General features: G+C 31.6%; 9 protein-coding genes across 10 annotated transcripts in view; 4 read left to right on the top strand and 5 right to left on the bottom strand.

Moving 5' to 3' along the window:
* Positions 1 to 1,518, top strand: part of LOC114188775 (uncharacterized) — a 1,572-nt gene extending 54 nt beyond the window's left edge. Inside the window, exons 1-4 of the mRNA XM_028077414.2 lie at positions 1 to 388; positions 485 to 631; positions 713 to 799; positions 1,143 to 1,518. The exon at positions 1 to 388 is cut by the window's left edge and continues 54 nt beyond it. Of these exons, the coding sequence (XP_027933215.2) occupies positions 1 to 388; positions 485 to 631; positions 713 to 799; positions 1,143 to 1,349 (829 nt within the window). The 3' untranslated portion in view covers positions 1,350 to 1,518. The remainder of the gene's footprint in view (positions 389 to 484; positions 632 to 712; positions 800 to 1,142) is intronic.
* A 925-nt stretch (positions 1,519 to 2,443) lies between these two features.
* Positions 2,444 to 5,302, top strand: LOC114187429 (transmembrane protein (DUF616)). Its single transcript, XM_028075688.2, has 4 exons — positions 2,444 to 2,782; positions 2,882 to 3,085; positions 3,319 to 3,879; positions 4,833 to 5,302. Exons 1-4 carry the CDS (start codon positions 2,446 to 2,448, stop codon positions 5,201 to 5,203), a joined length of 1,473 nt encoding a protein of 490 aa, XP_027931489.2. The 5' UTR covers positions 2,444 to 2,445; the 3' UTR covers positions 5,204 to 5,302.
* A 1,110-nt stretch (positions 5,303 to 6,412) lies between these two features.
* LOC114189219 (uncharacterized) lies at positions 6,413 to 7,204 on the top strand. Its single transcript, XM_028077934.2, is given in 1 exon segment — positions 6,413 to 7,204. A coding segment is annotated over 1 exon segment (489 nt). The 5' UTR covers positions 6,413 to 6,575; the 3' UTR covers positions 7,065 to 7,204.
* Positions 7,205 to 8,056: 852 nt separating this feature from the next.
* On the bottom strand, positions 8,057 to 12,371 carry NMAT1 (Intron maturase, type II family protein). 2 transcript variants are annotated; one of them, XM_028076995.2, is made up of 3 exons: positions 10,680 to 12,371; positions 9,932 to 10,598; positions 8,057 to 8,843 (listed from the first exon to the last, which is right to left on the bottom strand). In XM_028076995.2, exons 1-2 carry the CDS (start codon positions 12,260 to 12,262, stop codon positions 10,181 to 10,183), a joined length of 2,001 nt encoding a protein of 666 aa, XP_027932796.2. In that variant the 5' UTR covers positions 12,263 to 12,371; the 3' UTR covers positions 8,057 to 8,843; positions 9,932 to 10,180. The 2 variants fall into 2 exon arrangements, with proteins under 2 accessions (XP_027932796.2, XP_027932795.2); XM_028076994.2 differs by having other exon boundaries at positions 9,932 to 12,371.
* A 5,175-nt stretch (positions 12,372 to 17,546) lies between these two features.
* LOC114189112 (uncharacterized) lies at positions 17,547 to 18,440 on the bottom strand. The gene has a single exon (XM_028077819.2). It carries the CDS (start codon positions 18,261 to 18,263, stop codon positions 17,805 to 17,807), a length of 459 nt encoding a protein of 152 aa, XP_027933620.2. The 5' UTR covers positions 18,264 to 18,440; the 3' UTR covers positions 17,547 to 17,804.
* Positions 18,441 to 23,195: 4,755 nt separating this feature from the next.
* Positions 23,196 to 27,398, top strand: MNS3 (alpha-mannosidase 3). The gene is made up of 6 exons (XM_028076194.2): positions 23,196 to 23,482; positions 23,708 to 24,672; positions 24,839 to 25,100; positions 26,131 to 26,328; positions 26,500 to 26,648; positions 26,766 to 27,398. The coding sequence occupies exons 1-6, from the start codon at positions 23,405 to 23,407 to the stop codon at positions 27,013 to 27,015; spliced, it is 1,902 nt and encodes a 633-aa protein (XP_027931995.2). The 5' UTR covers positions 23,196 to 23,404; the 3' UTR covers positions 27,016 to 27,398.
* Positions 27,334 to 31,706, bottom strand: LOC114187819 (potassium channel KAT3-like). Its single transcript, XM_085674677.1, has 12 exons — positions 31,383 to 31,706; positions 30,960 to 31,283; positions 30,676 to 30,891; positions 30,448 to 30,603; positions 30,307 to 30,364; positions 29,891 to 30,208; positions 29,290 to 29,529; positions 29,034 to 29,132; positions 28,896 to 28,928; positions 28,620 to 28,805; positions 27,781 to 28,495; positions 27,334 to 27,578 (listed from the first exon to the last, which is right to left on the bottom strand). Exons 2-12 carry the CDS (start codon positions 31,139 to 31,141, stop codon positions 27,448 to 27,450), a joined length of 2,334 nt encoding a protein of 777 aa, XP_085530803.1. The 5' UTR covers positions 31,142 to 31,283; positions 31,383 to 31,706; the 3' UTR covers positions 27,334 to 27,447.
* Positions 31,707 to 54,760: 23,054 nt separating this feature from the next.
* On the bottom strand, positions 54,761 to 59,313 carry LARP6A (RNA-binding protein). Its single transcript, XM_028077385.2, has 11 exons — positions 58,957 to 59,313; positions 58,638 to 58,719; positions 57,548 to 57,642; positions 57,380 to 57,451; positions 57,226 to 57,305; positions 57,060 to 57,144; positions 56,153 to 56,200; positions 56,002 to 56,067; positions 55,787 to 55,924; positions 55,290 to 55,383; positions 54,761 to 55,202 (listed from the first exon to the last, which is right to left on the bottom strand). The coding sequence occupies exons 1-11, from the start codon at positions 59,254 to 59,256 to the stop codon at positions 55,075 to 55,077; spliced, it is 1,188 nt and encodes a 395-aa protein (XP_027933186.2). The 5' UTR covers positions 59,257 to 59,313; the 3' UTR covers positions 54,761 to 55,074.
* A 2,147-nt stretch (positions 59,314 to 61,460) lies between these two features.
* LOC114187779 (choice-of-anchor C domain protein, putative (Protein of unknown function, DUF642)) lies at positions 61,461 to 66,327 on the bottom strand. The gene is made up of 3 exons (XM_028076146.2): positions 66,106 to 66,327; positions 62,327 to 62,824; positions 61,461 to 62,230 (listed from the first exon to the last, which is right to left on the bottom strand). The coding sequence occupies exons 1-3, from the start codon at positions 66,194 to 66,196 to the stop codon at positions 61,638 to 61,640; spliced, it is 1,182 nt and encodes a 393-aa protein (XP_027931947.1). The 5' UTR covers positions 66,197 to 66,327; the 3' UTR covers positions 61,461 to 61,637.
* Between the last annotated feature and the right edge of the window lie 4,958 nt (positions 66,328 to 71,285).

The raw sequence follows: 71,285 nt of genomic DNA, 5'->3' as shown, positions 1-71,285 counted from the left end.
GTTAAGTATGAACCAGGTGGTAGAAAAGTTGTGTAACTTGTCTCTTGCTCAAAGTTGGTGTGAAGACATGCAAAATATTATCTCATATGTGAGTTCTAAGTACGAGGCAAATGCCACGAAAGCAATATCTTATGTAATCCTCGGCTGTTTTTCTCTTTTGATTTCTGTGTTAGTAAGAAGGACCAGGTCGAAGCCCAAGCCCAAGCCCAGAATCAGGCCCAATAGACTTGAAGCTACGAGGTCCTTCATCGTTAGAGAACTCCATAGTGGGTATCCAGCACTGGATAGATTGATGACAGAACAGTATGAACATCCATCAGCATTAGACAGCGCCCATGCTCTTATTAGGGAACTTCAAAAAGATTTACCTGATTTACTCATTCTTCAGGTTTCATACATTTATTACTATTTTCTACATGTTTTCATGTTCCAGATTAACGTTAGAAAGTGTCACTATTTAATGATATTTTTCTAACCATTGAAGCAAAAAGTAAGAGAGTTGGAGATGTGGGAAGTGGAGGATTTTGCAGAGAGAATACTTAGACCAGCGTTGAAAGAGGCTAATGAAAAGGAGAAGCCACACGAAGCTTACGAGTTTGAAATGTTAATAGTGGAAGTGCTTATCTACAAGGTATCTTTAATTAATTTTTTATTTCACATTTTTCCTTAAACAAATTATTTGACATTAATTCCTTGAACGTGTCAATGGTAGGGAGGAATTTCAGATTTAGAAAGTGCCTTGCAATGTGAATGTTTGGCAGATGAATCGCTCAAAGATGCAAGACGCCCACTGTACAAGGTACCTATTTTAATGGAGGAGAAAAATTTTCCAACTAATAAGATGATTAAAATCGATTAATCACCAACTTAATTAACCTAACTTCTTACCTAACAAACCATAAACCATAAATCTTATTAGATCAAACATATATTCTTTATAACATGTTGGGTCATGTTGGGTCATGTTGGCCATACACTTTTAAGGTCTAATTTTGTTATTTCTCAAAAACTCAGGTCTAAGATAACTTACTTAAAAACCCACTTTGCAGTGCGATTTAAATTTGTCCTGAAGTGCATGAATTAATTATATTAAAAATGGATGATGATGATGATGGTTAGGTTGTTTTGGAAATATTTTACAGGCAATTATATACAAAATGCTGGGGAATATGGAGAAAGCTAAAGAATATTGGGATGAATTTATTGTAGTTCGAGAACCAGCTTTTGGTCATGAAATTATTGAAATCGATTTTGATACGTTTAAACATCATGTGCTTCGACTTCAAAAGGCTACGGAGAAGGTTACACAAAAAAGGAGCAGCATCAACTTCTCAACTTTCTCCATTTAATTACATATAAATATGTTTATTACATTTGTTTTCAAAACTCCAAATTTTCTATTTATTTGAGCATAGAAACGTAAGTTGAATACGTGAAGGAGATGTATTTTAGCTTTCCTTTTTAACAGAAACTCCAGCTTGTAATTTCGAGGTAAAATAATTAAAAGGTATTTCATTACATATCACATATACATTAATGGGATGATTAATAAGTGATTAAGATCATCTAGAAGTTTTTTAATACGTTTATATAACGGATACCAGAACTATTAATATCATGCATTTATTGGCTTGTCATGAGGCGTTATTTAGGAATTAAATTAGATTAAAATATTTCCTTGAAAAAAAAATCATCTTGCATCGTAAAAACGTAAAAACTAAAATTAAAAAATTAAAAAATCTTTTTTACTTTCATGAAACATTTAGGTATCAACTGATGAAAATAAAAAATATTGTTTTTGCATTTGCATCAGCAGGGAGGAATAGAAAAAAAATTGTCGTGGTTTTAAGTTTGTATGGTTGGATAGTTTATTAGTACCTCATCCTCATTAATGTTGCATTTCGTGATGAGGAAAAGGAACCGGGATAAGTGAAAAAAAAATGTAGAAATAAGTGAAAATAAAGATGGTTTAATTAAGAGAAAATGTAATTATTATATAATTTTATTCACAACATTATATAAGCATAATATTCTCAATAATGTATTCGTAGTATTATCAATAATAATATTCGCAATATTCACAATAATAATATTGAAAATTATACACTATTGAGAGAGTAATGCGAATTATATATTCTCAATAGTGTGAATTATATATTATGAGAATATTTTCATTATAAATACATGATTTGATTATCAATAATTTTGTAGTATTCGAAAAAATTAAATGAGAATTTATGTACAATATCATTTTTTTGAAATATAAATTTCACTTAAAATATAATTTAGTATAATTAAAGAAATATTTTAATAGACAAAAATGCAATAGTGGATTTATGTATTCTGAAACATTTCGACCGAACCTTGTATGATCAGAAGTAGGCCCCACCTAGTCAGGAAAATATTAACATTGTTGAAGATGACAAATAACTGCCACGAGTCACGATGATGATCATGCAGCAGCAGCAACAACATCATCAATTTTCGCAAAACAAAAGTGGAAGAGAAATCGCCAAAGATCACATTTTCATAATGGGGAGGCTAATAACCACCACTAAGCCTCTCATCTTCTACTCCAAGCTCCTCTGTTTCTCTCTGCTCTATCTCTTCACCACTCTTTTCCTTGCTCTCTATTCTCTCTCTAACTCCAAATGCTTCTTTCGATCCTCCCCTTTGGATCCTCTTCAGAATTCCCTCTTCTCTTACCCCTCTTCCTACGGAGAACACAAGTACGCTGTTCCAACCACCCGTTCCACATGCTCTTCCCCTGTTTTTTTCTCAGGTACCAATTACCCACCCCTCATCTTATCACCACTTTTCTTCACCATTACGCCATCAAGATGATCACTTTTTGCTAATGGGTCGCGAATTCTGGATTTAGATTACTGGGATGTTGTGCAGGAGATCAAGACTCTCCGCGAGACCAATCGCCCTTATTCAGGGGCTTTGCGCTATGTGCGGGGCAATGCTGATACTTTCGGAGGAAATCTCAGCACCCTTGCCAGATTTTCCTATTTTGATCATCAAAATCGTAACGCCCGAGTTCTTTGCGGATTTCTCAAGAAGTTTCCAATCAGTGAATCTGGTCAGTTGCACGTGATTCACTTGTCAGATCTTAATTCACCCTAGAAATATTCAATCATCAATTTTTGATTGGTTTACAACATGCCACTGAGATTCATACATTGGAAAAGTAAAAGATTATTTTGTTGGCAGAGATTTTTTACATTAATAATGTAAATACAGTTTAGAAAAGTTACAAGTGCATATATTTCATAGTTATTTGCTTATGTCATGTGCCTTCTTCTCTTGATGCAGACCGAATTGCGATGGAACAGTGTGACAGTGTGGTCGTGGTTTCAGCAATCTTCAATGATCATGATAAAATCCGACAACCAAAGGGCCTCGGGTCCATCACATTGCAGGAAGTGTGTTTTTTTATGTTTGTAGACGATGTTACCCTCAAAGGTTTTGAACATCACGGACTGATTTCAATGAATTCAACAGAATACAATATAGGAGTGTGGAGGATTGTGAAGGTTGCCAAAGAGAATTTGTATCAGAACCCAGCGATGAACGGGGTTATACCAAAGTATTTACTCCATAGACTATTCCCGAATTCCCAATTCAGCATTTGGATAGATGCAAAGATGCAACTAATGGTTGATCCGTTGTTGTTGATTCATTCACTTGTTATATCTGATGATGTGGACATGGCTATATCAAAGCACCCTTTTTATGTTCATACCATGGAAGAAGCAATGGCAACTGCAAGGTGGAAGAAATGGTGGGATGTCAATGCACTGAAGGTGCAAATGGAGACATACTGTGAAAATGGACTGCAACCATGGACTCCCAAAAAACAACCTTATGATTCAGGTAACTGGACATGTTTCACTGTTAATTTCTTTCGCTGAATTTTACGCTTTCATAATACAAAATTGAAAACGTTGTTTACTTACAAACTACTACAATTTTTACATCTTTATGTGTTGAAGATGTTAAACAGTGGACCTTGAAACTTGGTTAGAAAGATTAAGCTTGCAAAAGATAGTTGCCAGAGCAAGTTAATTCAAATTCATTATATCAGGAACCTTAGAAAAGGTTCTATACCACATACTTTTTGACTGTCAAATACACTTTAATTTAATGAGTTCCAATCTTGAAGAGTGTGAGGACGTTTATTATTTTAACGAACGTGAGAACTTTTGCACCGCCGTTGACCATAAATAGAGAATAGCCCATAAACCCTGAAATATCTTTACTGATGAAGAAGTTTTCTTCCCCATGTGGGGTAGTTCACTTATTTGGCCTACTTGTCCTTAACCAATTCCTTTTTATGAAATGGAACTATGAAATTAATGTTGAGGCGCTGGCACTTATTAAAAGGTCTATATATTATGCTACTTTATTAGGTTCTTTTTCATTACAAGGAAGCAGGCCCTAACATTGTAATTTTTTGATCTAACAAGATTTCAGACTCAAGAGACTCAAGTAAGAAGAAAAGTAGCATTAAATTTCAATAATGAAAGTAGATGACTACTCACCAAAATCCTGGTCCTCAAGCTTGAAATGTGTCTCAGGAGTATTGGATCTTGCCATTTAACTGGTTTAAGTAGTCACTTTTTTTGGTTACACACAACGTATTTGTTAACAGTTGTAGCTCATTTTTTTTAAACACATTCACATGGAGATGCTGGTTTTGTACCTAATTTTGTCCTTTGGCTAAACCATTTTTGTTTCCACTTGGCTCGTCTATTATGACTTTGCATATGGTATGTTTATGATCCATAACAAGGCCATACCTAATAACAAAGGATTGTTTATGGCAGATGTACCAGATAGTGCTTTAATATTGAGGAGACATGGAATTGGTAGCAACCTCTTCTCATGTCTTGTATTCAACGAGTTGGAGGCATTTAACCCAAGAGATCAATTAGCTTTTGCATTTGTGAGAGATAAGATGAAGCCTGAGGTGAAGATAAACATGTTTGAGGTGGAAGTTTTGGAACAGGTGGCAGTGGAGTACAGACACAATCTGAGGAACAGTGATGGGACCACTTTTAAGAGAGTGTCGAGTTCAGGAAGAACCAAAAGAGCACACCCTGATTTGTTGTATGTGAATGGAAGTTGTTGCAGCAAGTGCCAGAAGTATCTTTCGATTATGTGGGGGGATACATCAAATGATGAAGGACCCCATTAACACCAATTCTTTTTGTTTATATCATTCTAATTTTTAGTTTATATAATATGTAAAGAACAGTTCTTTTGATTATGCTAGCAGGAATGTTTCCTCTCTTCTCCTCTTTTGTAACATTCATGTGTTGTTGCTCCATTTTTTTAATCATTGAACTTTGCACGTCATTGTTGAAAGTTGTGGGAAGAATAATGTAATCATAGTGAGAATGATTTGTTGATTTAATATTGGCAAGAAGATGCGGTAATCCCAAGGTTGCTTCAAAGAAAAAGTTGCCTAATCTCGAATAAAACGTACCACTCACTACTCCTTCTACCATATTTTTTATACTATTTTTTCATTTTGTTTTCTTTAAATGATTATTTTCCAAACCCAAAAGGAAAAACCATATTTGTATCATTTTGTATACTGACAAAGAAGAAAGAGTTGGATAAAGTGATAAAGCTGCGGTACAATGAATCATGGTGTAAAAATAATGAAAAACCAATTTTCAAATTAAGATTCTGGTTTAGGTCTACTTTCAACCCTTCTAATAATTTAACGTGCGGATAATTTTGTAAGTAATTTTTATATGGAAAATGGTTTAGCAATAATGCCAGTTATTAAAATTAAATGTTCTTACAGCTCATGCATCTGCAAAGCTATTATTTAAAACGAAGACGGAAGAGATATATTAACAAGGAAACAGAAATGGTAAATAATATTATAGAAAACTCATGGGATACATATATTTTATACATAACCATGATTATAATTTAAAATTCAACATCATTATTAGTTTTAAGTCAACCAACTTTTCATTATGTTACGCTAGGTGTTAACCTTCAATTGAATCCGCGCATTTCTTTTCTAATTTAACTTTTATTATAATTATGACAAAAATAAATTGTTCTATTTTCGAGGTACATGCAAAAAAATAAAAGGAGAAGCAGAACCAAAAATCAATATGGCCACAGCCGAAATCCAAGTCCAAAGTGCATACACCAAAACAAGTGAATAGAAAAAAATAAATAAAAATACAGAGAAACAATGGAGTTAGCCCCTCATTCCACAACTACTGTATTCTAAAGTTAATATCGTTCAATTTTGAAATTGTTTTACAAGATTAAATCTGAAGGTATTTTAAGAAAAAAAATACTGTAATTTTTAATTGATCATTAGTAAAAAAAATATATTTCACATTGATAATGTATATGAAAAAAAAAAATAGTAGAAGCCTCTCTCATAACCTAACTAACTAACGACCCTGACCACAAAGTGTCGTTGACCCCACCCATTCTATTATAATTGTAGCCACCCACCCAATATTTTGATCTGAATCAAATTAACTCTGAATATTTTACCAGGTTGTCCCCTCCCTCGTCGTTCCACCACCGCAATGACAACCACACAAATAGCGCACCACCGTGACACGGCGGAGATCTACAAGGGCGAAGCCGTGTGCAGGCAAAAGTCACGGCTCCTCCTGGATGAAATTCTGCTCCCGAGGGGGTTGCTTCCCTTGGAGAACATTGTGGAGATGGGCTACAACCGCACCTCCGGCTTCGTCTGGCTCAAACAAAAGCACAAGAAGGAGCATCGCTTCACCTCCATAGGACGCACCGTTTCCTACGACACCGAGGTTACCGCCTTCGTCGAGGAACACCGCATGCGGAGGGTCACCGGCGTCAAGACCAAAGAGCTCTTCCTCTGGGTCACCATTTCCGAAATCTTCGTCGAGGACCCTGCTTGCGCTAAGATTTCCTTCGCCAACGCCACCGGAATTTCAAGGTCCTTTCCTCTCTCTGCTTTCTCGCTCCAAGACGAACAACAACAACAACAACATTAACATTACATCACCACCAACACCGCCGTGCACAAACGGTAGGAATAGTAGCAATTGCCAAAATCATCGACAAAACAAATTAATATTATTCTGGGATGATTATTTCTTAATTTTCTTTATTACGTAGGTTAGTTTGATGGAGAATTAAGATTGAAGGAATGAATTACCATGTTTACGTTGCATGCATGCTTATACATTTATAGGTTTGGATTTTGGTTTTATACTGTCGATTTTTTTAACGATTGATCTGGTTGAAATATAAAATACTTGGAGAAGTTAACATGGCCTCCATCAATTTCATATTCTCCCTTCAGAGTCTCGTTTACTTACCAAAAATTGTCTTAAAAACAAGTCACGAACTTGCTTAAAGAAGTATAGGTGGGATAAATAACGTCCGGAAGAAAAAGATACAAGCACACACTTCATGTTACATGCACCTATATTAAATACTTTTTTTAATATACACTTATTATATATTGTTTTTTATTTTATGATTAATTACTTTTTTTCTATCTCTATGTTCTTATCACACCATATTTCTTATAAATCTATAATTTTTTGTTCCATCTTATAGATGTATCTAAGTGTTAAATCAAATATTCATAAATCATTTTACTAAAAAAAAAAAAGAAAAGATGTTGATGGAATATATAGCAAAAAAGATCACATTATTTTTTCAAAGGCCGTGTTTAGAAAACATAAGCATTTAGTTCAAGCAAATTACGATTAACATTTGGTCATATTTCTTATCATAATCTAATATAATGAATATTTAATTCAATTTTATAAAGTTATTTGTTTTGATCGAAGAATTATCCAAATAATTTTTTTTTCGTAGTTTATACTATTATTCCTATCTTTACCTGTATACTTATTTTCTTCATTGTTTATCTACTTTAATTTTAATATACATTTTATCTATAATAAAAATTTAGTTTCAATATTTATAACCGCGGCAGAAAAATTAGAAGTGGGTTTTCTTTTTATTCCTAAAACCGACCTAATGCAGTAACTTAAAAATTCACGGGGAGAACTTGACAGAGAAAAATATTGTTGTCATTGATTCATCTCAACTAAAGATGAATATGACATAAACCTTAAATATTGATTTGGTTGATAGTCCAGGCTGGTTTCTAATATTGTCTTGCATAAATCATGATGGTTTTCCTAAAATGGAGGAACCGTGAACCATTCACCCTTTCTTGATAAAGCTACACCAACCGGGAATTGTGTGAACTGTACACCCCAACAAAATAATAAGTTTCCACCCTCTCTATTTTTAAAGACCAACTCAACCATCAACGCGATACAATCATCATGGGTTTTCTCCACCCCTTCTTCGCCTTCTTTCTACTCTTTCTGTCCTTCTATTTTCTGACCACATCAACACTTGCTAGGCCTCAGAATCACTGCCCAAACACGGTTGTTGACATACGAAATGACCTGCCCAACAACACCAAGGTGCAATTGGAACTTGGCTGCGACAAAAGTCCTTTCTTTTATCTCAAACTAGGCCATCACCGCAACAGCACTATCACAGAGGATCAACATTCCAAATGCACTGCTGAGTGGTTACCGTGGTTCACCACTTGGGACGTGTACCATGCCAAGAGAGACAAAGGCCACCAAACAGTTTATTGGTCAGTAAGAAAGGACGGTTTCTACCACAGTTGGGATGGATCTAACTGGAAGCTCCTGGAAAAGTGGTACACTGAATGATAAACATCATACCTTGAAAACTTTACTTCCCTCAAGTTGTATGTATATCAATCATCAAGGTTTTCTTCATGTCATGAATAGTCTCCACTCTCCAGTAGGTATCTAGTTTTCAATATAGATGAATGAAGTCAGCAAAAAAATTTCTCTATTCCCTTAAATTGAAACAGAACAATAGATACATCCAAGCAATAACAATCCAACTAATCGTAAAAACACTTTGTTATGCAGTCTCCAAATCAGATCCATGGACTAGTGCAGGTTACCACTATTCATTTGCATAAATATACAAATAAAGGTAAACCTCAAATTGAAGCTTCTTTTAGCCAGTAAACTAAATATTGATGTTCACTCATCCTATGCCAAGCGTGTAATTAGGTATTTCAACTACGTACTAAAATGAATTTTGAAGAAATTCATCGAATTAACCTCATTGGGTAAACAATTTAAGCAGCTGCAAGAATTCCTGTGTATGTTTAATTATGAAGTTAACAACATACACAAAATGATTGATATTAAATCAAAATTCCCAACATTGATGGCTTTGATCCCTGAGATTCAAATGACTCCTATAGGTAAACATAACCCTGAAGTCAAGTTACTCCTAAGACTAAACTAAACTGTGCTAAAGATTGGAATGCTAGACAAGCACAATGAGATGACTTTGGGTCCACAACTGATATACAAATCCAAACTAAGGAAAAACTGAAAAATCAATATGAGCAAAAGGCCGAGACTAGTTATGATGAAGTAACAGAAAACTAAAAAAGAAAGCATATATTTTGATGTAGAGAACGAATCCCAACATATATAATTTTTTAGTATTATAAATATCAAACATTTGTCCACTACCGAACACAGATATCCAGGAAATATAGCCCGCAGTACCTAAAATGTATTAGTACGTAGAATTTCCTCTTTGTATTCCATAAAAACCATCTAACTCTTAATATCCCAAGCTAAAAAGTTCCTCTAGAATATTTCATTAATATCACCAGAAATCCACACGCAAACATTCAGCACATACTTAATCGGATAGAAGTTTGCTAGCAGTGCTTACATGGAGACATAAAGGAATATCTATTAATATAATGAACAATATCTTCCTTAATTCATAATTTCATGTTAAATCCACGGCCTCGAGGAATATTAACTTCACCATTTATCAACAATGTTATAAAAATTGTTTGTACCTTTTCCTATGTTACAAATTGTCAGTACTCAGTAGTTAATTACAATGCTGCTATCCGAGTTCCGCACCCATCCAATGGGAGTATTCTGCCTTTCATGTACAGCACTGACTACCATTTCTCGTGAGGGATTTTCACTCTGAAGTACTCAACAAACAAAAGGCTCGGCAATGCACACAACCAATTTTCTACCATATCACACCAATTTGGAAGCAGAACCTTGATATTGAGAAGATTCCACTTATTTTAGGTTTACTCAGTTATCTCCTTAAAATCAGATTTTAATTTGTTATCCTCGTTATATCGAAAATAACAAACTCCGCGAGTTTTGTAGTCCCATACCATTTGTGATATTTCATCTTGAGGCAGATTTAAACCTTTTTGCTTAACAGATCTGAGCAACTCACAGAAAAACTTGGGATTTTCAAGTTTTATATACTCATGCAACAGACTCTCATGATCCGGGGTCCAATTCCTTGGGAATGGAGTATAGTCACAAGAAGGAATCAAAGACATGTGCGAAAACTGAACACCTTCAATTGCATCAACCAGCCCCATCCTCAAAAGATCTGAATATTCAGGTGCAGAATTGTTGCTGCTTTCCCTCAGAGGACGGCTGAGATTTCGTGAAGCTATTCCATACACCTTGGCTCGGGACTTCAGCCTATACCTAGCAGCATACAATTTGGCCAATGAGCTCCGAACAACATAGGCACAAAAGCCAACAACCTTTTTGCGATTATCAGCATACCTGTACCAATCAGCCATGGTCTCAAGGAACTTGTTCATTTGAGAATTTGTGTGAGCTTGACCCGAGTACAACATAGGATTACACGGAAGTGGCTCGGGGTCCTTATCACCCTTAACAAGTTCAAGCCTCCTAAACCGGCGAATGCATTGCTGCAAGCAAGCAGTAACAGAAAGCAAAGTCCCCACACCCTTTTCACTCACAATGTTCCCTCCGGAACCCGTGTAACGCAAGGTAGGGTGTATCACCCTCCGGCATATTATATGATCCAAGAATTGTATCCCCCTAGTAACATGTTCAATCTCCAACTTGGAATTATCCAACCTCACCCCAAACACACTCTCACAGAATGCAACAATCTTCTTCCTCAATTCCACAGCATCCTCCCTAGGCCCTCGAATCCCAATCAAAAAATGTCCCCCATATCTAACGTAATCCATCTTCCTAGTCTTTTCCTTCCCACTCGACGGAACAAACTCGGGCCATGCCGGGTTATGACACCCATCATCAATCGAATACTTCCATATGGAATCAAACTCACTAGGCCTAAAAAACTCAACAATCCTTTTCTCCATCCAACAATCCAACTCATTAAGACAAACATTAGCAAGCAAAGGACTTAAAATCCCACAATGCCCATAATTAGGTACCTTAGCAGCCTCCTCAGGAGCAAAACTAAAAAACGTTCTCAACCAATAAGGATCAGGTTTCGGCTCATTCTCTTTCAGAATCCTCTTCTTCGTAGCCCTCCTCTTCTTAAGTCTCATCAACTCCTCAACGTTCTCTTCCTTGCGCGATACACTACGCACTTTTACCCCTTCAAGCGCAGATTTTATCAACCCCAGAATTTTCTTATCCCTAGTACCCTTTTCAAGGGAACACATTACAACATCTGGATCCACGTGGTTCAAAATCTCAGACAAATCCCCTTTGAGGAACCACAAGTACCCTGCGAAGTTACTCCGAATGGTGCGAATAACCGTGTGGGCATTTCGACCAGGTCGAAAAGCGTGCGATTTGGGGGAGAACCGGCGTTCAAAAACCGGTTCGAGAATCATGAGTAGCACCTCCTGAACAACGCGGTCCTGGAAGCAGGACGCGTCGGATTTGATAGCGGCTTGGAGTCTGCGTTTAGAGAGGGGCTTTGAAAGGGCGGCGTCGTTGGGGGCACGAAGGAGAGGGTTCGTTTTGTTGTTCCATTCGAAACGGTTGCGGATTACGGCGTTGCGGAGGGAGAGCAGGGAGTGGAGAACGGGGGTGCCGACGGCGTTACGCGGAGGGAAAGTGCCGGTGGCGTGGGCACATGAGCGTTGGTATGCTAAGAGCCAGAGATCGAAGTTGGAGAGAAAGCCGGTGAGGTTGGGGAACGAGGTGTTTTGCGGAGAGGAGAAGGTTTTTACCCATAGAGAAGTGCATATTTCGATTGGGTCTTGTTTCAATAGAGAGTGAGGGTCTAGGTTCTGGTTTCCTTGGTGAAGGGGTTGAGGGGAATGAAAGGAAAGTGGACGCGATGAGTGGTGGAAGGGGAAGAAGGAGAGTGTGGTGCGGTGGAACCCCAAGTGTTCGACGATTTTCCTCAATGACATTTTGTCACATTCTTGCAGTTGGGCGACGTAGCTCCCTCTGGCGTTCCCCAACTAATCAAGTCCAACGCTGCTGGCCACCTTCGAAATGATCATTAGAAACAAAACAATTATTTTATTCAGTGAAACTTACATTTACATTTCTGCAAAGGTATATTAAAACTAAAATTTACTGATGTTAGTATATTAGTTTAACATGTTAATGCATCAATAATATTATAATGCAGATACATACACACACACATATATATATATATATATATATATATATATATATATATATATATAAATTTCTATATAAAAAATTTATTAATTGAAATTATCATGTGTATACGAAAGTAATTTTACTATTACTGTGTGATTAACATTACTAGATGGTTTCTACAGGAGCTTACATATTTGTAGCTCTAAATAAGAACTCAACATCTCTTAAAAAATTTATTACGTCATCGATTTATTTTGAGTTTATATGCATTATTTTTCGTCTAATTGTAGTATTATGAAGGTTAATTATTATATTTAAGAAATTGTTTTTTTTAAAGCTAAAAACATTATAAGTTAATGGTTAAAATAAGCAAGTAATATGAATTGATAACAAGTTATAATACACGGATACAATATGTGTATTAGATATGACACGTATTTGATACGTTGACACATTTATTTTAAAAAAAATAAAATACTATATATGATATCTATCAAAATATTAAAAAACATACAATAACTTTTAAAAACATAATAAATATATGATTATTATTGTATGAATCAAAATTAAAATCATGAGTACTAAATGTGTCAACATAAAAAAATATAAATCATTATTATCATAAAAATATTACTCCTTTGTAAATTACGTAATTTAATAATAAATATATTGATAAAGTATTAAACACAAATACTTAACTTAAATTAAAATATCCATCCATCACAAATAATGAGTAAACAAATTCATGCAAAAATCAATATAATTAAAAATAAAAATAGAGAAGCTTTTTCTCTCATTTTTTATTCTTTACCAACCATTCTCCTTTTTTTTTCTTTTAAATTTTACCTTCAATTTTCATCTATTTCACAATTTGATCACACCATGTAATTATCGAGAAGATTAAGATCATTTTAAATATATTAGATTTCAAAATAAAATTATTTATTTATTTATTTTATATAATTTTTTATTTTTGTGGTGTTTTAATTGTCGATCTCGGTGAAAACAATTTAAAAAAAATATCCTCTCAACTTAATTTATTATTTGTTAAATTACTCTTTTATTTTGATATTTTCAAAAGAACAATTTTTAATATTGGTACTTTATGTTTTAATTTATCATTATTTTTAGCATTCAAATATTTTCATGGATTAAGTTAACTTTTGCATTTTAATTTAATATGTCACATTTGATAAAAAAAAAAGTATAAAATTAAACCTTTTTTTCATCTAAAGCAAATTTGAAACCTATAGCTTCATACTGTTGGGGAAGCAGCTTTAAATCATATAAAGGTGATGTTTAATGAAAGGGTTGGTTTGCTCACATCAATCACTAATCAACTTAACTTTGGTTTATGCTGTCTCTAACTTTATGCAAATCATAATAAGTGGAATTAAAAATTGCCCCCAACACAAAACTCCCTTCCAATTCTAACAAAACATAATCGATCTTTAGCCCCAAATGCTAAAAACTAGCCTTTAAAGTGTTTTTGAGTTTGGAAATACAATTACAAATAAATATTTTAATTTTATTTTAGATTTATAATAAATTATGCAAAATGATGTAAATTTATTTTTAACGTTAAATATATTTTTGGTATTTTAACTCTTAAGTGAAAATTAAAATTAGTTTTTTTAATCTATTTAGTTTCACAATTTTAGAAATATATGGATTTGGTTATTTGACCAACTTTTGTTAAGTCTATTTGATATTTTAAATGTATTTCACTATAACATTTGAGTTGTTTTACATAATTTAACACGTACTCATTTTAATTTTAGTTAAAATATGCGTTGTAAATATCAAATAAACTTAACGATATTTAATTAAAATTATTAAATTCACACACTTTTAGAAAAGAGAGATTAAATATTTTCAAAATTTTGAATAAAAACTAATTCTAATTTTCACAAAAAATAAAAAATTTGAAACATATTTAATCATTATTTTTAATCTTATTTTATCATCTTATTTAATTTAGTTATATATTTAGAACTTGAGCTCGAGAAATAAGTTGAATTGCTCTAGTTGATTCCTAAACTTAATACTATTTATGTTGTTATTTTTAAAAACGGTAAATTGTTAATATTTACCTTTTTATTTTGATTTTTTTTATTGACTGTAATTTAATAAGGCCAATGAGTTCAAAACGATGATTAGAATCATATGAAACAAAAAAACCTTCGGTGGCTCCAGAAATAAGAGTAGGACCCAGTCTATGAAACACGGTTAATGTTATATAAAAGAAAAAAGTAAACATAATACAACGTTAACAAAGAAACATTGTCTTTTTGTCATAACTTTAAATTAACATCTAGTAAGGTCTCACCACAACCACAATATCAATCGCTAAACGACAATTTATCAACACTAAAGATATTACCAACAGTTTAAAAAGTTACCGCGAAATTACTCAATTCACGGGTACACATTTTCACAATTTATAGTACTATTTAAATGAATTAAATTTTAATTTGATTTAAAAATAAAAAATTATTCAAACATTAAATAAATTACAATAACTCAAATATGTTAATATTGATTATTTCTTAACCGATTTTGGTCCATTTTTTTTTTCAAACTTTATTAAATGTCAAGTGATATTAATAAAGTTTTTTTTTTTTCATTTAACGCAGATCGATGTTATTTTCACTAATTATTTTGATTAATATAACTTATTTTCATAATAACATTGATTAAAGTTTTTTTTTTCAACTTTTCAAATCGATATATATTGAAAATTCTCTTAAGTAAATATCGACAAAAGAATGTTAATCAATATTAATCCAAAGTTCATCGATCAACATTAGAAAATATTTTTAATAAAACATTAACAAAAAAAAATACTGGTATAATTAATAAAAAAAATATCACTACATAGATTGACAATAAAAAAATAATTATAATAGATGTTAATAAAATAAAGCTAATTCATATATGTCAAGAAATAATGCTTTTCAGATTGATGAAGAAACTCTTAAAAACTAAACACAATTGACTTTAGGTTGAAACATGTACCAACATTTATTAATAAACAATGTCAATATTATTACATTTAAATGTCGGTCAAGTTAAGAATGTTTCTTGATTTAAGGATATTCTAAACCAAAATCGAGTTAAAAAAATAGAAGAAACATCAATTTCAAAATATGAAAAACTTCTACTTTTCAAGATAAAATTTAAAATTTAAAATTCTCAAATTTGATGACATATATAATTGATTTCTTCCAAAATATCCTCCTTAAATAGTGTATTTTATTATAAAACATTGAAAAAAAATGAAAATAATATGCTCTTTTAACATTTTTATTTAAACACACTGTTACAGTTCCTGTTTGTGATTTTCTTTAATAACAAAAAATGCTTTACACATACTCAAATAGTGTATGGGAACTAATTCATTAGAAACTCTATTTTATAATATTTTGTTTAAGATTATGTACACTTATTATCAGGAAGATATATTATTTTAGAAACAATTTTACTAGCAATCTATCTTTTTCATAAATACATCGTTTTGTGTAAAAAAGTCATAAATTTGAAGATATGCTGAAGGAAAAATATTAATAATTTTTCGGAAGGTGAAGATATCTTATTAAGAAACTTTTTATACATAGTTAAAACTGTAGTTATTTTTGGAGCGGAGACAAATTATTTATAATTGATGACATCGTAAAATTTATATTAGCAATACATTTTTTCATAGTTGATTTCTTTCTAGATGTGTGTTACAAATTTGTAGTTTACTTTATAATAATACGTTTTCTTCATTTGCTTATTTAATAATTATTTTCATTTTATATTAACTAGTGATAAGATCAATTTATAAAATATAACTAAGTACAAATCTAAATTTAAAAGTTATTTTTTGAGGGATTGAGTTAACTTGAATTTCAATTTTTTAATATATAATATCAAAGTCATATATTAGACTTTATCTTAACAAATTTGTTATTTGTTAAATCTATTGTTTTATCTAGTATGGAATAACTCATATCATACAGTTCACCTTCAAAATATAAATGCTTATGTGTGAAGGAATGTGATGAAAGTTCTACAGTAACTAGTGATAAAGTCAATTTACTTTATATAAAGTGATTGCAAGTCTCACTTTACAGACTACTTTTTTAAGATTGAATTAAATTTAAAGTTCAACTTTTTAACGATGACATAATTATTTATTTATAGTTAATTATGATACATAGCGTTATTGAATATTTTAAAAAGGTTAATCAGAGGTGAGTTTTTCACTCTGAAAGTATTTAAGTGAGTGAAAAGTATAAAGGGCATATAATATCTGAAATGAAGTGTTTAGATGATAGGAGATAAAGAAAGAAAGTATGATATATAACATTGTAAACCATATACAAAATGACTTTATATATATAGTAGGCAAAATTTAAAGGAGACAACTTTTTGAGTGTATGATGTTGCGGAAATGTTTTCTTACTAGGAAAGGTAAATGATTTTTGGTATATTTATTGTGACATGGATCCGACTTGTGTGGCACATCGTCTAGAGAGCCGTCCCTACAATGCATAATTCATTGCATGCAACAACAAAGTAAACGCCACGAAACTTCAATAACATATACGACTTTCGCTTTACCCCAACGATGCAAATTCACATGTCCTTTCTCTCACATTTTTCTATTCTTTTCACCATTCAAACCTTCTACCAAATCAAATCCATTCAACTTTACAAAGAAACAAACATATATACTTCACCATATATATGCATCATAACAGACATCGCTGTCTCTGACTCATATCAGAAATCAGTGCATTCATTAATTAATAACAGTATCATAACATTATTTAATCACAATTTCTTGGACCTCTCTTTTATCATACAAATTCAGTTCAAACTAAATGAAAGAAAAAAACTAAAAAAGGGAACTTGTAACCAAATAAAAAGTAAACTACCACCAAAGCTGAGCAATATCACAACCAAGAAAAGGAAAATATACATACTCTTCCATGATTATTATTATTGTTATGGTTGAATTTTTTACACAGTATAGAAATGGAACTAAAAGTTTAAAAGTAGCCAAGAAAGGGGAAAAAAAGAGAAAACTGCAGGAAGCAAAAATAAAGTCTCACTGGTTTATTACAGTATACATTTTGTTAATTCTTATTTAGTCTTCTATTACAACATTAAGATAAGGCAAGAAAAAGGAACAGTGAGTAGAGTAAAGAAGAATTAAGGATCAAAAGCAATGATCAATATACTGTAGTAGCCGTTTCCTGATCTTGGTAATCTGAATGCTCCACGTGTATATATGAGATAAATGTGAGGGTTTTTTTAATGTGCAAATTACTTATTGGAGCTTTGATCTCATCAAGGTTGTGCGGTGGTACTGAGATGGCAGTGGAAGGAGGAAAACGCCGTATTGGGTTGATCATTGTGGCAAGGCGAGGAACCAGAAGGAGGGACGTAACCTTTTGGGAGCATGACAGAGAAAGAGCGGGAGTCACGTGAGTGGTGCATGTTCTTGGCCACCATCTTGTTTCTGTGCCTCATCATGTTCCTGTTTCTCCGTGTTCTTCTCTTCTTGGAGCGTTCTTGTTTGGTGAAAGGGGTGGTGGAGGGAGTGTTCTTGAGGTAGAAGATTTGGTAGTGTTGTGGAGGGGTGATGGTTGTTGGAGAAGGGTTTCGGTGGTGGTGGGTCTCTGGTAGGGTGGAGTAGCGTGAGGAAGAAGAAGGAAAAGAAGAAGAAGAAGAAGAAGAAAGTGTGAAGGAGAGGAGAAAGAGTGTTATTGTGCACATGCACTTTAGGGTTGGAGTGAGGTTGGCCATGAGAATGAAGAGTTGAGAAGAATGAGGGTATTTGGTGCATTATTTGTGAGGAGAGGAAAAGGAGAGGGAATTATGGAAGTGAGAGTGGCGAGATTGAAGATGAACGAGAATTCCAATGGGTGGTTGAGACTTTTGAGACGATAAAGGGAGAAAAAGAAGGAGAGAGGAGAAGATCGATTTATGAACAAAAGTTAATAGTATTGGAAGATGGGATCGATTTGTGGCTTCTATATAACATAATGATGTCCTATCACTACTTTTTTTATAACATGTAATATAGGATTCATGTTTTTTTTCTTCTTAAATTAATGCAAGTTATTCAAACCTTATGAACTTATGATTCATCTCGTAATTGTATAACATACAAAAATTCTCCCTTCTAATTTAGTTGTTGATGATACAAGATATAGTAATGATTAATCTTTTTTATGAGTACCCATGAATTTGACTTCAGTTGCTGCGCATATACCGAAGTAATTTTACTACAAAAGGTTTGGATGAGTCAATCAGTATACTTTTATAGTTTTGGGTTAAATATGTTTTTGGTCCCTCAAGTTTAAATTTGGAATTAGTCCCTCATCAAAACTTTTGACCAATTTAGTCCTTCATCTTTCAAAATGCGTGAATTTAGTCCTTTTAACCAAATTCATGATAGTATTTAAGTTAACATTGAAGCAAAAATGTGTCAAACAGTATAAATAATTTAAATACTATCATACAATGCGCTCGAAACGTCAGATAAACTTAACAAAATTTGGTTAAAAGGACTAAATTCACGCATTTTGGAAGATGAATGACTAAATTGGTAAACAGTTTTGATGAGGGACTAAACCCAAATTTTGCTCAAACCAAAAACATATTTAACCCTATAGTTTTTTAAGGGATCACAAACAAACTCTTCTCCAGTAAATATTGTCTTAATTCATTCTATTTTAATGAAAATTTTAGCATTAATTAAATAAGGATAAAATTAAAATTTGTTAATGGAGTATGAATATATATATATATATATATATATATATATATATATATATATATATATATATATAATTTTTTTCTCACGACAAATTTATTTTAATTATTGGACTTTGTTTTATATTTACAAAATTTACTTACATCTCATAGGTATTTTTTTCTCTTATTACAATCATATGTCCAAATGGTATATTGTCAATTTTTTTAATTAAATTTTTTTTATGTCTCATATTTTATTATTATATTTTTTAATTTTTTTAATAAAAATTTAATTAAAAATATATAAATTTATGAAGCTAAAAATAAATACATCAAGAGATAGGTAAACCATAAAAAAAAATAAAAGAAAAAAGAACAACAGTGTAAAAAGAAGTATCGATAAAATAATTTAATATAATACGTATCAATGACACAAAGTACCAATAAATTCCGTATAAATAGCTGTTAAAACTAGTTTTTATCAAAATTTGATATTTAAAACAATATTTTTGAATATTTGTACTTTATGTTTTCATTTATCTTTATTATTAGTATTCAAATATTTTGATGGACTAAGTTAACTTTTGTATTTTAATTTTGTAAGACCTATTTTATTCCTGCCCTAAAAGTTAGTGGGTTGCCCTACAGTATTGGGCCTAAAGGCCGGCCCATAGGATAAAAACCTGTTTCAGTTGCCCTAACACTCACACTTTCTGCATTCTCAGTTTCGCAGCCGCCTCCTTCCCTGTTTCCGCACTAGAGCTCTGTTAGGGTTCCAACGTTCTTCAGATTTACGCTTAGCTTGGCCATTGTTCTGCTCACGTAAGTACCCTTAACCCTTACCGCCTCTGTTTTGTATAGCTTTCACAGTAACAGTGGAAACCCTTTTATAACTCGTTTTACCCACTGTTCCAGTTGCGGATCGGGTTCTAGAGCTGCTGTGCTCCTTAGTTCTGTGCCGAAAGACCAGTACAGACCCATTTCCAGGTACGGGAAGTTAGAATCCTTAGTTTCCAGTCGTTTTGGTCAGTGTTTGCATTGGTTACTGCTTGTATGGTTTAATCTTTCGATTTGACGCGTGAGAACACTCTGTATGCTTGATTTGGGTTGAAAAACATGGCTGTGCAGTGAAGAACAGTGGCGAGACCTGTTAATCTCGCCCAGGCGAGTCAGTCTCGCCTAAGCGAGATGAAACAGGAGGCTCGCCTAGAGCTCCTGCGCGAAAAGTCGCCCAGGCGGCTCGCTCAACTTTTGAGCGAGCAGGCAACTCGCCCAAGCGAGAGGGATCTCACTTAAGCAAGATCCCGTGTTGCTCTTGCTTCTGCTCTTGTGCTCTCGCCTAGGCGAGGGGGAGGCTCGCCTGAGCGAGCATGTCTCGCCTGAGCGAGATGCTGGGCGAGACAGTGCTGTGATTTGGATGTTTGATGTTTCCCGAGTGATCCATTTTGGTTGAGTATGATTGTGTGATGATGGACATGTATATAATGGGGCATGAAGTATATTTTTGGCATGATTCATGAATTGTGGATGAATGGGTTGGTATGAGACTTAGCATGTGAAATGAATGCGTGGTTTGAAATTAAAGGAACATGGTATTGACATGAGATGAGACCCTAGACTCATGGGACGGTGATGATCAGAGGTATGGATTCAAGATGTGATGCGTATGAGGAATAAATCTCATGGATGAGTATGGAATTGTAAACATGCTTTTGATGTTCTCCTAATGTTGTTTTATGAATGTTGGTCCGTGTCAGCGTGTAATTCCTTGGGGTCTCTAGGTGAGACCTCTGGGGTCGCGCTTCAGTGGTCGGGACGTAGTTCCATGGCCCCTGTTAGTGGGTGCCCATGGTGGTGCCCCATCTGTATAACTAGGTAAGGATTCAAGGTAAGGACTGCATCCTGACACTCTAAGGGGCCAGTTAGTCTCACTTAGAGCAGACTGACTCCTGTGGTGAGAGTAGCAGGAGGCCTGAAATTCATTGAGGGCTAACCTTGTGGTGAGAGAGATTTGATTCATCGTAACACTTGTAACACATAACTCGGAGATGAGCAGCTCAGAGTCGAGCAGGGGTATTCACCACAAGTGCGAGCGTCCGCTGAATCCGACCAAGTTATACGTAGCCGGATGAGTCGAGTCGAGTCGTAGTGTATTGAATGAAGATTCATAACATGTTTGGTTGCTATGTGGGTATGAGATGAGGAAAATATATTTGACTACATGATGAATATGTTGTTGGCTCTAGCTTACCCGTTTTGTTGCATGGTTGTGATGTATGTGGCTGATGGGAGCAGATGGGCGAGGATCTCATGGGCAACAAGGGAATGGCGACTCCGCTACTTAGCCATTTGGGCTGGATCTCATACTTCTTTCTTTCGTGTTTTCTTTAGGGCTATGGCCCCTGTATTCGTGGTTTTTAGATTGTAACTTTTAGTTAAGCAGCTATCCTACTTTTTGGCATCGTGGTGTGCCTAGTTTTGTAGGGGTGATGTTGGGAACCCCAAGACTGCGTTGTTATGTTATCTTGTGTGTGACGTTTCCTTTAATTGCGTTTATAAATTAAATGGGACGTTACAAATTTAATGTCTCACATTTGATAAAAAAAAAGTATAAAATTAAACCTTTTTTGATCTAAAGCAAATTTGAAACCTATAGCTTCTTACCGTTGGGGAAGCAGCTTTAAACCATATAAAGGTAATTGTTTAATGAAAGGGTTGGTTTGCTCACATCAGTCACTAATCAACTTAACTTTGATTTATGCTGTCTCTAACTTTATGTAAATCATAATAAGTGGAATTAGTAATAGGCCCCAAAACAAAACTTCCTTCCAATTATAACCAAGCATAATCAATCTCTAGTCCCAAATGCTAAAAATTAGCATTTCAGAGCGTTTTGAGTTTGGAGGTACTATTACGATTAAATATTTAAATTTTATTTTAGGAATAATACATAAAAAAATGAAGGATTATTTTTAATTATCACCTTTAATTTTTATAAGTATTTAGTTATGTTATTTTTCATCATTATATTCAATTATGCAGTATATTTCAAACTGGAGCTTGAGAAATAAGTTTAATCAGTATCGGTATACTATTTGTTTTATTATTTAAAGAATTGTTAACTTTGATAATAATAATTTTGTATTTTATAAAAAATATTACTTTTTTTTTTCATAACAAAATATATATATATATATATATATATATATATATATATATATTTATATTTTTTTTGTTTTTATTTTAACATGGGGTAATCAATCTAATTTTTATTGTGCAGATCAAATACAGGAAAAGTCTAAATTGATCAGATCGAGCCCATTACTATTTATCATACATTCAAAATTTATTTGTATCGAATAAAACTATATATAACAAAGCAGGTGAAAAAAAAATCCAACAAATAATCAAATTCTAAAAATCCAACAAATAATTGTAGATAATAATTACATATTTTGCATAATACTGTCCAGTCTTTAGAAAGAACTTACTTATATTAGTAGTTACCTTCATAAATACAATTAGGCTTAAAAGATATCACGATATGGTATGAGAATTGACTACTGAAATTGTAAGAATAGCTCCTACCATTTTCATTTTATCAACACAAAATAATTAAAGGCACTAGAAAGATAAAACCTCGGTGTAAATGTTGCATCAACTTACCAAGTGACACAGATAGTTGATTCTGTTCGTAAAAGTCAGGTGCAGCCGTCACAACTAATCACACCTTCGAGTTTGTGTGATTGGTGCATATAAACCCATCAGACCTGAATTCAGAGTATGCTTTGTGGGTAAGATAATTAAGAATAGTAGAAACTCTCTTAAAATATATAATAGTTTTTATAATTTATATTTATAAAAAGAGAAAGAATCAATTAAATATATTTATGTTTTTAAAATATTGAATACATTTTCCCCATCTAATAAGTTGGCTCGTAAAACCTCTAAGAAGATTTGTAGAAATAACAGGATAGAATTAAAACGTGTGTTGAATGCGTCAAACACCATTGATCTGAAAGTTCTTCTCACAACATCCCTTTTCTCGCAGCGGAGAAGCCTCTCTCTCTCTCTCTGGAGATGATGCAACATAGGCATAGAATCCCGCTGTTTCCACGCAATCGAATTCTTAGCTAGATTTTCGTGTGTATTTTGTTCAATTGGAATTGGTGATCGGATCCAACACCATGTCCAAGTCTCTGCCCTACTCCATCAAAGATGTTGACTACGATAACGCCAAGTTTCGCCACCGTTCTTTCTCAAAGGTACGCTTCTCTCTTCAATTCAGATCCAATCGTCGTCGTTTCCCCCAATACCTATCTTCCTTAGCTGCATCCATTCCTCTAATCCTGATCACGCTAGTGCGATTCTCTATAATCCTCACATTAGTTTCTTTTTGTACTCCTTGCCATTGTGAGTTTGTAATGGGCATTTCTGTTAGTTTAAGAAGGAACAAATGTTTAGTTATTTGCTATGTGTTGATTTTTCAGGTTGTTACTCAGAACTTGCTCACGGGCAACCTAAAGCGTGATTGTGTTAGCTGTAGTACAGGAAAGTTTCTGTTCTTGATATTGATCTTTGGTGTGGCTTATCTTCTGTTGGGACACTCGAGTTCAGGTGGTGTAGTTTCTAATGATAAAACAATTGTGAATAGAGTCAGTTACGCTAATAGTAGCATCGTTGATGGTGCTGGCAGAATAAAGAGATTCTGGAGACGGCCTCCGAGGCTTCCTCCTCGATTGTCGCCGGATGAAAAGGTAAGTAGTAATGGCGCTGGCCAGGTATTGGAAAATCCGGATGTTGTTAGGTCAATGTGGATTGCCAGGCAACAGAAGGTTAAGGAAGCTTTTCTTCATGCGTGGTCTGGGTACAAAAAATTTGCCATGGGTAGGGATGAGCTTATGCCACTCAGCCGGCAAGGAGTTGATGGATTAGGAGGGTTAGGTGCGACGGTTGTGGATGCTCTCGATACTGCTATGATTATGGGTCTTGATGACGTTGTTGCCGAAGCTGGGTCCTGGGTTGAGAAACACCTTTCTGAGAGAATTAGGACCAAGGGTCAAGTGAATTTATTTGAAACCACGATTCGGGTTTTGGGTGGACTTTTGAGCGCGTACCATTTAAGAGGTGGGGAAAATGGAATGAACATTACACAAGCAGGACCTAAACCAGAAGTTTATCTTGCAACTGCTAAGGATTTGGCTGACCGTTTGCTATCTGCTTTTACGACCAGTCCCACTGCTATTCCGTTTAGTGATGTTATTCTTCATGACAAGTCAGCACAACCAGCTCCTGGTGGATTGAGTAGCACGTCAGAAGTTTCCACTGTACAGCTTGAGTTTAATTATCTCAGTTCTGTATCTGGTGATCAGAAATATGGTTTGGAAGCAATGAAAGTCATGGAGCACATGAAGACTCTTCCAAAATTTGAAGGACTGGTTCCTATCTATATTAGGTATGAAACTGAATATAACTTAATCATTGTATTTGGAATTAATATTCAATTGGAGTTATTCTTGATAAGTCTTTTGATTGGTTTTGTTCATACACTTATTTTATTTTCTTTTATTTTCTCATCTTGTTTCTACTGACATTTAGTTATCTCTAATAACTAAATGCAGCCCTCACACTGGCGAATTCGATGGAGAAAATATTAGACTGGGATCTCGTGGTGACAGTTACTATGAGTACTTAATTAAAGTATGGCTTCAGAGTGGAGGTAGTAGCAATAGTAATACATCATATCTACATGAGATGTACAAGGAAGCAATGAATGGTGTTAGACATCGTCTTGTTAAGAAATCAATTCCAAATGGACTAGTTTTTGTTGGAGAATTACCGTATGGGTTAAACAATGTTTTCAGCTCAAAAATGGATCACTTGGTATGCGGTACTTTCTAATTTTTAAACTTGGCATTGCAGGCAATTTATTTAGCCATATAGTAGTTGCTTGAAAATATCATTCAGTAGAAATTGTGCAAGAGATTTGATCAAGTTACTGTGCCATATGTAATATGCTGCACTCGCTATACAGTACCCTTAATTATGAATTGCTGGATTGGTTTATCATTAGAAATTGTCAAACTGTATTTGATGTACGTAAAATATGAAATTCAATTTTTAATTGCCTTTGAAAATATGATATTCCCAGTTTCCCACCCTACGGTTATGTATGATTTTATAGAAAATTGAACTGCAGATGTTCTTATAGGGGTGCAGTGTTATCATTGTCCACTGTAATGCTAAGTCATATTCTGCCATGTCTGTATGTGTGGTTTAAATTCATTCCATAAACATTTTAAAATGCCTATATAATTTGTTTTACATATTAGGAACTAGGTTTTCCTCTTATGTTTAATTCTACTGTATACATAATTGGAATCCATTATGATTTTTTACAATTTAAGCATATGATTACGGTGCTTTTTTGAGATGAGAACGTCAAAATTGTACTCAAGAATGACATTTCAAAGAACACTGAGCCTATATTTCATGGTTGAGATTATAAAAGAATGATGGAAAAATGGCTACCATAATATTCTGAAGCCTGAACCATATGATTACCGTGACTGGTCCGAAAATTTACATTTACAATAGCAGTATTGATTCGAAGTAGTTAGATGGATTCCAATGACAGCTTTAATGCTCTTGGAAAGATTTTGTCCCTAACATATATAGAGAAGCTTGAGTTTAATAGATTTCTTTGAGCTGTGGATTTGACAGAGTATCAAATAGCTCTTCGTTTTAGTAGAAAAATATCTCTGCAGTCATATGCTTAATTTTTCTGCTCTTATTTTTTGTCATGAAAATTCTGTTAAGCGCATTGATCATAATTAAGACTTAAGAGTTCCCTTGTTAATACTGACTTGTACATACTAACATTGATGTAAAATTGCAACCTCTGCCCTTTCAGGTGTGTTTCCTACCTGGTACTCTTGCACTTGGTGCCACTAAAGGCCTCACAAAGAAACAGGCAATGAAAAGCAATATGCTTAACTTTGAAGACCTAAAAAATCTGGAGCTAGCAGAAGAGTTGACTAAAACATGCTTCGAAATGTATGCAGTAACTTCAACGGGTCTTGCTCCTGAAATTGCATACTTTCATACCGAGGTTAGTAGACTTTATATAGCATTTTTTTATTTCATCAGTTGAAAGAAGATCACAAAAAAACGCAACATTTATGTTCTATGGTGCTGCTTATGGGAATAATTTGTTTTTCTACTGAATTTTTCATGGCAAGAATAGAAACATGACATCTTGCCTCTTGCTTTTCGTCTCCAGGATTTTTCTGAAGAAGGTCACGACGGAGGAAATAAGAGCTCAGAATTTGTTAATGATATCATCATAAGACCGGCTGACCGTCATAATCTTTTGAGACCTGAGACTGTGGAGTCGTTGTTTGTTTTGTACCGTATCACAGAAGATCCAAAGTATGCTTTTAACCATATCTAAGAAACAGTGAAAATGAGCTTAATTTTTCTTTTCCTGTTATATTTATTTTATTTATTATTTTTGAAATAACTAGATATGACTATCTTGTCCTACAGATATCGTGAATGGGGTTGGCAAATCTTTGAAGCTTTTGAAAAACACACAAAGGTTGATACTGGTGGATATTGTTCCCTGGACGATGTAACCAGTGTTCCTCCAAACAGAAGAGATAAAATGGAGACTTTCTTTCTAGGAGAAACACTTAAGTATTTATACTTACTTTTTGCGGACAGCTCTCTTATTCCTCTGGATAAATTTGTTTTCAACACAGAAGCGCATCCTATACCAATCAATTTGAAGAAATGAGTTTTATTCATCAAAGGCATTCAACAGTCAATTAATAGAGATACGACCCCGTTCTCACAAAGTGAGATGCTTCTTTGAAATCAGTCTAGCATCTCTTACACTGACCAAGAGCAGTTCTGGTTGTAAAGGAAATGATTAGCTGGGTTCTCAGTGATATTAAAAACTGTGAAATATTGTTTGAATCAGGCAATTCATCAGAAAACGCATTTACAGACCGTCAAATTGATTATGACTCATTTTCTTGGCTTTATAGCCGGCCCTATCTGAACGAGATTGTAAAATTTTGTTTTAAGTCGTGAACATTGAACAGCGAGCAGCTTTTGTAACTTAATTGTATGATTTTCCATATCTTTCTGAATGCTTAGCATTTTATGATTCGATTACACGGTTGTCATTATGTTCCTAAAGATGTTATCTATCTTCATAGCATCATCAACTCAAAGTTTCGTTATCGCCGCACAGAAGAAAGAGATGATCTCCATCTCGGATTACATTTATGTCATCTATCTCTGCATTCTCTGTATTTACTACTTTTGTAGGGTTGAAGCCGCCAAATTTTTCACCTGCAATTTTTCAAGTTTATAGTTAGGAGCAGTAAAAAGTTACTCTTTTTTTTTTTGTTTTTTTAATATAACATCTATATTTTTGCACCATCTTCCCATCCACCCCTTCCCCCCATTAAAGTAGTTGATCCAGTGTGAAACTATAATTGCTCTTCTAAAATCATAATTCATATCAACGTTTTATTTTGAGGTCATAGCTTACCGGCAATTTTGAGCAGCTCTTCTAACGAATCGGGCAGGATTATTAATTTTCCGTGGCTTCCGTGTGAGCTACTCCTGCATCCATGTAGCAACTGGATTGTTACTCTCTTCTTGGGAAGCCTTGCCGTTTCGATATCACTTGGACACTTAGAATTTCTTGAATTGGAGTTTGTGCTTATGTTTTCTTTTGGGTACTTAATAGATCTAATACCACCATGTCTTCTGTTTCTCGTTGAGCTATCCCTGTCAAGGAAGATTTCTGGCTCCTCTATCTCTATTCTAAATTCATCCAACTTCTCGTTTTCATGACTCCTTTTTGGGTCACAAATGCTCTTGTTTTTCGGCTGTTTCGCCAGAGCATTTTGTGTCCACCCTATGGAATTTGCGTTAGGATTTGATCCTCTTTCCAGCAGAATTTCAACAATATCTAGATTCCCTTTGTGTGCAGGGCCACGAGCTTCTCTTGTATCATGCTCGGGGATCACGCTATGTTTAGTGACTAAATGATCATCATTAGTCACATTACGCAAACTGGTCTCAGACTTTCTAATATCTATGCTCTCTCCTTCGGGCATTAATGAATGTTCATGTGAATTATTTGAACACTCGTGAGAAGAGCTTCGTATCGTATGATCTCCTTGAAGCAGTTCATTTGGAAACCGCCCAGAATCTGTGCACGGGAATTCAAAGCCAAAATCTTCACGCCCCTTCAACCTCTGTCAATGCATAAAAAAGTGGTTCAATAACCTATTATTGTCGGCGGAATATGCTATAAATAAAGTTTATATTAAATATTCCGCATGATTTGAATTTAGAAGTCTTCAATATCCTCATTATTACCATTAAAAGGTTATCCATTATAATTTGTGCTTCTCCTGGATTTGCTTGTAAAACATTCATTAAGGATGTTTTGTTGAGTCTTAAAATCTGAGAAAGTTCTGTTGTGCGAACTGTAAAAGGCTGGGGTATCTGATACAAAACTCCAATCTCTCCAAACGCATCAACTGCAACTGCCTTCCCATGAACCTGAATTGTTTAACGTAGAGAGAGAAAGTTATATTCAGTTATTTTATATTTTGAAGCTGAATAAAATTTCACGATTTTGAACATTTTTACATTATCATGCCCTTCGATGTACCGAACCAGATCCTGCAACAGGTAACAGTTTGAAAAAAAAAGAATAAAATTTGTCAGTAAATATTCTCCAATATTAATTAATCCTTATTGAATTATTCATGATTTAAGCTAACTCACCACTGCCCCTGAAACCAGCACATAAAGTTCCGTAGAGGACTCGTTTTGTAGTATCACATCTTCCTTGGGTGGGAAATATTCAGCTTCCATATCTGAAATCTATTATTACAGGTTCACTTGAGTCAATTATGGATATTTTAGCATTAGTTCTTGGTCTTCTTACTCTTATCTTAGCCAAAGAAGAACAACCCAGAAGGGAAAATGGACGAAAGTAAAGACAAAATGTGACGATGATAAAAACAAAGAAAGCATGTACCAGTTGGAAAAGGAAATCATGTGAGACTCCTTGGAAAAGGTAGACCTTTTGCACGACAGGAAAAAACAGATGGTGTGCAATGCTTGAACGAATTGCCTTTGGAAGATCATTCAATGTTTCTTGCTGCTTCAGTCCTTCGGTTTTAAACCTCAAACATATATGTGACAACATCTGATCTTGTATGCGGTGTGGCAAATGATTTCTTGATGCAAATTCAGAAGCTGCTTTCACTGTGTCTCTCTGCGCCACCAAAACCAATCCTCTCTTCATTAGACGGAAGAAATAAAATTCCTCTTATCTGAACCAGTTATTTTATTGGAAAGGAGATAGTTAGTTATTTTATTGAAAATGAAACTGCAGTGTAGCCAACATACCGTGAAACTAACAGCAAAGCAAAATTATGCTAGATTTAGATTTGCTGTTTTAAATGTAACACCAAAATGTGGGGCCCACAGAATATCTAAAACTAGCTTTTTGAACATTGTCCTAGATAGTGACTTCGAAGGGCATTATTAAATGAGAAACAGAGTTTAGTTTAATCTAACGCATGATAAATTGAGCTACCAGAAGAGAAAAAACAGGAGTTTGAGAGAGTACATACAAAATTTCTGGTACGGCTGGTCCAGTGGACTACAAGGTTCGTCATGTTTCCAATGATGTATGATGTTAAACCCAAGTTGAACAGCATGTAAGCGATATCAAACAGCATCTCTCTTGTGTTCTCAGCATGTAAATCCCCATAGCCAGTGGTAGTAAGAGTGACAATGGACCAGTATATTGCAGTGACATATCTGTCCCAAAGACTTTCTTCTTTGAAATTTGGGTACACTGCACCAATCCAGGTTCTTTTGGAATCTGGGTACCTATCTGCAATGAGATAGTTAAAGCATCCCGCACAGTGCACAGCAAACAAGGTCACCTGAAATTTTTTTGAAAGTGGCAATTCAATTCTAGAAAGTACTTTGAAATTGTTACAGCAACAAGAACAAAGAAAACATATAAACTCTAGTAGCTTACAGCAATGAGCTTTGTGCACCTAATCCAGAAATAATTGAAGCGAATGTCCTTTTCGAGCCTGAAAGCAAAGCAAAGGCGCCATTAAGAAATGTCATATTCTTGCAATTAGAAGCCTCTGGTGAAAACCATCCATAACCATACCTTGCAAACAGAGAACTGACTCGTCTCAAACGCCATAACCGAAACATGTTAAAAACTTTGAAGCCGAGCTCACTGCTACTATTCGTGAAGAGGAAGCTGAAGGATTGAAAGGGTATTGTTGAGCAGAGATCAAAGGCAAACCAGGAAGATAGGTACCTGCAAGTTTGGTTGAGCCATGTAAATTAAGCAGAGTTGTCGCAGCGTCAGGAAAAAGTTATGTGCATTCACCTGATTGCAATCCTCTTGGGATCATCAACAAGAAGATAAGAATGGTGGTCAAGGTATGCAACAAAGAATGTCAACACTATGTCAATTGCAAAGAAGCCATTGACAATGTTGTCTATGATGAATAGAGCATCTTCCTTGTAAGGCAGAAAGGCAAACTCAAATGGGCAAATCCAAGCTGAGTATATGACTAGAACAACCAGTACCAACTCCCAAGCCCTGTAATAAAAGAACATGAGAAGATGCAGACATAAACAATATTCACAAGAGTTATGTTATGTCATCACCTATAGCGGGGATTGAAAGGGGAGATTACGTATTTTCTAAGTCTAATTTCCTGGTTAATTCTGGCTCCAAGAGATGGCAGGAGATCATCATTGGCCAAAAAGCTTCCGTGGGGAATATTACCCATTTGGTATTCATCTAGCCAGAACCTCTGGAAGAAGGTTTTTGCACAGGAAAGCGACATGTGTGTTTAAATTTGAATCCTGAAGGCTATGTAGAGGTAGTTAAGTGTTCAAGGGATTGAATTGAATCCTCATGAATTGGCCATATTTATAGTCTGGTTGTTGACTACTTTTTTTCTCTTTCTGACTTTTTCCTTATGCAGTCTGTGATAAAGGAACAATCAGGAAGGTTATGAAAGTAATGCAAATTAAAAGATGGATAAGGGAGTGGTGAAAACGTGTAGGGAAAATCCTTCTTCTTGCCTCAACAAATTAAGATTGACAAAATGGAAGGAGAGTGGTGGAAAAATTATACAGCCCGGCAAGTGGCAGACAAGAGAGTAGAGACTTTCTGAAATGCAGTTGCAGACAATTTTGTGTGTGGAGTAGGGGATACAAAGAAGGTGCATATGGTGTTTCTTGCAGCATATATGGTGGTGCTATTGGTTGCCGTGGGGTTGGTTTTGGTTGATGTGGTGGTAGCTCCATCACTACATATAAGGGTAGAAAATATATAATAAAAAATATAGGCTTTAGCTTTTGAAGAATAGATTCAGGATGAAACATATTGGTTAGTGTTTAGTTCACATATCAAAGGACAAACCAGAGAGATAGACAATAGAATGAGTGGGGATTCTATGAAAATATGACACGTGGGCCAGTGAGCCTTTTTCAAGGGGGTTGTAACACACTAATACCTGTCCAAAACCCACTAGCAGAACATCTCAATTATGAATTAATGTTGCTGATTATGAAGATATGTTCATGTGCTAATTCACCTCCTTTCTTTTTCTTTGTAGTTTTGGATTGGCCGACATTGAATGCCTCGGATTACTACCGACCTTTCACCTTTGATTAAGGGGCCTTGTGGCCCATATATGATTAGGTGATGATAATCTACTGCATGTGGATTATATATTGTGAGGTAATGTGTTGATAAGTGTTTTGGAATTATGAGGTAAAATCATGTATTGTCAGCATTTTTCTTTGTATTCTCTCCATTCATTCATTCTTGTCTTTAAGCCACAAGGTAGGATGTCTACATTGCAAGGTAACAAAAGTAACTGTAGTTTGTGTGACGTTTTGAAATAGTCGAGGGAAAGGAATGAAGCACAACATGCTTCTGGTTTTTGAAGGCAGAATAAAGTTTTGAGAGTTGTCATTAGTTAATTTAGCATGTGGAAGAGGGTCATTATCTAACTACTGGTCCCGTATGAATATCTTACAAGAATCTTTCCCCAGAGATAATGGGGGGATAGCAAAAACCCACTTGCTTCTGTACAAAGGCTGTGCCAAAGAGAGAAGAACAATCTGCTAAAAAGCCAAAAATATGCGACCTAAATATAAATACGACTTCTGGTATAGTATATATATGAGTCTTGGAAGAAGAAAGCATGTGCACGATATATAGATCATATTTTGGATTTTATGCACATGGAACAACACAATTTGACAGTTAACAGAAAAGTGTTGGTAACAAGTGAACCGAAAAGAAGATATTTGTCAATGATCTAAGACAAAGTCTCATAGGTTGTTATGCGAAACTTGATACTCATATTTACCCTCAAACATTTATCCAACCGTAGTATGCAAGCAATGACTAATGAGTGTTTTAATAATGATTAATGCAATTATGCAAACATGGAAGTGGGGTTGTGGAAACTGTTTGTTTGTTGTGGTGGCGCCTACAGAGAAGCCCCACCTCTCGTGCGAGGCATGTTCTCCAGGTACACAGACACATGTACAAGGATGTCAATGTAGGCAGTGTCACCACGTGGACTTATTAAGGGTGTTTTTCAGGGTTCCTTTGATTACCAAAACGAATCATCCCAAATCTTGTTGGTTAAGGATTACTGCGAAGAACATAAGAGATTTATTGTTTCTCACCAACTCTATAGCATATTGCAATGAACTGGTGTCACAAAATGTGGTTTAGCTTCTTCTTTAACAGTCCCACTGAACGGTGATGTTGTGAAAAGGAAACATGAGGAATAAAAAACGATGATGTTGTATTAGGCAATGAAGTTAAGCAATTTTTCATCGGCCAAAAAAAGAAGTCAAACCATTTCTTTTATCGGTCTCGCGAATATTCAAGAGTCCTCCTCAAGTGCAGAGAGCATAAACAACTTTTCTCTCCAATGAAAAAGAGATTTTTAGAATCTGTTTTTGTTTATTAGTTTGTTTTAAAAATGATGTTTACAAAGATAGGGTCGAAATCACATCCTTAAGGAGCATTTACGTTTGGTATCAATTGGGGCTCACTTTTGCATGTTTGCGTTGGGCACAGGTATCAGATGGGGCACAGGTATAAAGGGAGTCCCCATTTGATTCCCCCGCAAATCCACATGATTACTTTCTTAAATCTTTAACATTATTTAATCTTCAAAAATATATATCACATTTCATGTGCATCATTTGTTTCATATCAAATTCTCCATTGATCTTTCACAAAAACTAAGAGACCTTGGCCCTTTCTTTTTCTTTTTTTTTAGTATGCAGCAAATAATTAAATACGTTGACAAGATACCCCAACCGATATAAATAATTAGTTTACAATACTAATTTCCTGAAAACTCTTCCATATATCGACTAACCATGAATAAATAAATAGAAGATGAATATTTGTTATTATTTTAAAGAGGTCCAATGTTGAATACTAGCTAATTAATTCATGACAACTAAAATATAAGATAGATTTTAGAAAGAAAAAAAAAAAAAGAGAGAGAGAATATTGGTTTGAAGAAACTGCGTGAACTTGAGGATGGTCCTTTAAAAAGGTGTTCAAAATTGATGATGGATATATACCCTAAATTTGCAGCATTTGGGCATCACCACCAAGTGGTCCTCTTTAATTAAGTAGTAATATCAAAATTACGTGATTTCTGAATTATGACCTAATTGGATATTTAGAATTCGATAGCAAATAGTGTCACTTTCTAGAGAATGAAAATTTTGGCATCTCTGGGTATTTACATGTGAAGTTCAATCATATAAATGACAATGTTGCATTTCTAGTAGGAAGCGAAAACCAAATCCATCGTAACTCTATTTGAAAATTAGCGTGCACCATACCACTTTCTTTTCATGTCTTTTTTCGTATAAAGTCTCATTTATCGTATTGGAAGAAAAATATGTTCTAGCACAATTGCTCTTAAAGACTATATATTAAAGTAAAATTGTTTTATGTTATTGGATCTTTGAGAGTGATGTATTTATATTGGTAAAAAGTAGTATAAGTTTTAATTATATCGAATTTATGATGATTATTGTAGATTCATGTTGTCAATATATTTTTTTATTTTTACTTTTTATAAATTATTCATATCTTTTATATATATATATATATATATATATATATATATATATATATATATATATATATATATATATATATATATATAAATACATAACAAATTTCTTTCAAAAAAGAAACTAAACAACTCTATGATATAACAAATTTATATTCATAATGAAATAAAAAAAAAGTCAAGATAAATCAATTATAGATAATAAATATCATATCGTTTATAATAAATTTTAGTTTACAATCTTAAAAAAATTAATGTACCTGCAGAATAATTTTACTCCTTAGAAATATGAAAACATAAACTTTATTTTTTTTAGATATCTTATCGAAATTCTTAGTAAGTTGAAGGTGAAGAAGAGAAAACCAAGTTGTTTTCTAGTATTCTTTATCTCTATACTACTCTAAACCTTTTACTCTGGAATTAATCATATTTCCCTCGTTTTCTTTTTCTTTTTCATGTTTATGGTGACAGTACCTTTCATAAATAAAATAAATCTAAAAAAATATATTCTAATTAAATAGTTTGGCATTTACAAATTACAACAACATTAAACATGTCACATCAATAATTCCTTCAATGTTAAGTGATGTTGATTAATAGTCATATATTACCAACAAAATTGATCTTTCAATAATCCTAATGATAACTCATTTCTTTCTAACAACTAAAATTATCTATCTATTATTATTTTTTCGGATTATATCGTTTTCATGATTAAATATATCAAAATTTAAATAAATTAAATATTTACGAATACGTAATTCAGATAATTTATTTATGTGATACGTTTCCATAATTACGTACGTCAAATTTAATTAAATTGAACATTCAGGGGTTTTAGTCAATAGTCATTTATGCTTATTTTTAAAAGAATATATTATATATTAAACAAAATGGATTGATGAAGCATTAAACAGTTTTAATAATATATTTAGAAATAGTTAATGAGATATCTCGCAGTGAAAAGTTAAATTGACGGGATTCAATATTCAAGGGAAGAAAATTGGGCATGATTAAGCCTTAGGAAGAAATGAATTATTTTCGAACATTAAATATTAAATTTGTTAAATTGCCTTACAATAATTTTACACAGTCAGATGTTTAAAATAAAGAATTTAATTAAAACACTGAATCTAAAGAATTTAATCATGTAACTGTAATTGATGCGCAAACACATTATTAATTATTAATTGACTTATGTTGTGTCCTCCGCAGCTTTTCTCTTCGCAGAAGGTGACCACATAATATGGTTGTGGGACCGATAAAACGAGTTCTTTGTCTTCATTTTACTCGCTCTACTTCTAGTCCATAAAAAGTAGTTTATATGGATGAAACTTTATCACTTTTCTTTACAAATAAATCAATTTATTAGTTTATATATATATATATATATATATATATATATATATATATATATATATATATATAAAAGAACACTTCATGATTAGATATTTTTTATAAATGTTAACTCATTAATATACTTAAAGCTTTTTTTTATCTTCCACAAAATCAGTTTGTAGATTGAGATTTATATTATAAAATTGTCTTATCATTTCATGTGTACGTGGAACAGTCATAAAAATCTTGTTAGAATAGACTTTTTAAACAATGTCTTTAATATCATATTAAGAAGTGAATTTTAAGCTTAATTTAATCCTACAAAACTAAAATTTAATTCAATAAAATTAAAATTTATGTTTCCGAAATACATTACATCATTGAAAGAAAACTATACAAAAGAAAAAAAAATGTGAGCAAAGTTGTAATGAGGAAAAGAATATCTTGAATATATAGGTGGTTATTTGAATGAATTGAACAAATAAGAAAAAAAATTATATAACAAAATAAGAGTAATGAAAATGAAATAAAGAACCAAGAATAATAAAGAAGATAATTTTCTTTAGTTATCTAACAAAATAACGGAATGTTTTAAAAAACCAAAACAAAAATAAGTATAAAAACATAAATAAGCACATAAAAATCATTATTTCTATACACGTTTAAAACAACCGATATTCATATACGTGTCCAATTAATATGAAAATTTTCTAATTTTAATTTTCCATCAAAATCAAAATATTTTGAGACAACCTAAATAACAAAATGAGTTATAAAGAAATAAAAGATACATTTTTTTTTGTCTTAATAACCTAAATAAATATAAACAAAGACAAAAGGCAAAATAAAACAAAAATTTAAATACGGTGTTGAACATAAGAGAGTGAATTGAACGATAAAACAAGAAATTGAAAAGAAAGTGAAAATAAAAATGTGTGTAGATGAGGACAAACAGAAACAAAAAGGGAAAACAACACTAAAACTTAAATAAGATATTAAAAAGAGTAATTAAAAAATATATATTTTATACATAGACTTTTTTATTGACACATTGTTGTAACATTTTGTTATACACTAACCATCGGTAAATGATCCATTCAATACATGTGAGGAAGTTCATCCTAGCTTTCACCATGAATTAAAACTTAACTAAAATTGGATAATTTCATTTATATTTAAAATAAAAATTGGTGAGAAAATGAGAGTGGAGGATATATTGTTCTGGAAATGGCGTGGAAGAAGGGAGTCCAATAATGAATGAATGAGATTTGGGACCAATTTCATTGGCTTCAAAGGCTACTGCATATGTTCACAACGTCTTCTTTCTTCTTTCTTGTGGCCCTAACCCTTTCAAGTTTCATGCACTTATGCTCTCCGTTTCGTCACCATCGAAAATATGTGCTTTCCACTTTTCCTATCATCAATCATCAAATTTTATAAAACAATATTCCTAAATGTAACATTTCTTTACTAAAATTATTCTCTTTTTTTTTTTTTCAGTACAACTTACAAACATTTACCATTTCTTTACTTTCTTTTACTTCTATTTCTTTAAAATTGTAATCTTTTACTCTGTGCTTGAAATTGAACTTCACATGAATACTTTAATCAAAATCTAAGAAGTAAAGAGAATCTGGGCAACATAACATAAGAGAAAAGTAGCAATGAAGCAAATATGAAACACCCCTCTCAGTTTTGATGCCTAGCTTAGAATCTTTCAAATCCCCCATTTCAAATTTCCTCTCATTTACTTTGAATTTCCTTCTATTTTAATTATGTCTTGGAAAATTTTGATTATATATAGCCACATTAATTTAAATCATAGTTAACTAAAAATGTAAGAAAAATAAAAATGAGTTTCTAGCCAAAACAAAAGGTTTAATTACTCTTTTGATTTTTACTTTTTGTCCAAAAATGTCAAATTGATCTTTTAGTTTTTGTTAAGTTTTAATTTGGTCCTAATTTTTAAAAAAATTATGCAATTTGGTCCTTTCATTCAGTTTCTTGAAGCGAATCAATGATTTTTTTTATCAAAATTGGTACTATAATTATGTTAATTACACTAATAAAGCAAATCATATTTATTAACAACTTCAATTTTGATGAAAAATCTTTGATTCTTTTCAAAAAATTTAACGAAAATGACAGAATTGTATCAATCTTTTAAAAATCAAGACCAAATTAAAATTTAAAAAAAATTAAGGACCATTTTAACATTTAAAAAAAAATAAAAACAAAAAAAGTAAAAATTTGCAAGCAAGTTTTGAAGACAATACAAGGACAGCATACAATTTTAGTAATGTGAAGATATTTTCCCACTTCATAACATCTTTATATGGAAAAAAACTTAGTATGGGACAGACATTGATATCTTTTCTACCGTTTGTACATAATTTAACTAAACCAAACCTCTTCTTTCTCTCACAATTTTTTCCCTTTTTTAGACAATCCATCATCTACACAAACAAACAAAGCAAGTCACTATCAACGCAGTGAAGAAGAGAAAAATAAAATAAAAATATAACTGCTTGATTTACTAACCCAAAGATAAATCTTTGAAACACAATAATTGGTTCATGACGTGACTGTTTACCAACTCTTTCCCATTAGTTTGTCGTGCTAAAATCTCAACCAACATTCCTCATCAGTGTAAAATTTCAACACTCTTAACTTCCCCACGGCATTGCAAAGGGTAGGTATATATATGTTATACCCAAATTAATAATCATCCAAACCATAAAATAATGAATAATGATTGAGTAGGGCATTGTGGCATTTATTTAGGTAAGAAACAGCAACAACTTTTAGGAACTTTTTTACATTCCATCACTCATTACCCTAATATTTTGGTTCAGCACAAATGGTTTGTTAGGTCAATATGCTTCCAATGTTTTGGTATAAACGTGGTTTATTACATATCTCACAATGTGGATAGTAGGCAAAGTATTTTGCTTCGTTCATCACAAGTTAGGCTTTCAATGTTTTCTGCTTTATGTAAAACATATTTCTGAGATAGTGATAAAAAGTAAATTATTTATTATAATTAATTTTAATTTTAAACATTTTACATAAGCATATTAAACAAAAAAGATCGTTAGAAGTTGCTGGGTGGTAATATATGTTCAAGGGATGTACACAAATATTACACTTACGAAAAAGTTAACTTTTAATAAAAATTAATAATCAATAAAATTAGTGAATACTTTACCACTAAAATAGCTTTAAAAAGTCAATATCAACTGTTACACATCCACTTTATACATGTGTTCCTACCTCATTTTTTTGATAAAGTCTTTAGACAAATGAATATAGCACTTGCTGTTTCTAAAGTAAATATCTTTTAACTATTGTGGCATCACGGCTTTCCAAATCAAGTATGTAACACATGTGTAGATAAGGTCCTCATTGATTGATTTCTCCAACACAACTCAACTCAATCAAGGATATATGAGAAATATTAAAATAGGAGAAAAATTATGCACACCTCTTAAATTTCATTTTCTTTTCAGTATTTAATAACAAATATTTTTTTTTAATTAATTCATTTTAAATGTGTTTTATAATTTAAAGTAAAAATATTACTTTATTAGTGGTAGATAAGTATTAAATAAAAAATAAAGTGGTTGTGTATCATCATCTTTGAAACATGACAATGCACCAAATCTACAATTTTAAAAAATTAAATATTATATATATATATATATATTATAACTATATTTTTTTTATTATTTAACAATTTTGAAGTGTACTAATAAAACGTTATAAACATATTTATTGATCAGCGCATTATTATAGTTAAAACATATTTTCTGTTAAAAAAATTGCTATATTAAAATATTTAGCGGCAATATTTTAACTTTTTTAGTTACTACAAAAATAATCGATATAGATGTTACTAGCATAAATATAGGCGTGATAGCTATCGTATTTGTGTGTATATATTTTTTGAATATACATGATATTATATTAGTAGTTGATGATATTATAATGTTATTAAGTTAATAAATAAAATAAAATTATATTTATAAAAATAAAATAAAATGTACGAAGAAATTATGAAAAAATAACTTAATAAAAAAAAGAAATAAATAAATAATTTTATAAAAATTTGTAAAAGTAATCATTAATTTTTTAAAATTTAACATATAATTATATTATAAAGGTTACGTAAAGTTGGAATTATAATTTATCGATTGTTTTTGTAAACGTCAAAGTATCACTAATAATTTATTTCACTTATAGTCTTCTTTCTTTTTACTATTCAAGAATTGACGTCTCATTTTCTTTCAAATCTAAAATATTTTTATTGTTTTCTTCAACTCTCTCATCATAACATTGTAGATGTGTTCTTTTTCTTCTTCTTTTTTTGTCGTTTTCTCTCTTCTCTCTCTTTCCTGCATTAATTTAAAGAAAAATATTTATATTCATTTATATATTTTAAATTTATTTTATCTTTTTATTAGTTGATTATTTTTAGTTTACGTAAAATCTTTAAAAACTTTAACAATTGTTATATAATTATAAACTTAAAAATATATTTTAATCTGTTTCTTCGTAGATATCTTGGTATTTATATGGAGAATACAATTTTGTAAATTTTACTTCAAAATTGGTTTCTTATTACGGGAAAGATTAAAGACATAATAGAAAACGAATTTTTCAAAAAGACTAACCTCAAACTTCAATTGTAATTATATATTATTAGTGAAAATACATACACGCATGTGTATTATTTTTTTTATTATAATAAAAATAATAAAATGGTTAAGATTAAAAAAATGTCAAATAGAAAGACAATTAAATTTAAAATAGTAGTTAAAAGGATAAAATTAATAAAAATTATTTTAATTTAAAAAAGCTTTAATTCAAAAAGAAAAATTAGAAAACATATATAAACAGAGAAAAGTTTTCTGTTTTTTTATATATAGATATAATATATAGGTATAAATCGATGAAAATCTATATATTTTTAAATGGTTTATAATTTAAAACTTGCGAAAATGTGTATCTATTTTATATCAATTATAAGTTATAATTGAGGTAAAAATTACATTTGCTTTGCTGAATGCGAATTCTACGTTTTATATTTATCGTATCATAAATGTTGTACTACTAGGTTTCCGGATGATAAGACACCAAGATTTGTATCTTCTAGAGTAGTTTTTTTTAAACAATATTAGTTATTAGATTAAACATTAATTAGGTACTGATATTTTTAGATGTAGTTAATTTACATTTTTTTATGTAAAAAAGTATTAAAATATTATATATATATATATATATATATATATATATATATATATATATATATATATATATATATAAGTAATATTTATAAGATAGACATTTTTAATTTATTTTTTAATTAAATTTTAAGTTTCTCAAAAATTTAACTATTTTTAATTGGTTTATTGTTAATAAAATTTGTATATTTTTCAACTTGGCCATTATTGATGATATGATAATGTGAGGTTTCTTGTTTATTATAAAGGTGTAGTCAATGCGAAACGATAAATAATTTATGGTGACAACAATAGTTTCTTAGTCTCTATAAGTATGACATGACGATTTTATTATTCAACATGTTTCAATTGTTTACATTAATTTTAATATCATTTTATATTAATTATTAAATCTACGAAAATAAAAAATTAATATGACGAGACATAATAACAATTAAACAATGATATTTTGATAATTTTCTCTGAGATGACATTTTTTTAAATAGTTTATGAATATAGAGAAATAAGAAAATGAAAAAATAAGAAGCTACCTAAGATGTCGCCCCTGATAATAAGACGAAGTTGTTAAAATTTAGTGGTTAAAAGATTATTATCCATAAGAATCCTACCATCCAAGTAATAGAACAAAAAATTAAATATTAGAGATTGAACTGAAAAATATTAAACTTTTTCATACTTAGTAAACAAAAAATATTGAAAAAATAATAATTAAAAATAACCAAATTTAGGTGAAAGTATCTCTATAAATATATTACTTAAAAAATGGGAGGAAAAGGAAAGTGGAGAGAGGGAGAGGTTGAGAATGAAGAATTTCAATATTATCATGGAAGGAAGCATGCGAAGAAGACAACAAAACATAGAGAAGAAAAAAAAAATCTAGTGGTGTCGAGAAGAACAAACGTAAAAAGGTAAATAGTGAATTTTAAAATATTATTGTAACAATGAAACATGAATAATAATTTTGAGTTAATAATAAGCAATAAAGGCGACAGAATATAGCAGATAATGCAGCAGTGTGAATTTTGTTTTGATTTTAAGGTGACTAGAATTTACATCAGAATGAATGGAGAGGGTTGATAGGGTTCATCATCTGACACAAATGATGATTTGTAAACTTTTAAAGTCATATTCACTCCAAGTATGAAAAATTTACCGAACATTATGAATGATAGATTTATTTCCAGAATATGTTTGGATAATGATGCAAGCGTTGAAAATGAAATGATCCACATGCATGAAACCCACTTGGTTCATGGTTTGGTGGTAACAAGTGGCTATTACCATGCCAGTTCAATTCTCAGGATTAATTCTTGTCAAGCATGCGCGCTTTCTCACAACCCCACCACATCATTCATCACCTTTGATGCATGGTTACGTGCTTATTGCTATTTATCTTCTCAAAAACAAACCATCCACATTCACACTGAGATTCATAATACATATCTTGTCTTTGCTGTTATTTCTATATTTTAACACATATTTCTTATATTTTATTAAAAAAAAAATTTAACTTGTACAATATGTGCTTCATTTAATAAAATATAGAAAAGTTTCTCGAAACCTACTTAATATGGTAAGTGTTCTTTTGGTCAAGATATGTGATTTACCTGTGTGTGACAAACCAGTGGATTGATGTAGAATTTCAAATTTAACTTTAACTAGTGTAGAAGATGATCAATGGAGACAATTCAGAGAGGGAAATCCACTAGGAACACACATGTTTTTCTTCTCATAAAAATTAAGTGATAAATAGCTTTAAAATGGTTTTTCATACTAGCTTTTATGACCTATTTATATTAGCCTTTTTTAATATTGGAGGATCAAACACTATGATCCTTTATATGTGCTTGCATTTCCAAACTATTATTATTGATTATTGAATAAATGTTTAATTTTGTAATTAAAAATATATAATATATCATTTTTTTATATAAAAGAAAAGTTTAATTACAAATATTTTAATATCTAATTTATATTTTAAATCTAAATAAGGGGTACGAAACATGGTACTAAGTGAACTTTAAATTAATTTTATTAGATGTATCTGCTGGATAATCATACATCGACAAATGAAATTTATTTTATTCGATTTTATAAGACTAAGTTAAATTTAAAATTTTTCTTAATATATTATTATTGAATTTATCCTAACAAAATTTAGTGTTTATTAAACCCGTAATGCAACCTCACCTTACAAATAGTTAGTTATGCTATTATTTTAAAAAAGTTAATGGTTTATATTATTGTATTAATTGTTGATAGATAAAAATATAATGTACAGGTTGAAGTGGTTTACTGGGATAAAATATTATTGTCAATATAGCATAACAAATAGTAGTTCATATTGCCTAACAAGTTTAAGTGCACTTATTTTAAGCACATTGTTGTGTTAATCTTAACCTGGATATATGTACCAAGTTTACACTGAAATATGACCGAATTTCACTTTGAAAACTGTACTCGTATAATGTAACCCTGTGATATAAAAAACAGTTCCCTTATGTACGTAGCATTTCAAAATTTCACAGATTACTACAATGATAAACTAGGGATATATAAAACAGAATAACTTGAATAACAAAAACGAAAAACAGTGTCTGTTATGTATCAGCACTGTGAGATGACGTTTCAACTTATGCATGGAATATCCGAAAGCATGGTAATCAACTTATGCAGCATTTGTGTGAGGATTTTCTTAATATGAAATGCTTGGGCTTGGTTCTTTCCTTGATTGTATGTTTAGTAACCTTATTTTGGTGATTAACTATTAAACACCAGAATGATTGACCGACCAAAAAGTAGATTTTTCGTAGTGGCCGCTGAAGTGTTTCATATCTACGTCCTTCTTCCCACAAAGGTGAGATAGGGACTGATGACAGGATCTTGGTGCATAGAATTTAGAAGTGGCAGATGACTAATACTGCATTGCATCACAAAATGGTAAGCCATGAAAACCCACTACCCTCTTCCTTTCATGCAAACCATAATGATCCTTCCTTTTTCTCATCAAGAACCTCAAAGCTTTTTATCATCACACCACTCACAACAATTTCTTCTTAATTTTTCAGTATTAGAGTTTTCTGAGACTGCAAAAGTGACCGCAGAATACAACTATTCCATTCTTCAGCGTTATGTGTTCCTCACCATAAACACTAGAATTCAAATTTCACTCAAACAAAATTGTACAGCGGCAGCATTTATGTGAAAAGATGCTTGAATATGTACATTGCAAAGGGATGTGACATGTGAATTCTTCATTTCATGATGCATCCCATTATCCATCATCCTCGAGTGAGTGACATGTTCCTTTTCTAGAGACTAGCTACAATTAAATGTTCACTCCAACATGTATCCGAATATATAGTGCTTCACCAGATAAGCCCCGTCCCAATAGCTTCTGAAATTTGTGGCATTTATTGCCACTTTTCATCGAACATATGGCCCACATAATTAAACTGAGGTCTTATAGGTAACAGAATACCTTAAACATGGTAACAGGAGGAGTTATTGAAAGAGACACAAACATTATTTGAGGTTTATCTCAGTTTCGTGGCTTTTAGCATCGTTTGTCAGAAAAATAAATTAGAAAAACGAAGAACAGAAACCTTATTTGACGGAAGTTAGTGACCCACCATGTGAGGCAAGCACATAGATGGATCCAAGTACGGAACTTAGCCATGAGTGTCCAGAAGATGGATTATAGATATATATATGCAAATCAAGCTTCTATTATTTGTACGTACCTTCTGCTACTCAGTGCTTAGAGCATAGAAAAAGAAGGCGATTAGGGCGCTTTTTCCGGAATTTGCTTTCTTGTTTTTTTCTATTGTACGGAATATATGCTCTTTTTTATGTTAAAAATTGAAATAAACAACCATAAAAATGTGAATAATTGTTTTGGCGTCTTTAGTTAACTATTTGTGTATGGAATGAAAGGATAAATGAATAAGTGACACTAAATGAATAGTCCCAAAAACTAAATTAGGAAATGACAATACCATCTTGAAAATCATAACAGGAGAAAAATTCAACCTTTGAACCAAAATTACCAGACCCAAAACCATCTCTATAGCAATGTAACACCAACCCACAAAAAACATTTCGTTGGATCTTCCCACCACACCTAGAAAATCATTTTCCACACAAAAATAACCGAAAATTTGAACACACCGGGATTGTGAAAAATCTAGTGAACCCAGAATCAGAAATGAATAAATATGGTAATGATTTTCTTCACAAAGGGTATCGAAATCCAGATTGAAAGATGGTGAAGATTTTCTTTCCAAAGAGTATCAAAATTTTATGATTTCATTCTACATCCAATAAATGAAAGAATAAAATAGTTTTGTATTCCTTTTACTTTAGATTATTTTCTCCTTTTATTATCAAAAAAAAAAAAAAGATTCAATTTTTCTACGAGATAAAACAAAATGATAGACTAACCACATCTCTAAACAAAATACCCAACAAAAATCAGGAACATTCATAATACATATCTTGTCTTTGCTGTTATTTCTATATTTTAACACATATTTCTGTATCAACCTGATCCTTTGCATGCAGTTGTAGAAGACTGAATACAATCACCTGTAGATATATCTTATATTTTATTAAAAAAAATATTAACTTGTACAATATGTGCTTTGCTTTATTTAAAAAAATATAGAAAAGTTTCTCGAAACCTACTTAATATGGTAAGTGTTCTTTTGGTCAAGATATGTGATTTACCTGTGTGTGACAAACCAGTGGATTGATGTAGAATTTCAAATTTAACTTTAACTAGTGTAGAAGATGATCAATGAGACAATTCAGAGAGGGAAATCCACTAGGAACACACATGTTTTTCTTCTCATAAAAATTAAGTGATAAATAGCTTTAAATGGTTTTTCATACTAGCTTTTATGACCTATTTATATTAGCCTTTTTTAATATTGGAGGATCAAACACTATGATCCTTTATATGTGCTTGCATTTCCAAACTATTATTATTGATTATTGAATAAATGTTTTATTTTATAGTTAAAAATATAATATATATATATATATATATATCATTTTTTTATATAAAAGAAAAGTTTAATTAAAAATATTTTAATATCTAATTTATATTTTAAATCTGAGTTAGATTTAAAAATTTTCTTAATATATTATTATGAGTTTGAACTTATCTTTAACAAAATTTGTGTTTATTAAACCTGTAATGCAACCTCACCTTACAAACAGTTAGTTATGCTATTATTTAAAAAAAATTAATGGTTTATATTATTATATTAGTTGATGATAGATAAAAATATAATGTACAGGTTGATGTGGTTGACTCGGATAAAGTATTATTGTCAATATTGCATAACAAATAGTAGTTAAGTTTAAGTGCACTTGTTTTAAGCACATTGCTGTGTTAATCTTAACCTGGATATATGTACCAAGTTTACACTGAAATATGACCGAATTTCACTTTGAAAACTGTACTCGTATAATGTAACCCTGTGATATAAAAAACAGTTCCCTTATCTTCGTAGCATTTCAAAATTTCACAGATTACTAAAAGGATAAACTAGGGATATATAACAGAAAAACTTGAATAAGAAAAACGAAAAACAGGTTCTGTTATGTATCAGCACCACTTTGCAAATATTAAAAATATTTCATTAAATGAGCATTACATAAGCATCAATTTAAAACTACCTACCCATACCCCATACATAAGTGTTTCTGCAGAAACTACCCATTACCCATTACATAAACCTGTTACAAACTAAGAAGAATGAGTATGATTAGAAGAACTAGTATGATTAGAAGGAGGATTGTTAAACATATTTTGAACTTCATCAGTGCAAATAAATGTCAAAGCCATGGCTATTTGACAGCATATAACAACTATCAAAGTATGTCTTCCCCCTCTCAACCTAATAAAACTATCTTCATAATTTCCCATGAGCAGAAAAATTACACCACTAGCCAAAAACAGAATAGTGGCTCTTGCACCAATCTCTGGGTAATAACTACATAAAACAATGACTACTATCCCTCCCGACAGAAATCCAAACACTGCTCCTAGTAGTGTTTTGAGTAGTTTTTTCAGTTGTGCATGCCCCTCATTCCCACCCTCAAGTTTATAAATTATATATTCATTTAAAGGGACCAAAAGGGTACCACAAATTAGATTTAAAATAGCTCCCTTTTTTATAGTGTTAATCTCTGTATCTGTTAAATACAGAGAAACTATCAAAGTAAACCCACTAATTAAATTTCTAAAGAACTCTCTTCTTACATAATGATCAGAGGGTGGCTGTGGCTGTGTTTCTTCATTTTCCACATCTGGCTGCATTTCAAGTTGGCCTTCAGTTATTTCTGGCTGTCCTTCTTCATCTTCCACTTCAATCACCGCTTCTGGCTGCACTTCTTCATCAATCACGGCTGCCTCTGGTTGCACTGCTTCAACAATCACGGCTGCCTCTGGCTCTGGTTGCACTGCTTCAACAACTATAATATCCATTTTTCGTTTTCGTATCAGTGATGGCATTATATTAAAATGATCACTCGTATAAATAGTGAATGAAGGATATAAAAGGACAAATTATACGAATATCTTTGTCTCTGTGCTCTCTGCATTTCTTGTTGCTCCTCCTTCTCCTCTACATTTGTCTTACGTTACTGCTTTGCTACGATGCTGCTTTGTTGTACATTGATCATGTGTTCTCGTTTCACTACGCATTGCTCCTCCTCCCCTCTGCATATGTCTCTGCTTTGCTGTACATTGATCATGTGTTCTCGTTTTACTGTGCACTGCTCCTCCCTCCTCCCCTCTGCATATATTTCACGCGGCTGGTTTGCTGTCCATTGCTCGTATCGTTCCACTACCCTGCCATCACGCTCCATATCCTCTCTTTTTTTCTTTTGCAGGTGGAGCAGGAAGCAGGTGGAGCAGGAAAAGACAGCGTACCTCTTCTTTAAACTTAAGGTTAAGAAAATATATAACTCTTCTTTAAACTTAATAATATATTATATTTTTTCTGTTTTCTTTGAACTTAAGGTTAAGAAAATTATTATAATAATTATTATTTTTAAATAAATAATTCATTTATATAATTATAGTTAAGTGTAATAATTATGTAATTATATATATATATATATAATATTTAAAAAATATAATAATATTAGATTATACTAATAATAATTCCATTATTTATATTAATAATATCAATATTAAATAATATTCCCATGTTTAAAATTTACCATTAAACTTTGGAATATTATTATATTAAAATAATATATATATATATATATATATATTAAAATAAAATATAGATATATTGTTTATTAGATCTCGTACACAATAATAATAAATAATATTTAAATAATTAATCATAGGTATTTTTGATAACAAAATAGTTTAAAAAAATAATACTATTTTATACTACCCTTTTAAATGAAAATAATGAAGTGTAATATTATTATTCGTTTTCTGAATGATTAAAATTAAAAAATAACATTTGAATATGACTTGGTTTAAATTTTAAAATTGACATATATGATTAAAAATTTGAATTAAATTTTTTAGTTAAATATTATATTAAATGAAATGCTTTAGTTTTTCTATTTGTAGATTTATGGTAAAAAAATTATATGTTATTATATTATATGTTATTGTATTCATTTAGCTTGTAAATATATATACTAAAAGGTATTTAGAAATTGAAAAAAATTTATACTTCAAATCACTCTATTTAAGTATAAAAAATTTAATTATTTAAGTGAAATATAAAAAATAATAAAATTTTAATATTTAAGTGATGTAATTTAATGTATAAATTATAACAAATTAGTTTAACATGTATATATAAGTATATATATAAGCTTAATTATATTATATTTGATTATGAATATAATATTTAATTTTAGAATTATATAATATAAGAAAGTTAAAACTTAATTTTTGTGTATATTTTTATAATAATAGTTATTAACTATAAATAAGTAGTATTTTTTTTACATTGATTTCTTAAAATTAATGTAGCACATCATATAATCTTTGTAGTTATTTATAGTATTTTGTTGATTTACTTGTGATTGATGTAAAGAATGACATTAATTAATGGATGGGTAGAAGTTCTACAATTAAGATATTTTTAGTTTATTAGATTACTTTTAACTAATTGTTATTGTGGAGTTAGGGTTGAATTATTATTCTTTATTTATTATTGTTTAGTAAACCAGTATTAAATAAAAAATGTGTTTCCTAAGGTATTATTGATTATTTTGTGGTAGAATAATATTAAATAAAAATTGTGTTTGCTAAGATATTATTGCACTGGTCAATTTATTTTTCTGTTTTCTTTTAACTTAAGATTAAGAAAATTATTTTTTAAAATGAAATGTATATATATTTCATAATGAAATGTATATATATTTTAAAATGCAATGTAGATATATTTCTTATTATGAATATCGTACAAAATGATAATACATAATATTAAAATATTAAAATAATTAATCATAGGTATTTTTGGTAATAAAATACTTTTAAAAAAAATTATTTTATACTACTCTTTTAAATGAAAATAATAAAGTGTATATTATTATTTTTTTCTGAATGATTAAGATTAAAAAATAACATTTGAACATGACTTTGTTTAAATTTTAAAATTGACATATATGATCAAGTTTTTAAATTAAATTTTTTAGTTAAATATTATATTAAATGAAATACTTTAGTTTTTATTTATTTGTAAATTTATGACAAAAAAATAATGGTACTATATTCATTTAGTTTGTAAATATATTACAAAAAGATATTTAGAAATAGAGAAAAAAAACCAAATAATACTTTTAAAAATAAAAGATAAGACAAGACAAATAAATGTAAGGAACATATGATCTAATAATACAAAATTTAAACTATTTAAAATATTGGTGCATCATAATCACTTTGTTTGTTTGTTTTAAGTAATGAATACTACAAATAGATAAGACTATAGATCAATACTACAAATAATAAATAATGATAAGACTATAACTTAATATTTGACAATGACTTTGTTTGTTTGTTTTAAATTATAAATTTGACACTATAATTGATTAGTGTTATGTAGTAAAATAATATTATTATATGATTAAAATTTACAATTAAACTTTTGAATTATATATTATATTAAAATAAATATGCAATATGATTTTTTGTAAAACAAATACAATACAAAAAGTTAATAGTCAAATTTTTAAAATAGAGAATAATTAAAAATGTATTGACATATGGAATCAGAAAAATATAAAATTAAACTTAAAATATTTTAAATAAAATAACATGTAAACATAATAAAATGTAAATATATTGTGAGATGGATGTGATTCCTAATAAAAAAGTTAGAGTATCATGATTTTGATACTTCTTTACATTTAGAGGCCTTTGTTGTTGTTTTTTTTATAATTTTTGTTTCGAGAAAATTGTATTATTGTTATTACATTTATATAAATACGTTATATATATATATATATATATATATATATATATATATATATATAAAAAATATGTAGGCGTAATATAGATATAAAAAGTTGAATAGTATAAAAATATATTTAAATAATTGTATTATTATATGCATTTTTAAATGTAAACATTTTGCATATTAAAATATATATAATAATAATTAAGTAGATGTATAATTATGAATTTAAGAAATTATTTTATATAATGTTGACATAAATAAATAATTGAAATGATTATTTCTTGTGATTAAAAGTTAAAAATAATAATTAAATATTTGTATTGTATTTTAAAAGCTAATTACATGTTTGACTAAGGAATTTTGAATATTATTTTAAAATTATTTTGAATTGAATAGTTATATTACAATTGTTTTTAAAATTTGTAATTATTTTTTATATATTTTTTCTTAAAAATATATAGATTAGTTATACCAATTTCAATTTTTAAGTTGAAGCAGTCTAACTAAAGACTTTTTTTTAGATGTGAGAATGGTTGGTGTGCATTTGTGCAGATTTGTGCAGTTGTGTGAGTTTCTCTAGCTTATCTACTTTATTATTATTGTTAGTTGGAATACTTTATACATAAATCTTATATTATAGGACCACTAACGGTAAAAACACAATATTTGGTAAAATTCCAAACATAGAGTGTACAACAAATAAATATCTACGTTGCACACTCACTTCTTTTTCATTAAATATAATATTATTGTTACTATTAATATATTTTATCATCACAATCAAATACTTTAATTATTTTAATGGTTATATTAAATTGTTATTTTTTATTCGACTAAAGATCTCAGATTATAATTTTTAATTTCTGTGTCAAATATTTTTAATTAAATTCTTATCTGAACCTCTTCAATCAAGACATGACCACAAGTTATATACAAGTATAATTATTTAGTTATAAAAAATAATAGTATTTAAATCACTTACTTCTGTAAATAAAGTGAATTAGTATGTAAATAAATTTTTTAAAATATTAATATTCAAAATTAATTGAAATATATACTGCAATTAAAAGACATAATAAAATTTATAGATAAAATATATTACATATATATAAATATAAAATTATTTAAAGTACATTAAAGAAAGTTATTTACATTTTAGAGAAACATAGAGTCTGTAACGGAATTTTCAATACAATTGTTTTCATGCAATAAAATTTGAAAAACAAACTTCTTACAACATTCTTTTCTTTTCTACCGTCAAAGCCATTATGAGAGAATAATCTGTGTCACCAGCCAAATCCAACATTAGAATATCGTTAGTACAACACTTGAGGGTGAGTGTTTTTGCTTTGCCTACATAGTTTCCAAAGCGAACATCAATACCAGTTTCAAAAGTTTAAGTAATTGATTAAACTAATCACGTGACTGTTCGTCTGATTAGAAAAATTGATTAAAGTAATTACCTAGGCAACTATTTGTACATCAATGTTCACGGTCCTACGTGCTTCTGCTTTGCCACTGATTCTTACTTCGTTGTACTTTTGGCACCCCACATAAATTTGGCAAGCTACTTTCCCTTTGATAATAATAATAACAATACCCATAATAATAATAATAACAATAATAACTTTACTAAAACTACAAATATTAATAATAATAATAATAATACTATGATTAATAGAAATAATATACCAATACAAATGGTAAAACACACATTAAATAATTATTTATCATCTAATTAAACAAACACATAAAACACACACATATAAAGAAATGATAAACATGATTGCTTGTATTATTAATCATCACTCATTATTAAGTTCACCAACAACCTGATCAAACCACATACTCATTCATTCAAATTTGATAACTTGAAAGAAAAAGAAAAAGTTAAGTGCTACTAAATAGGTAGAGGGTTCTATGGGAGCCCAGATTCTCTACTGGTTTTTTTGGTAGTGTCCTCTACTGAGCATTAAAAGTACACGGTACTGATATTTTAAATATCTTTTTAATATATTTTAAAATGTCAAAATAATGGTAATCAGTGTATTATGAAGGTACAGTAGAGAAACAGTACAAAAAAACCAGCAGAGAATCCAAATTCGTACTCTTACTTTCCCCATAAAATTGCAGTTTTCCATTATCACACATCTCACCCTATAAATACATATATACCCACAGATTAATAAAGAAATCACAATCCCTACTACCCACACACCCAAATTGAAAACCACAAGTTGTTAAAATATTTAGACAACACCCACATGGGAGATAAAAACGATAAAGGAGAATCCTACCACCACAGAGAATATGGAATGAACTAAAATAACCCACCCACCAAGTTAACCTCACAACACAATATATATATATATATATATATATATATATATATATATATATATATATATATATATATATATATATATATATATATATATATATATAATGAACTCTACTTAAATAACAAAACCCTCCAACCAAATCATATACAAAAACAAACAATCACATAATTAAAAGAATAAAGTCAAATATAATACCAAAATCCAACAATGAAAACAAACTGACCTTCATTGCTGATACTTCCTACAACCTGCTACTTCGATAAACCACGAACACCCCCTCTACTTGGATGAAAGACGAACGCACCCAATTCTTCCTCCCTTTACCTAACTTTTCCTTTCTTTGCCCTGCATTGATCAATTTACTTCAAATCGAAATGAAAAATCCCAAATATGAAAATTTAGAGATTTATAATTTATGCCCTAATTATTTTTTCTTTTTCATTTAACACCTATTATATTTCATGTTAATAAATTAGTCAACCACACGGTATTTATTGTACATTAACGTTAAACATTTTAACAGGATTAACGATTTGTCTGTATTTAATACACATCTAAAAAAAAAGACTCAATTGGAACAACTTTAAAATTGGAAACCCAAAATGAGATTTTTTTTTTTTACAAAAACAAAAACTTGGCATAAGATTAAACCTTTTATCAACTATGCGACCACCGAGTTAACTCTAATTTTCCATCATAATTCTAGACTTTTAGATACATCAAGAGCCCTCCATGCTCTATTTATTTATTATGTTTAGCAAATTTGACTTCCACGTCATTTTTGTCAACCGAAATAGATGGACAAATAATTATTCAACTGCGTTTTTTTTATCTGAGTCCCATTTTAAGCGAAAGGAAAAATGAAAGAAATTTTACTGACAAATCCTACAAAAATTGATGATAGCTCGCTAATCGACAGAAGAAAAAAAAGTGTGATAACAAATAATTGATCAATAAAAAAATTAAAGGCTAAAATAATAATAACTTATACTTTTAACATAATCTTCGAAATTTAGTATGATCAACAATTTCTCTCTAGTGTGTTTCTAAAAGTAGAAAATCGTTTTAAAACTAGATTTTGTATTTAAGAGTTTGGAAGGCGGTAAAAAAACTTAAATCCGGTTCTGGTATGGATTGGGAGTGGGTGAAAAAGGGAAGAAAAGGAGGGCAAAAGTACTAAAAAATTAAGTTAATTTGAATGTAGAAAAAAAACAGTGAAAATAAATGAAAAAATTGTATATGTATATGTCAGTATAGTGAATTGAAGAATGTCAACGTTACTTTATCAGAAAAATGGGTATGGAGGAATGAGTAATTTGAAATAATAAAAATACAAATTTAGATGCATGAACACAAAGTGGTCTAACTATATAATCGATGTTGAGAAGAAAAAAACCACACCTTAATTTTTTTTCTTTTCTTCACCTTGAACAAGTCTTCGCTTACTCTATTCTTCTTACCCTTGCCACTCAAACCTTCACTTCCAAACGAAAACAATGCAATTTCTTTCTGCACCCCCTTTTATTCGACAATATGGCTGCCTATTTATCCGAAGACACTGCTAGGGAGAACAAGAACGACAAAACTGCTAGTGCATGTTCAAATTCCCCAAATATGGAAAATAAGACACCTCCATATTGGGAGTTTGATGTGCAAATAAAACCTAAAAACCCGAGATTCATAAAGGCATCGAATTTAAATTTGAAGTTATAAGATCATATTATGAAAGTTAATAACTGGATCATCTAGAAAAATATGTGGTTAAAATACAATAAAATATATAAAACTATATAATGTAATTCAGTTTTTATTTCAGAAATTAATTGTTCTTATTCTTATATTGAAAAAATAAAATAAATGTGGAAAGAGTTAACTAACAACAAAAATAATGTAATTTTGCAGTTAGTCCCACGGTTTCAACAACTGGAAATGACCAATTATAATGTCCAACAAGAAAATTTGAGATGTAAACACTTGGCTTTTTTTCAACACCATTAACAAATTTGTCGGTATGATAGTTACACAGATTCCTCGTAAGGTGAGGATTACCACGATATAGACACTTCTATCTTGCCCAACCTAATAATCTTAAAAATGGTATGTACTTCACCACCACCGCTCGCTCCAAAGATTGAGATACAAAATTAAAGAGTTCAACAAACCCACTTTGACTCAAGCATAATAAGGACCCAAGTCAAAAGTAGTACCATGGCTAAAAACACTGGAACACATAAATACTGCTAAATACAATCCCTCACGTGTGGCGTCAAATCTTGCAGCTAATTAGAAGCAGGGACAGGAGGCCGACCTCGTCCAATTGCGAAGCCCCTTGTTCCATCTGGCATTCTTGGTCCAGGAGGAGGCTTGGATGCTTCGGCAGCGTGAGTTGATGGTGTACTTCCATGGCCTAGAACAATGAAACAGGTTATGAATACCACAAGGATTCAAATAATAATAATATTATAAAATGAACTGTCAATTAATAAAAGGGTACCCAGTCCATTTCCAGCGCGATATTTATGTTTTCTTGATCTTCCTTGATTTTTATACCTCTGCCCACCTTTATCCTTCGAAAGATGCTCCCCATCCTGAGTTGAAAGGAAAGCACAGAGGCATGTATTAACAACAATAACAGCAGCAACAATAAAGGGTTCTGAAATCGTAAGAGAATAATAGCAGCCAATGGATTCTATAGTAAAGGATGTACAGTTGCAAATCCAACCAGTAAAATTAAAATATTTCAAAATCGAATGGAGGGGATTCAAGCAGTTCCAGCATGCTTCTTATATTTGAAAATAGAAACAAGATAAAAAAAAATGATTTCTCAAGCCAAACAAACCTATCATTTCCACACACAAAAAAAGAAATATAAAATAACAATTAAGATTTTATCCTTGAAAGACGAGGAGCCAACACTACTATGGTTTCAAAAGATTACTAACAGATAACTACAGGAGACTGCTAATAGTGAAAAACAAATGCAACACATACCTCATCCTCGTGTGTATCTTCATGATGCTCACTTGAGCCATGATTTTCCTCATCCCCTATTTGTTCAGATGCATGGCTTGAGCTATTCTTCTCAGAAGTAGGTCCTTTCCAAGCTTGTTTTTTGTGCCCATACTTTCCCTAAATAAAAAAAAAAAAATTGTCATAAAAAACCTTTTACAGTCAATTAATCAAATGGGGGAAAAACAGCAACTAACCATTCGCTTGAGAAGTTTAACATGCATCCCATTTCTCCAGTCTTGTTCATTATTTAACATAGCCACCTGACACAGGATTGGAGTGGCAAAGACTAGTTAATCATCCACGCAATTATAGTCTCAATCATAATATACATAGACTGCAACTCACAGCTTTCTCAGCAGCCTCAATAGTCTCAAATTCCACAAGAGCATGTAACTACAATAAGAAAGTGACTTATTGTGAGTATAAAGTGAAATAAGGAAACAAATGGCAAAGAATATAGAACCTACGAGTTATTACTCTAAGGTTGATATCTTCTAATGGGTTGTTCAAGAAAGAATACAAAATGGAAAGCATAAATTGATGTTTCAATAGTCTGCATAGTCTCTGCCCAAGTGTCAGCAGGGTTGACGATGTTAATATACACAAGATTAATTTTATACAACCAACTTATGGTGGATGATGAATGACATTCTGAAAATAGAGATCACGCTCCAGCAAGATTTTATTTTTTATCAAATCCAAACAAGCAGCAAAACTGATATCCAACTTAACAGGGAAAAAGTAAACACATTAGTAAGCTATGACCTTGGCTATTTTGGAGAAGAACTGCTAACAAGGTGCACACATTTCCGTAGTTTAAGGGCAGAAAACAGATATATGTAAATTCATGCGTTATAAGAAATACAAATCATGGCTACAGGAATTTTCAAAATAATCACCAAAGTGACTCTGTAGATTGACAATAGTGACTAGTAGAGTGACTGAATTAATTATGTTCATCATGACCAACAAGGAGAATAGGTTTCTTTTTCTATTTCAAGGTGGAGTTGGGTTCAGACATGCACCATTCAATAATACATTTTTTTCACAGGGTAACCGTCGCTGAACTTTTAGAGACAAAAAACACTAAACCACAAAAGGACTTCTAAAAGGAAATGCAGCAATGCTGTAATCATTAACAAGACAGATGAAATCTTCGAAATGGAAATTTTGGTAAAAGGGAATATTGCAATGAAAAATGTGAGAGCAGTACAAATTTTGGGTCAGCTGTTAACATTAGATAGTTTCATACCTTATTACTGATCAACATTTCTTGCTTTATATGTTTTGTGGACTCTGAAGTAGAATATGGATCATTAATTGTTATCCTCTTTATACTGCACATTGAAAGAAATGTTAACGCCATTGCATATTTGGAAAAATAGATACACAGACATAACTTAAGGAAGAAACCTTACTTTCCAGCTTCATGGAATATTCGTTGAATGTTCTTCTTTGAATGATCTTCTGGCAAATTCTCTACCAAAACAGTAGATAACTAGAGCCAAAGAATAAGATCCAGATAGCAAAGAACAAACCAAATAATAGTAGCAGTCTCCTTGAAGTAAATACCTTATGATCTCTAGACTCATTGAAACGAAGTGGATGAAGCCGCTTGACCCTTTTCCCATCACTGCTAACAACCTGCAATCCCCATGAGAATTTTCTTTCCTTAGGTCTCTAACTCTAAGTATAGATTGCAATGCAGTTCAAGTAAAAACAAGGAAGGAAGCATCATACAAGCAGTGAAGACTCCTTCAGAGCAGCAACAATAAATGTCTGGTCTCGGGTGAGCTTCTTCATTTTTCTAAAAGAAGCAATTACGGATACAGGAACTGCATGAACATAAAGTAGGATTAGATTATTGCATATACAAACAAAAGTTTGTAGGCAACGGACAAATAATAATGACAACTATTTACAGCACTAGGATTAGTTAAATTAACACAAAAATCAATAAACGCTTCATTTGTTATCAGAATAAATCACCATTTACAAAATTTAATGCATGCAAAACTGCATGTATGTGTGCATTGGATAACGCTTTTCAGATTAATACACGCAAAACAGCAACTCCCATTCTGCAAGGATTTCAGCAACATTTACATATAATGAAATACACTATCAATATCAGTTTATTACTAGGGCATCATCATTGATTATGCCATGTTCGATTTAGTGTGTATATGCTGAAGGTGGGGTGTTACAATTGCTACACCTTTCCATCTACACCACCGATCATCGTCCTTTAAAAAAATGTTTGGAAAACCAAAAAAATGGAAATAAGCCCATTTAACTTATGATCATCTCTGGAAAAGAGAAAATGTCTTATGTTCATTGGCAAATACATCTTTTTCCCTCTACCATCTCTAGAAAAGAGTAAATATCAACATCCCTATTTGTCGAGTGGTATAACTGAAAAACTAGTACATAAAAATAGTACTTAATAACGAGTCACTAAACTAAATATAAAGGTTAACAAAATCGTCACACTGCCTATTCAACTCATTAATCCTTTTTATATAAGCAAATTCGAAAGCCAGAACACTTGAGAAACAATAAAATTCAATACTTAACTTCCCTTTTGGTCTCTCACAAGAAATATAAATATATATTATAACCAGATCGTTCCACAATTCAAACTAACATATTCAACTTAGCAGCAAACTATTCTAATATTCAAACTTCAAAAAAACTTGAAAATAGTTAGATTAAGGAAATACACACAACTTGAGAATCGATAAGGCCGTAAATCATTTGAAGACCAAATTGTGAAAACTACAACAATTAAAATCAAATTGGTCCAAGACACTTAAAAGGTTTCCCTTACCAAACCCTTCCTTGTTCTTCTTGACAAAACCCAACATATACTTGTCATTAGGCAGGTTTTCATCGCTGAAATAGTACTCCACCTGTAAAACCAACAAAAAGAAGTCACTAAACAGAAACAAATAAGATACCGAAACAACAAAACCTAGTAAACACGAAAAAACGAGATTTCTAGGTTTTCAAGTAAACATGTCAAATTATTATATTCTCCGCACACGATACAACAATAACTTCCGCTCTTGAACAATAGGTCAGTATCAGAGAACGCCATAAACAAAGCTGTTTATCGTCTGAGAACAGCAAAAGAAAGAAGGAGATACCTGCTTAATGATCTTGAGTTTGAGATCCTCCGTCGAGACAGCGGGCACAGCGGCGTGATCGCGGTGCTCGAGGTGTTCGTCAGGGTCATGCTCGTCATCGTGCTCGTGGTCAAGGTCGTGGTCATGGTCAATCTCGTGACCGTGCTCTTCGTCTGAAACCATCGCGTGATTTTCAGTTTCCGCAACGGTGAGATCGGGACCAGCAGAGGGATCCACGAGCGGGAGAGGCGAGGCGGTGGCATTAACGGCCGTTGTAATGGCGGCGGTGGTCGAAGGGGGAACCTTTTCGCCGCCTTCCATTGAGGAGAGAAGAAACTCTCCCCGCCTTATATTCCGGTCTTTTCTGTTTCGACAGTGTTTCGATTTCTCAGATCAGATCCTTATATAGGCAGAGATACTTGTTTGACATTTTGGTTCGGTCACCACCATCACCATGTTCAAATTATGGCTTTATTTTTCTTTTATGGAAAGATTAACCGTTTTATTTTTCATTTTTTGTAATTTTGTCCCTATGATTATCCATATCTAACTAATAACCTATACTTTTTTTTTACCTTCTTAATTTCATATTCTTGTAATGATTAACAAGTTTATAATTTTTCTATACAGAACAGTTATTTATAAAGATTAAAAAAATACTTTTATCACACAATTGTAACAATTATTAAAAATGAAAGCATTTTACCAATATTTTGTATACATTTTTTTTTTACTTTTTAGCTTAATGGAAAAATTACACATACTATTATTATATAGTTATAATTTTATAAAAATTAATAAAACTATATTACTTGTATGAATGTTTTTATTTACATTTTTTTTTCTAATTTCAATAAAATATTTTAATTACTTTTATTATAGTGGCTGATTTTTCTTATAACTAAAAAACGAAAAGACAAACACATAAGTACATGTGTTTCTATTTTGTATAATAGAAATTACTCAATTTTTTTGCTGAATATAAATATTTTTCCCATATACAACAAGATGCATCATCTTAATTTTCTGTTATTGTTTCGATTCAATTTTTATTGGAAACTATTTATAATTTTTTTAGTTATAATATTTAATAATAATTTGAATATTTTTTAAATAATCCTTCTTTGCATATATATATATATATATATATATATATATATATATATATATAATTTATTTTTTAATTTTAAGAAATATAAACACTAAGCATTTGTGACTTTGCTAGTAGGTATAGATGTTTTCAAAGAAAATTAATAAATGGCTTTTAAAGTAAAAAAAATTTACGTATTTCTCGTTTCACCAAGAAGACTTAATGAGCATGTATTAGGGTATTGAGTTTTATTGGAACAAGCAAAAATTAAATTAGTATACTTTTTAAACATTACTATAAAAGTTAATAAATTTAGACAAAAATACGAATTTTTTGTTACACATTTTCATAGTATTTTTTTAATACAATTAATTAATAAAAATGGTTCTTGGTATAATTTAAAAAATAAATACCATGTAAATCAATCACATTTACACAATTATCATATAAATTAATATAAGAACATTTTTCATCAAAATTAGAACAAGTTCAAATAACATATGTACACAGACGAGTTTATTGTCATTCTTATTATATAATAAATAATTTGCATTATCAAGTTGAAGATCAAAATCTAATACAATAAATTAATAGATAACTAGTTTAATTCTATTATATTGAATTTAACTCAAATACTAAGATTACTTAAGTTTGATTTTGATTGATTTAGGTCAACATCCCACGACATTTTAAACATTTGTTTTCCATCTAGAGTGAGTTACATTTGAAATAATAAATCCATGCCTTTCATCATTTAAAACTTTTAACTAAAATTTAATCAAATAAAACAAGAAACATATGATAAAAAATAATTAAAAATATAAACGTAATACAAAGATAAAAGAGTATACGTGATTAGAAAATAATATATAGCAAGAAAAAAAATTATATTGATGTAGATTTTGTGAGAGATGAATTGTCACTTAAAAAAGACTTAAACAGTCTAATAGTTATCGTTGATCCCATAAAAAAAAAACTTTAAAGAATGAATAAATAAGGTGAGGAAGATTTAAACTAACTAGTCGTATCAAATATCTTAAAAAATAACGATGTTTATTAGTATTATTTTTTTTTTTAAATCGTATCTTATTTAATACTAATAAAAATTTAATATTCAAATGAAATTTGAACCAATTGTTTTAAACTAAACTTGTCTTTTTATATTCATTTTATAAATTAAATAACTTGTTTTTTTTTTTTCACTAATAAGTAGGCCTAACAAAGTTTTCCGATACCTTTTTTATTGACTGAAACGAATCTAAACAGACCTTACTAACCCATTTCACCATCTTGAACCAGCTCGAGAGATAAATCATAACTTTATATTATTATTTTTATTCACATGTCTATCTTTAGTCATACCCCAAAAAAACATTAGAAACAATATTTAAGAAAAAGTGTTGTCCAGCAAAGACACAGCTAATAAAAGCATGAGTGATACCCAAGAAGACATCTCTATTTTTTTTTTTCTTGACATGAACTATATAAACTTAATCTCAGTTCACATACAATATTGTTACGATGGAGAATATGAGCGTTACCTACAATCTCAACCCAAAGTAACCAACTCTGCATGGTTGCAATAAATAAAGCCAGAGCAAAAGAAAACCTTTTACACAAGAACCAAAGCAAGACCCAAAATCGCAAGCCCAAGCCTGAATAAGGCAAACCCACGAAGCCCGTTGGAGTTAGAAAACCAGACCCTGACATCATCGACCACAGGCCCACACAGAGAACTCATGTCATCACTTCTGGTGTTGTAGTATATGCTGTAGAAGGCGATTCTTGTTCTCTCAGCCTTGGCAGTGAAATTGAGGTTAGCAGTTTGGAAGGTAGAGTTGGAATTGGGGGTGTAGTGAATGTTCTGAGCCTGGTCACCGGCAAAGGCCATGACAGCAAGAGGCTCCTTGCATTTGTCATTAGCATGTCCCAGTGAGAAGGTCAAGCTGTAGGGTTTGTCAGGTTTGGTCTCAACCATTTGGGAGATTATGCCCTCTTTTCCTGATAGCAACTCAACGGCTCTTCTGCCTTGTGGAACAGAGTAATGATCGGAATCAATGTAGCGGACGGCACGGTTGGATTCCACAATCCAACCTGGTAGAGAGGAGGTTTCTTCATCCAAATTTGTGGGAAGCAACACACCCAGTGAAGTATTGGTAAACATCCATGGCCCCTCTTCAAAGTCCCCATTGATCACTGCGTTTTCTGCAAATCTCAACACAACAACACAACAACACAACATTATAATCACGGGGTATGAAAAATTGGGGATCGATTTAAGATTTGTATATAGAATAACACCTTTGGGGGATTTGGGGGTGAAAAGCTTTTTGATGGCTATGTTGTCGATGATGGGGCCACAAGTGGGGTCATCCTCCATGCCGGGATTCTTAAACACCAACCTAAAAGTGTCTTCCTCCGCGTTGAAAGAAACGGCGTAAGGGTTCCAACCCTGGACGTTGTACAGTGTCTGGAGGTCTATGGTCTGCGATGCAGACGCAACCGACACGTTGATGGACTCCAACTGGGCGCACGTGCGAGCCGCACAAAAGGTGACCGAGTAAATCGAACCTTTCTCCACCGTTACCTCCTGGCTCATCTCAGCGTCATTGCCCAGCCTCACCGCGTGTCTACCCTGCGGTACGATGAGGATCATCCCACCCTGTTTTTGCCCCGACTCCACTAGCTCAACGGTGCCGTTTGTCTTCCAGTTAGGCACTTCGCTGGGCCCCTCCACTATCGCCTCGTTCGGAAACCCATTTGATGGGGTAGCCTCGAAATCTCCATTCGCCACTAGCCCTGCATGCATAATGCATCACACTTTATTTAATTTTTTTCTCTATCCCTTTCTCCTCTTCACTGCACCACTGTTTTCCATTTATAATTACATTCATTTCAAATACCACAATGCATTATCTTTTGTATCCACAGTTTCTATTAAAACACGTCTAAAACTATTTTTTCCCATCATGGGCCACGCTCTAATATGAACTCAATTGCTTTAAATTTATATTTCCTTTTTCGGTGATGAACATTTAAGTTTCTTTAAAATTTAAATGTTACATTACATCAAGCTGGTTCTGATACTTTTTTAATATAGTTCTGAAAAGAAGTTCCCTTAGATTCGACTCTTCTTTAGTTAAAATCATTTACTTGAGAGAAGTTATTAAAATTTACTATGGTTGGGTATTAAAAGAAACACTCCTTTTAATGATTTGTGCCATCTTTTTTCCCTTAAGCTAACGTTCAAGTTGAGTTAAGGTCAATATCATTCTTAATACCAATAAAAATAACATAAACCATAAACAAAGTAACGTTAAAAACTTAAAACATGGGACCCAACACAGATTAGACCTTAACACGATTACATTCCAATCTCAAATAATTCGAGGTTCCTCCAAAATCAATCCTAGCATCATTCGTTTTCCTTGACAACTTTATCAAAAGATTAAATAAAGTACGAAGTTTGCAATGTGAAAAATCTATCCCGTCCCTCCTCTTATTACTTTCTGAGACATACATGGCACAGTAGGAGACGAAAAGTAGCGATATCATTAAGTACGTTTAGGTGGTTAAAGTGAAAAAATATTTAAATAAAAAACATCCAAAAAATAGCATAAGCCATGGCCCATTAGTGTTTGAAGCAAGCAAAGCATCAAGCACAACATAAACACAATTTATTTTAAGGTGATAAAAAGTATGGGGCCACATATTGCTCTCAAGGCATTTTCAATAGGTAAGAGCCGGCACAATTATTGTCAAAGTGTATCCACAAGCACATGTTCCCACCCCATCCCACAGGTAATTCCAAGTTCCAACCAAACGCAATGCAATGAAATGCAAATTAAGATTTATGCTGAGGTAGAATGTAACAAGTATCTGCGTCGTTTTGCAGTGATTGCACCTTACCCATATCATACTTTCCAATTTATATCTGGTCCCGTCCCTGCATTTATGTTTTTCACAACAACAGCACCAACTCAAATACAAAAACACAATAGACTTTCACTATAATAAGAATTCCCTCATCGAAGAATGGACCTCAAGAATGTGAAAGCCCACATCGGAACAACAAAAGAAGGAGCAAACTTTCAAAAATGCCAACTTGCGAAGTAGCTTAGAAGCACACAATGACTCAAATAGTAACAAAAAAAGGGATCAGACTAAGCTACCACTCAAAAGGGCCTCAAAATGAGTATGACAACTAGCCATGGGGACGACGAGGATGTGAAAGCCAGCAAAAACGACAGAAAAACGATGTTGACATGGAACAAATCGATGTATGGTCCAATCGAAAATTTATATCATATAATCCTTACGATCATTTTCTTTACAAAAACATCAGTGACACTTAACAATGTGTCACATTTGGTATCCATCCATGGTTAAAGTCCTAGAGTTCGTAATTGAATCCACTTGTGGGTCCTAACGCATGCTGCCACTGACTAGGCTCCGCAAATCCTTTCACTCTGACCAAAGGTGAACGAAAAAAAGCACTTTTTTTTTTCTTACCGTGTCTTTTCTTATTTAACTGAGCATGGGAATGGTGGAGGATAGCGACCTACGCGACAATAATAGAAGTGAAAGTAATTTTGGGGTAGCGTCCTTTACGGAAAGGTCCTCGCACTTTGGTCAAGATTGGAGGAAAAAAACGTGTATTGGGTGGCGGGAACACTGTGTCAATTCGGTCATTTCGCATCCCTAGGCTAAAAGCTCTCTCGTTTCGGACCCATCTCCTTCTTTAGTCAATCTCTACTACACTGGCTATCATTTTCCTTCTCCTACTATATCAAACCACTACCTAGTTTCATCATATATTTTTAAGGTACCTTGTGGGTGCTTCCTTTTTTATTTACATTGCTAGTTTTCAGCCCCACATGCTACTATGCGTCCATAATTGCACGATGTGATGTTATACGGTGGATTTAGATATCTAAATGTCACAATACCAGCTTGTACCCCCTGCCCCAAAAAAGATCATAAGCAATCAAAGACTTTTTATTTGGTACTAGAGTCAGTTCTTCTAATTTAATAAGCTTAAATGTCACCTAATCTTTCACTTCATTACTATATTCATAAAATTCCTATCACCAATCATACAATGCTCTCGTAAAAAATATATATACAATGCTCTACTCTTTTTATGCAGTACTGACTTGCACAGCCACACTGATATGAGTATCATCAAAAACTGTTTATAGAGAAGCAACTAAAAAAACACATAGATAAAGGATTAAATCGTTTTTAGTTAAAGTTTCAAGTTTATATTGAAAAACACTCCTCTTTTCTAGTATCTGTAGTTTACAGATTATGGATTAGAAGCATACAACGCGTTAACTTTCAAATCACCCAATGCTATTTTCTTTTTCAATTTTTTGCCGTCAAAATTTTCTTTTGTTGCGTTCCATCATTGGGTATAACTTTAACTAACATTCCTGCTATCACGGACTGTAGAGAAAGATTAGTAGGGATATGACACAAAAGTAGAAGCTCCCTTCAGAAAATGAAAAGCGAAATTAAAATAAGAAGATTGGTCATAAAAGTAATGATAGCTAGTAAGAAAAAACAATTTATCAAAACAAAGAGGAAGGTGGGCCTTCTGTGTTGAAAATCATGACCGTGGTGACCTGAACATTAAGTTCACTTCACTTAGATGTAAAACACCTTAAAAGCAGTACAGCTATGTTAAGTTATTGAAGGTGCAAATATGTTAAACATAAGGGAATCTGTTCCTAAGTTTGAATCAATAGATTCACTCTCTTCTTTCTATAACTGGCACATCCTTAATGTTGAACTCCAGAAGTTAAAAATGGTAGCAGGATTACTGACGAAAACAACACCCAGAAATTGCCCCATCATCCCCACCCAGAAAGCATCAGACACAAATTACAAGCATTTCATCTTTGTACCACGCATTGGAAAGGTAACTAAAAACCCACAGAAACCATAGAGAAGTTTACACTAAAAGAAGAACATCTATACCAAACAACAATTGCAAAAGCAGCTAGCGAAATATCAGATCTCGGGTCATGAAAAAGAGGAAAACTTGAAAAGTAGCAGAAGTGAAAGAGAGACATTACCATCTTCTGCGAAGGTTGTGAGAGACAAGTGGGAAAGGGTTAGAAGTGTGAAGATGGAGACCCATTTCATTGTTGTGGAGCTCCGAGCCATGTATCTGCACGCCCAGAAATATTCTCTCTTTCTCTCTCTGATACGCGTAGGGTACTACTACTGTGTTTTTTTGAGGAGTGCAAGGCAAAGGCACACAGAGTAGAGGAGTGTGTGTCCTTTTTATACAAGATTCTCCACCGTGCCAAGCTCTCTCTTTTCCCTTTGGCTTAGGTGAAAACTAGTACTTTATTAAAATAAAGTTTGTTTCAGTAATTATTAGTACTATATTTGACAAAACTTTCTTCTCGTATGGATGCAGTCTGAACGTGAATTTGATTTTTTTTTCTTCTCCTCTAATTTTAGGGAACAGTGTTGTTAATATAACATCGATATATTTTATTTGATGTAGGGTACACATTGTGTTTTTACGGGTTTTGAGACCCCGGTCTCCCGGTGGGGCCCTTAATTTCCACCGCCGTATAACGCCACACGACAGTATTTATGTAAGTATATATCTGGTAGATACAGTGTTCATACTATCGTATATCCCGTGAGTTTATAATTATAATAATGACAAATATTCTAAACAATACGATTTTGTGTGAGAAAGAGTAAAATAAAAAATATATATATTTTGTCTGAATAAAAAGAAGAGAAATCACATAAAATAATGAGGGTTTTTTAATATATCATCTTTTTTTTTCTGCAGTTTTATACAATCATAGTATATTTCAAATTGATTACAAAAGGTCTCCATGTCTGCATGTCATGTTTGACTTGTGATCTTAAAAGCACTAACCAGGGAATCAGTACCGTTTGTTTCTAAAATTTTGTTTTTAAAAGTATAAAAGAAATGTAATTTCTTTCTACGATGATTAGTATTCAGCAACTATATTTTCGAATTTCTTTTTTTTTTTTTGCTACACCAAAGTTGTATATAACAGAATTCCATATAAATACTTTTCTTAACAGAAAATATCAAATTTCTTTTAACAGAATTTCTTTTCGAATTTGTAAATAATTTTCTTAATTCTCCAATAATTAAAAAAAATATCAAATTTTTAATTATAAGAAGTTAATCCAAAGCTTGTAAGAATAGCTTTTGGGCTTCAAAAGTTTGGCGTTGGAGGCAGTATGGGCTATATTTGCGGCCTTATTTATTAGGGTCCATCACGAGAATCATCTGGAGGGGGCTTCTCCCTGCACCTCCAAAGAAATCTCCTGTACCCCCAAAACTTACTTTATTTCCAACGTTGCCCCTGATTAAAAAAAATTTACTGTGTCTTTTCTCAATTTTACCGCACTGCACCCCCAAACCTGCACCCCTCACAACCAGTTAGTGCACTGCACCCCCAAAATCAAATTATGAAACGGAATAGTTATTCCGTTTCACACCTTTAACACACGGATTATGTAATCCGTTTAGAAAAATAAAATTTTGGTTTCTATTTCATGTTCAAGTGTTTGGACTTCAAGTGTTTATGTGTTGGACAAAACATCCATACAAATAAGGAGTGTAAATTTCAACAAATAAGTTATTCAATTGTGATACATATGGAATGATAGGAAAATCAGAATTTATACGAAACGGAATACAGAAGCCGTTTCATACTGCATGAAACGGATTCTGTATTCCGTTTCATAAAAAAATTTGCAATTTTTTTTATGAAACGGAATACAGAATCCGTTTCTGTATATATACAGAAACGGATTTTGTATTCCGTTTCATAAAAAATTTGCAAATTTTTTTATGAAACGGAATACAGAATCCGTTTCATACATACAGAAACGGATTCTGTATTCCGTTTCATAAAAAAATTTGCAAATTTTTTTATGAAACGGAATACAAAATCCGTTTCATACATACAGAAACGGATTCTGTATTCCGTTTCATAAAAAAATTTGCAAATTTTTTTATGAAACGGAATACAGAATCCGTTTCTGTATGTATGAAACGGATTCTGTATTCCGTTTCGCATGCATTTTGATTTTTTTATTTAAACGTATTTCGTTTTGTAAAAGTTGTCTCTGTTTCATAAAATATTTTCTTATATACGTTTCAGATCAAAAGCAAACAGAAAAAGAAAAAGTTTAAGCTGGGGCTAACCTGGATGGAAACTACCACGACAAAGATAACAGAGTTACAACAATTTGCAAATTTTTTTATGAAACGGAATACAGAATCCGTTTCATACAGTTTTGAAACGGATTCTGTATTCCGTTTCATAAAAAAATTGCAAATTTTTTTATGAAACGGAATACAACATCCGTTTCATACAGTTTTGAAACGGATTCTGTATTCCGATTCTCATACATCTTGAATTCCAAACAATCCCTTCAAACAATCCCATACACCTTTGGAACGCGTTTTGGGGGGTGCAGGGACGTTGACGCAGTAAATGAAATTTACTGCGTCCGTACACACTTTCACCAATTCTCACAGATTATTAAATAAGGGTAAAAACGTAAATTTTGGGGGTACAGGAGATTTCTTGGAGGTGCAGGGAGAAGGCCCCTCATCTGGAACACTTGATCTTGCTGTCCAACTGTAACTCAAAAATCAAGGTGATAACCATTATTCAGCTAATTAAGAAACCAATCTCTTTATCTAAAAAAATGTACTTTTTGAACATTTTTATTCTTCCTTATTTTGTAATGGTAAAATTTTATCACTAAAAAAATAATTATTATATCCTCTAATTTTAAATTTTAATTAATAACTTTTTATGTTTCATATATTTTTTCTATTCAAACATTTTATTATTGTATGTTTTTAATTTCCATTTGTCATTTTCTCTGAGAAAAGTGGTTCAATAAATTTTTGATTGATGAAATTGGAACAATAATCAAACATGCAAATAACAACTTAGCTTATAAAATTTATAATTCTCAAAAAAAAATATTTTTTATCATTTTATTTTATTTTTTAAGATATTTATCAAAGGAAATATCTGTTTTGTTAAATACAATTTTAATATATAAAATCACAAAAAATAACAATGACCAAACAATATTTTTCAAACTATATAGACCAAACAATGACCAAGTTTTAACTAGCAACTATTTTCAATTTTAGGTCAAATTTAACACACAAAAAACATATTTTTTTCCTAAATTTTATCATCTAAAATTAAAATTTCTTTTATAATCGTTTTGAAAGCTTTTAAATCTTTATCTTTTACATTATGATTAATGGTAGTAGTAATAAAAAATATATTATTATTAATTCTTGGATAAATAATTTTGTGATTTTACATTTTTTATATTACATTATATTATATATATATATATATATATATATATATATGAATAAAATAAAATAAAAAATTTCTATAACATATCTCTTTTATTTATCATATTTTCACAATTCTTAGAAATTCTCAACACTCATAATATTTTGTATTATGGTTATATGACCTCTAATATTACATATTGTGTTGTGACTCTTAAAATTTTATAAATTTGTATCTCAATTAAGTCCGCATAAACTCTCACGATTTAAATACATACTTAAATAAATGTGGATAGTACTTCATACAAATATTGAAACGTTTAATCTCAAGCCACAATTGATTTAGAAATTAATTTATTAATAATTAATAATTCTATACATTTGTTTTTACATTGTCCAATAAAAGAAATATTTAAAAAATGAAATAAAATAAATTAATTTCAAATTTAAAAGAGGCTAGAATTTCTTATTACCGTCAAAAATTTTAATTTATAATACTCTATATTTGATGATGAAATTTATTAATTGTATTCAATAAAGAATAAAAAACTAAATTATTAAAATTATGACTTTGAAGATAATCCGTTAGAATAATAAAGGAGAAAAACGGGTGTCGCAACCGGAATCGCGACGGGACGACGAACCAAAACAGAAAATAGGTTTAAAAAAGATTTGGAGTCGCCACCATAGTTATTCTGGAAAACTATGGAAAATCATAAAAATAAAATAAGCCTACGAAAAACCAGATTTTTCGATCCGGGAGTCGGTTACGTGTAGGGAAGGTGTTAGCACCTACAACGCCCGCCCGAAGGCGGTACCTTTAATTAAAAATGCAAAGTTGATTTGGTTTTCAAAATATTGATTTTCCCCAAAAATAATGAGACAAAAATAATACTAAAAACAAACAAAAATATTTTTTAAGTTTTTGGGCCCGACAAGGATTGACCTTGGTCCTACGTATTCTCATTAAAAATGAGAAATCAGGGTTACGTAGTTCTTTAAAAGCTTGTTTGTTTGCAAATGTTGATGTTTTTTATGTTTTGAAATTTTATATTTTTTTGGCATTTTCGAATTATTTGAAAATAGGTGTCACACGACGCGAGCGGTCGGACAGACACTAGAAGGGAAAGAAAATTATTTTTGGTATGTTTAGAAAAAAAAAAAAAAAGCGTCATGCGGTGCGAGCGACCGGACAGACACATCGGAGTGAAAGAGAACATTTTATTTTTTATTTTTTTGATTTTTCATTATTATATATTTTTTTGCAATTTTGATAATTTTCAAATATATTTGTTTTTGTTTTTTTTTATAATAATAAAATAAATAAAAGGGGAAAATAAAATGTGGGGTACATGAGTGATTAGTGAGGGTGCACAAAGTAAATACAACAACAAACCCAACAATAGGCAAAGATATGGGTGCATGAATATCACACGTGGGAGGTGTATGAAGTAAGAGGTGGGGTGCGTGCAGTAAATAAAGGGGGTGTGGTAGGCAAACACAAGATGGAGGTGCAGAGATTAAAAACGGGGGTACACGAAGGAGTTCCTAAAGTAAAGAGGGTGTGAAAAACAATTAACACAATCCAAATAGGGGGTGCAGAACGTAATCAACATTCTAGCCCAAAACGAAATAATGGTTGGTGCAAGGTGAAACTATGGGGGTGCAAGGCGTAAAAACAAAAAAAGTCAGATGTGGCAAGTGAAACCAATTCACCTAAACCCTAGCTGCTGAAAAAAAACAAGAGGCAAGCCCCTTCCCTCTCTCCCTATCAACGTCCGCACGGGTCATTGCCCACCGACACACCACCTTCACCGTCGCATCACCACGCCACCGCACCATCATGCGACCGGCTTGCCGGCGGCCCCGTTGACGTCGGAGACGTCGCCCTCGTTCTCGGCGGCTCAACGATTTGTT

This window comes from Vigna unguiculata, chromosome 6 (assembly GCF_037176805.1).
Source record: "Vigna unguiculata cultivar grain cowpea cultivar isolate G323 ecotype 2 chromosome 6, ASM3717680v1, whole genome shotgun sequence".
Lineage (NCBI taxonomy): Eukaryota > Viridiplantae > Streptophyta > Magnoliopsida > Fabales > Fabaceae > Vigna > Vigna unguiculata.
Note: the sequence above shows the minus strand (reverse complement) of the source record. Positions and strands in the feature narration are given on the sequence as shown.

What these genes read in the sequence shown, in the direction of transcription:
- LOC114187429 (XM_028075688.2), top strand. Translation starts at nt 2,446, where the DNA reads ATGATGATCATGCAGCAGCAGCAACAACATCATCAATTTTCGCAAAAC. An exon ending in TTCCCCTGTTTTTTTCTCAG is followed by an intron (nt 2,783 to 2,881) that starts GTACCAATTACC and finishes TTCTGGATTTAG; the next exon opens with ATTACTGGGATGTTGTGCAG. An exon ending in GTTTCCAATCAGTGAATCTG is followed by an intron (nt 3,086 to 3,318) that starts GTCAGTTGCACG and finishes CTCTTGATGCAG; the next exon opens with ACCGAATTGCGATGGAACAG.
- NMAT1 (XM_028076994.2), bottom strand. Translation starts at nt 12,262, where the DNA reads ATGTCATTGAGGAAAATCGTCGAACACTTGGGGTTCCACCGCACCACA.
- LOC114189112 (XM_028077819.2), bottom strand. Translation starts at nt 18,263, where the DNA reads ATGGCCAACCTCACTCCAACCCTAAAGTGCATGTGCACAATAACACTC.
- MNS3 (XM_028076194.2), top strand. Translation starts at nt 23,405, where the DNA reads ATGTCCAAGTCTCTGCCCTACTCCATCAAAGATGTTGACTACGATAAC. An exon ending in CTGGTTCCTATCTATATTAG is followed by an intron (nt 24,673 to 24,838) that starts GTATGAAACTGA and finishes AACTAAATGCAG; the next exon opens with CCCTCACACTGGCGAATTCG. An exon ending in CGTATCACAGAAGATCCAAA is followed by an intron (nt 26,649 to 26,765) that starts GTATGCTTTTAA and finishes CTTGTCCTACAG; the next exon opens with ATATCGTGAATGGGGTTGGC.
- LOC114187819 (XM_085674677.1), bottom strand. Translation starts at nt 31,141, where the DNA reads ATGTCGCTTTCCTGTGCAAAAACCTTCTTCCAGAGGTTCTGGCTAGAT. An exon ending in GTCAGTTCTCTGTTTGCAAG is followed by an intron (nt 30,365 to 30,447) that starts GTATGGTTATGG and finishes CTTTGCTTTCAG; the next exon opens with GCTCGAAAAGGACATTCGCT. An exon ending in TAATGGATAACCTTTTAATG is followed by an intron (nt 28,496 to 28,619) that starts GTAATAATGAGG and finishes ATGCATTGACAG; the next exon opens with AGGTTGAAGGGGCGTGAAGA.
- LARP6A (XM_028077385.2), bottom strand. Translation starts at nt 59,256, where the DNA reads ATGGAAGGCGGCGAAAAGGTTCCCCCTTCGACCACCGCCGCCATTACA. An exon ending in GAAGAACAAGGAAGGGTTTG is followed by an intron (nt 57,643 to 58,637) that starts GTAAGGGAAACC and finishes ATGTTCATGCAG; the next exon opens with TTCCTGTATCCGTAATTGCT. An exon ending in AAGATACACACGAGGATGAG is followed by an intron (nt 55,384 to 55,786) that starts GTATGTGTTGCA and finishes CTTTCAACTCAG; the next exon opens with GATGGGGAGCATCTTTCGAA.
- LOC114187779 (XM_028076146.2), bottom strand. Translation starts at nt 66,196, where the DNA reads ATGGCTCGGAGCTCCACAACAATGAAATGGGTCTCCATCTTCACACTT. An exon ending in CACAACCTTCGCAGAAGATG is followed by an intron (nt 62,825 to 66,105) that starts GTAATGTCTCTC and finishes TTATGCATGCAG; the next exon opens with GGCTAGTGGCGAATGGAGAT. An exon ending in CACCCCCAAATCCCCCAAAG is followed by an intron (nt 62,231 to 62,326) that starts GTGTTATTCTAT and finishes TGAGATTTGCAG; the next exon opens with AAAACGCAGTGATCAATGGG.